Consider the following 72,089-nt stretch of genomic DNA (forward strand, 5'->3'; position numbering starts at 1 on the left):
ACTCCATCCCCTATTCCCAATTCCTCCGCCTCCGCCGCATCTGCTCCCACGATAAGACATTCCACTCCCGCACATCCCAGATGTCCAAGTTCTTTAAGGACCGCAACTTTCCCCCCACAGTGATCGAGAACGCCCTTGACCGCGTCTCCCGTATTTCCCGCAACACATCCCTCACACCCCGCCCACGCCACAGCCGCCCTAAGAGGATCCCCCTCGTTCTCACACACCACCCTACCAACCTCCAGATACAACGCATCATCCTCCGACACTTTCGCCATTTACAATCCGACCCCACCACCCAAGACATTTTTCCATCCCCACCCCTGTCTGCTTTCCGGAGAGACCACTCTCTCCGTGACTCCCTTGTTCGCTCCACACTGCCCTCCAACCCCACCACACCCGGCACCTTCCCCTGCAACCGCAGGAAATGCTACACTTGTCCCCACACCTCCTCCCTCACCCCTATCCCAGGCCCCAAGATGACATTCCACATTAAGCAGAGGTTCACCTGCACATCTGCCAATGTGGTATACTGCATCCACTGTACCTGGTGCGGCTTCCTCTACATTGGGGAAACCAAGCGGAGGCTTGGAGACCGCTTTGCAGAACACCTCCGCTCAGTTCGCAACAAACAACTGCACCTCCCAGTTGCAAACCATTTCCACTCCCCCTCCCATTCTCTAGATGACATGTCCATCATGGGCCTCCTGCACTGCCACAATGATGCCACCCAAAGGTTGCAGGAACAGCAACTCATATTCCGCCTGGGAACCCTGCAGCCTAATGGTATCAATGTGGACTTCACCAGTTTCAAAATCTCCCCTTCCCCTACTGCATCCCTAAACCAGCCTAGTTCGTCCCCTCCCCCCACTGCACCACACAACCAGCCCAGCTCTTCCCCCCCCCACCCACTGCATCCCAAAACCAGTCCAACCTGTCTCTGCCTCCCTAACCGGTTCTTCCTCTCACCCATCCCTTCCTCCCACCCCAAGCCGCACCCCCATCTACCTACTAACCTCATCCCACCTCCTTGACCTGTCCGTCTTCCCTGGACTGACCTATCCCCTCCCTACCTCCCCACCTATACTCTCTCCACCTATCTTCTTTACTCTCCATCTTCGGTCCGCCTCCCCCTCTCTCCCTATTTATTCCAGTTCCCTCTCCCCATCCCCCTCTCTGATGAAGGGTCTAGGCCCGAAACGTCAGCTTTTGTGCTCCTGAGATGCTGCTTGGCCTGCTGTGTTCATCCAGCGTCACATTTTATTACCCAGCTCAGGTCTTTTGCCCGGTCACGTCAAGCGCATCTTGGCATTTGCAGCTAAACGTCACCACAATAAGTAGCACTTTCAGGATGTGGATGGCAGTGGGCTGTTGGCCCTCGTGTTGTGGTGTCTTTAAATTGATCCATGTGCAGTGTGTTAGAATGAAGACCTTGAAAGAAAGATACTCTTCTGAAGATTCAGTCCTATCGGAGATAAAGATAACATGACAGGGAAATGTGAACTCATATCTGTTAACCAACGTTTACAGATCAGATGCCAATTGTTCCAGTCAACTCACAAGTTGGCAAGCGAAAAGTCAGATACCTATGACCCAAATAGTGTAGCACTTAGCAAAGCAAGGAGAACACAAATGCTAATGTTTAGGTCACAACTGTCTGTAACGCAGATAAGACAGGCAGGCTTCATGTCAAGGAGACACGTTTCAAAGTCATCAGCATCTAAGTCTACCTGACCGAGGTAAACACAGCAAAATGAAGCATTGTTCATGGTTAAGATCACATATTTGTGAAATCAGTTCTCCTGAGTAGTTTTTTTCCTTGCAGCTCACTTGTATTTCATTTCAATTCAGGTCTGTTGTTACTGTATTCTTAACTTGGCAATGATGACTTTTAGTCCTTCTATTTCAATGAATGCTACGTCTGTCTCACTCATAGAGAATAAACCTGAATTTATTCCCAGTCCTGAGTTGCCATTGAGCTGTTGGCGATGTGCTGCTTTCTTCAATAGCTTTCCTGCTCCTAAGATGTTGCTTCTACTGCTGTGTTCATCCAGCACCACATCTTGTTATCTCGCAGTCCATGTCCTGTAGGTTTACCCACAATTCTCTTTGGGAGGCAATTCCAGAAGTTTGACTCAGTGACCCTTAACAAACAGTGATATATTTGCAACTCAGGGCAATAACGGACTCTGATGCCAACTTGCAGATGGCAATTGGCCTATATATCTTGTCATTTTAATTTTGGTTTGGAAGGTGTTATATATAAGGATCTTTGGTGAGTTTTTGTCTTTCATCTTGTAGATAGTGCACACAGCTGCTAGAGTGTAGGCGTTGGAGGAAGCAGATGTTTTTAGGTGTGGTGCCTATCAGCAGGTGGCTTTCACCTGAACAATGTCAAGCTTCTTGAGCATTGTTGGAGTTGTACTCATCCAGGCAAGTGTGAAACAGTCCATCACCCACGCATTGTAGATGGTTGTCAGGCTTTGGAGTATCAGAAGTTGCATTACTTATTGCAGTATGTCCCACCTCCGATCTGCTCTTGTAGCCATTGTATTTATATGTTGAATCCAGTTCAGTTTCCGGTCAATAGTAATCTCCAGAATGTCAATACTGTGGTATTCATCAATGTTAACACCATTGAATATGAAGGGACAGTGATGACACTGCAGTCTACCTACACAAATGGACTGCAGCAGTTCAAGAAGGCAGCTCACCATTACCTTCTGAAAGGCAACAGGTAACTATAGATGGCAATACATTCTCGATGAGCCAGAGACAGCGCATCCTCTGAATGAATAATCAAAAAAAAAATCAAGCAATTCCTACAGTCCATTTGGAAAAGACCGCTGTTGTTCTTGCATTCTTTGTTCACACTGATGGCACTAATGTGTTCTGTACACAATACATGTAATTTCAATTTTAACATTACATAAATGGATGCCAATGGCCTGAACACTTAGATCCAGAAAGATTTTAAAATATTGGCATGCAATAGATATTATGCTTTTCTGATCTGACTTAGTTAACTTTTGATGAACTGTACTGCAACCATGATAGCAATTTAACAAGGTTCTTCCTTTGGATCATTACTTTCACTGGTTTGTTCCAACTCCCAGGCTTAAGATTCTGTTTCAAAGTTTAATTGCCTCTTTTCCCAAGATATATAAAATCACATGATAGTGAATTAGATCTGACAATTACTGACAACCGCAAAAAACAGCCATAGTTCCTGCAAATCACAATCTCCAAAGTTCTTTAAAATGACACTCAATATTATTTTATCTTCTAAAATATCTAAAATAAACTATAGTTTATTAACCTCTATTCAATCTGAACCAAGTTCTTATCTAGTTTCCACAGATCTTCAAAGGAACCATCATTTGTCAATTTCATTTTCCATGGAATTTATAAAGCCGAAATGATGTGTGATCAACCAAATTTACTCGTTAGAACATAGTCTCCTGTACACCCTTGAATTGACTTTAATGCCCCATTTTCCCTTAATAAATCCTATTTGTATTAGAACATACTACAAGAGTTGAACTCAGAAACCCCTCAAACACCATAATAACATCAGCATAGAACATAGAACATTATAGCACAGTACAGGCCCTTTGGCCCTCTGACCTGTCATACCGATCGCCTATTCTCTTTCCATGTCTTAATTTCTTTTTTTTTGTATAACTGTGTCTTATTTTCCTCTTAACGATTTCTACTTTTCCAATCCTAATTGGTCACATTTCTCACTTTTAACTGCAAATGTAAGGGGTCTTTCATCCAGATGTGCTCCTATCTTCCTATTTCATAACTAATGGTCAATAAGTGTTACAGTCATTATTATGAACTCATCATTCTCTACAATCTTAGGCAGCAGTTCCAACAGCTCCTTTGGTCCCTTTAGCTCATTCTCCAAAATGAATAGTTGCTTTATCACATAGTTAATTACTTCTGAAATTGACACTTAGCTGTGGCTAAATAATGCCGGCTGACTTCTAATTGTATTATATTGAAGATTTGATGCTATTTCAATACAAAATGCTGGTCACATTCAATGCAGTTCGATTGATTTGTGTGTCAGTTTTTAAAAAATAACTTTTATCCTTTTGGTCTTATTATTTGTAATCCATCTGACGAATCCACAAGAAAACCTTATTGCAAACAACTGATGTGCTGGGTGAATAAAGAAGGCAAGTCAGTACATCTTGCCTCACCTGGGAGCTTAACAGGTTGGAAAATGACACAACACTCTCCATAAAATGGTTTGGGTAATTGTGGTTACGTTTGTCTCAAACCCCCATGATATGCCCACCATTTTCTCCCCTCAGCAATAAGCAGTTTGTTTTAACAGAAGATGTAAGCACTTAATTCTAATGCTTACCTCCTGTTGCATATTAATATATAAGTTGACAGACTGCAAGAAATGTTTTGATGAACTATTTGTACTTTGCTTTACATCCAAAAAGGATGCTCTCAATGCGAATTTTTCAGAAACCAGTCTCATCTTTAATCTTTGTATTGCCACTTATTTACAATTGAGAGTATTAGTAATTTTGTGTTGCTGGATATCAAAAAGAACTGAACTTTTTGTACCATACAAGTAGTTTTGGAACTTTCTTTCAAAACCTGTATCAACATTTAAAAAAAAACCAGAGGCAGCAGATTAATTTGTCTCCAAAGCCCCAAAACACTTGGGAAGAGTCACTCACGGGAGTACCCAATGAGTAAACACTGACATCTGTGCAGGAGAGGAACTTGATTGTCTCTTCTGCTCTTGCAATCATATATTCCATTCGCCCTGCTCTTGCTGTTGAAGAGACATAATCCATGATTAGAAGAACAGCAGGGACAGGAGGAAGGGAACTGTTAACGTGAGAAATGTTAGTTAATGCTGCAACGATGGAGCAGGCTCAAGGGGGAAGCAGCAACACATCATGCTTGAGCAAGGTGAGTGTCTATTAGGAATGGGCCCCGAACCTTTATCTGGGTAGAAGCCAGAGTGTGTGCTAAGTATGGGGTTTCAGCTGTGGAAGAATGAAAATCGGTGTAAATTGAACTGGTGTTTTAGCCAAGCAGGTTAGTATTAGGGGAAATCAACTTATGCTGCTGCTGCTGGCTATCCTACCATCTTTTGGTCCAATGTTGCTTTGATTTTGTTCTCAAGCCCTGTAAGAAGAGATTGCACTATTCAGTTTGTCTCTTACTTTAAAAAGAGAGAATGCTATATATCAAACTATATTTAGACCCATGCAGATGCAAAATTACTGCAGATGCTGGAATCTGTACTGAAAACAAATGAAAAAATGCTGGAGATCGCAGTGGGTCAGGCAACATCCATGGAGAGAAAACAAGCCAACACTGAGTCTAGATGACTCATCACCCTCATCTCCAGCATGTTGTTTTCAGTATATTTAGCTCCATCCATTATACAGTAACAACTCTGCTTTCATGGCCCTTTTGTGCTGCAGTTTTAGATATGATCTTAAATCTGAACTCTTAAATAATACTTTGCTCTCAATTTAAAATTATACTCGATAGACAAATTAATATCCAACAAGTACAAATGAATCCTGATCATTTGACATACCACCTAATACTCTCTGTTGGGTCTAAGGTTCCAAGGTGGGGTCGTGGAGGCAGTTGGAATGTTGTGACAGTGGATCCCACACCTGCTGAGTGGGAAGGAGAATGGCAGAGGACCACATGTATCCATGTGCTGGCAGACTTATTTAGAATAAATTAGCAAAAAACAACTCATTTACGATTTCAAGTTAGAAGATTTAATATATTTTTGTGTATACAACGTTTGGCAATTGTGCTCTCTTTCCAAAGGAGAAAACCTGAAAAAAATTTCAACATAAATGCTGGAAGGCAATGTTACAATATGGTGCACCATCTAATAAAGCCAGCAAGAAATCAAAAGTAGCCTTCAAGAAAAATCTCATAAGTAGCCCTCCAGGGGGAAAACAAAATTGATCCATGACTTGAAAAGTCTCATCCTGTACTCACTTGGTTCACTAAATATCAATTGAACATAATGGAATAAAAACTGCATATTACACTTACAAATTAACTACGCATAGCTGGATGTTTATAGCATTAAAAATTTATTAGGTATTTTTCTGATCATCTGGAGAAAAAAATGGAGGCAATTGTGCAGTAGATTTCTAAAGCAAAGAAATTACATGTACAATATACAGTAGCTGCACTTACATCAATTCAGATCACAATTTTAAGAATTTTTGTCACTGTACAGAAATATTCTCTAGGTGTAGCTGAGTGTGTCTTGATTTAACTCAACTCAACACAATTTCATAGATCTGGACTTAAAGAAAAAAACCGCATACGGGGCTTTATATGAATAGAAATAAGGCTGTTGCCTCTGGAATGTTGAACATACGAGGGTAAAGCTCCAGAGATTAGGTTAACAAGTGCTTTTCACGTGCAATTTATTTTCTGCTAAAGCTTTCCAAACACAGTATCTTCGATATGAACCATTGAGGTGAACTAGGATTGTGATATGAGGCCCAATGGGCAATAAAGAAATTTTCTGCTTAATGCTAATTTTCTACAGCAGCACCCTAGTCCCTGAAATCCTACATGCCTTCCCCAAAACACAGCATTTCTCATTCAGTTGTAAGTGATGGTCCATTGCTTCACACAAGCATCATGGGATGTTGTCACCAGAGTATGTTCATCCAACCAAGAGACACCACTTATGTGATATAACCGATGAGCATCTAAAAAGGAAAAATGTTTACATATAAATTCACAAAATATTCAAGAATCATGTATGAAAACATCAATTCTGCATCATTGTCCTCATTACTATTCAGAAATTGAGGCCTACTTCAAATGCGTGAATTTAAAACTGTAGTCAACTTTCACTTCAATCAAAACAATAATCAAGTCACATTGTTCAGAACACAGTTGCTGTAGCAATTTACTCAAAAATTAAAAACAATGAGATAGTAGGAACTGCCAATGCTGGAGAATCTGAGATAATAAGGTGTAGAGCTGGATAAACACAGCAGGAAAGCTGGCGTTTTGGGTCTGAAGAAGGATCCAGTCCCAAAACTTCAGCTTTCCTGCTCCTTACACATGGTTATCTCAAATTAAAACAATGTTATCTTTTATTTATATTGAAAATTTAACATTTTTAAAATCTTCTCCGTGCTCTTCTTGCAAACTACGGCAAGTCAAAAATTCAGAACTGAAGCAGGTCATGTGCATTTAGCAAGCAAACATTTTATTGCAAAATATCTGGAAAGCGTGTGTGTATGTGCATGTCAACCTGTCTTTTCTCATTATTAATTTTGGATAGCAAGTTTGCCATAAAATGTAGGTACCAAATTTCAACAAAAATCACACAGTAAACCATTTTGTTAAGTAATATCACTGGCACATGATGGAGTTGGATTTTAAAAAAGACCACTGGTCACCTGACAAGTGGTCAAAATGTACAGGTTGGCATAATGTTATTAACTGTCAGAGCACAGCACCAGATCGGACAAAAAGAATAGTTTCCATTCAATGTACAGGAAAGAATAAGGTGTGTTTCAAACTTTTGCAAAAATTAATATCCACCATCACAAGTATAAAATCAAGGAACAACCAGACAATGCAATCATTATCTAAAATATCTGATTGTAGGCAAATCAGTTTATCAACAAGAAAATGCAAGCCTTAACAAAGGGTGTCCAGTTACATACAAGTATATAATTAGTTGCATAAGACCACCATATGGTACCTCAAGCCCGCTCTGCCATTTAATATGATCACGGCTGATCAGTTTGTGTTCTGAATTTGCACCTACCAATAACCTTTGGCTCCCTTACCTAACCAAAGCAAAATCTACCTACTTTCACCTTAAAAATATCCAATGAGTCTATTGGAGACATCAATCTAAGGTTCTCCTAAGCCTCAGAAGAAATTTCTCCACATCTTTGTCTCAGATGGGTGACCTCTAAGTTTTAATGCCTTTCCTAGCACCCCTAACACCTTCCCTGCTTATGAGACGATTTAAAGTTACAGTAAGGTGAATAAAAACATTATTGAATCATTTAGCACCCAATTCAAGAAAAGCGAAGCAGCATCAAGTTTAATGTATTCACAAACAAGTGGTTTTGAGCAAATTCACCTTTAAATTGTGATCTTTTGTACCAGTTTGGTTAATTCAACTTGACTGGCACTAATGTGACCAAGGAAAAATGACTATTTTAACTTCTGCCTCTTCAACAGAAAAGCTACATTTGAAGGTCACGGCCCTTTTCTAGCATAACTTTCAAATTAGATTTATTTTCACTTCATTTCTAAACCCAAATCATTAACTCAAACACATGTGATCAGATTACAAATCTTCAGACATCATGAATGGTTGCTAGAAAAGTCATTCATGGGAAGTGGGTGTCTTTGGTAAGGCCCATTCCTATTTGCCCGGGGGCAGTTAAGTCCCAACCAAATCAGACAAGGTAAGAATGACAGTTTCTTTTTCTAACTAAAATTAGTGAACTAGATGGGTTTTTCCTAACAATAGTTTCATGGTCATCATTACATTCCTAATTCCAGACATACTAAATTCAAATTCCACTATCTGCCATGACAACATATGAACCTGGCCCCTAAAACACCACCAAATCTCTGTTCTGTAGACTTCAGTTAAAATTATATCTATAATCAAGATTTTCCTTGAACCTCCACTATTTTGTGTAGCGAACATCTTTTCATGTGAACAGTTACGAAGGTGTTTCCTGTTTAATATTTGAGGTTTACAGATGGAAGGATTGTGGAAAGAGAAATTTTTCTAGTTTTATGGGAATTCTAAAAACAGTTCTTTTAAAACTGGTTGTTTCAAAGGCATAGTTGAGTTTTTTTATAAACTAAGCTTCCTAGAAATAATGTAACTGGTAACAACCACTTGGTCTATTGTAGACCACAGAAGAATGGTGTGTTTGAACAGTGGAGAGTGCTTTCATATCTGGTATTTGCTGGGTTTTTTTTGGGGGGAAGGGGGTGTTGTCTGGTTGGTGGTAGGCCAAAACAAGAAGCTGGTTAGAAAAGGCTGCCTAGTTAATCTCTCCTCTTTCTGAAGAGACTCATATTGAGTTCAGGGTGAATCCTGGTTATTCCTGTGACACTGTTAAAGAAATAACTTTTCAGCATTGTACTTCCTAAGCAAGCTGTGTCTGCCAAGACTTCAGATAACACTGCATGGCTACTGACTTGTGCTTGGGCACCGCAAAAATACACAAAAAGGCCAATTTTTACTTTTAATAATGTGAGCCCATGCAGAGAAAATTTTTTTTCTTTTCCGAGAGAGAGTGAGAGTGTGTTGTGTGTGTGTGTGTGTGTGTGTGTGTGTGTGTGTGTTTTGGGTTATTTAGAGGAATTAACAATTATACTTCCATATTACTGCCTATATAAAAGTTAACCAGTTATTGAATCCTCTTTTGTGAAACTTCATTTTGATAATAAATTTTGATAGTAATTGTGTTTATTGATGAAGTCAATGAACCTTTTTATTTTAAACTTGATAAAGTTAATTTAAAATATCTCTTGATAACTGGGGAAAGCTTTATTTGGTGCAGTGACTTGTGGGACGAGTAGAACTAGCCTTTATCTCCAGCCTTGGTTATAATGAAAAAAAGAGGTGACAAATGCTAAGTCCAAGTACACTGTGTTCAAGGGCTTTCCAAAGTCCATTTAGGATGTTACATTTTTTGAAAAAAGTTGAGCAACTGCTCAGGCAAGAACTTCTTCTAAAACATTAGATGTTGTATACACTTAAATTTTACTTCAACCTTTAATTTTTTTTTTTAAGAAGAGTAAAGGACAGCCTTCAGCTCAAATGCTTAGTCAGTCAATAGTTAACCATTTCAAATACTTCATGTAAATCTAATGTCCTGTCTTATCAGGGTAATACAATCATTTGAGCATATTTAAGACTGGTTAGTTGTTGCTTAGTTGATATCTTGGACTGTAAGCTCTAGAAGTCTCATCCCAGATCCTCACTCAGACCACCTAGAGCATCAAACTGCATTTGCTCAGAGGGCAGAATGATGGCTGGTGAGAGATGCAGAAATAAACAAACATAGTATTACATCAAATGCTTTCCTCCGGTTACAGCTAAAAATTGATTGATGCTATGAATGCAGCCAGTGTTACATACTTTTAGTATGGTTATTGGAGGCAGTAGGTGAGAAAAGTATTAATACTTAAAATGCTAAAATTCATTAGATCTTAGCAAACTCAATTCAAACAGTTCACAACCATTAAAAAGGCATACTTTGAAGCACATTATAAATACCTGGTATTTTGAATATTTTATTTTGATCCTTTAGGGTCCAGATGAAGACTAATCCATCCATCCCACCTGTTGCAAAATGTTGATTGTCTGGAGACCATGCTATGCAGAGAACTTTAGCGTGATGCCCATAGAAACTGTCTTCCTCCTATTAAAATATAGGTTGTTAAAAGATTCTCCCGTTCCACCACAGCCCCGTCTACTCAAATATCGAGTATTTTTGCATGACTAGGAGCAAAAGAAAAATATTTCAATAGATTTCTAGATAGAAGGGAAATGGAGACAGCACAGGTAAGCGGCATGAAATGGATGATCAGATTGACTTGTGCAGCAGACTCGAAGGGGGAAATGGCCTATGTCCTATTTGTCTACTGGGGGGTGTACAATATCATTCAATACATTGAGTCAACCTACAGCACAACCCCAATATGGGAACGGCCAAGTTCCTTTATTCGGATTCTCATCATTGTGGGAAACAATTTTTAAAAGAATTTGAGAATTCAAAGATCTAACCTGCTTTCATCTCAGCGAAACAGTGTCACCGCATATATTACTCGATCTCCATAATCAGACATCCCTATAAGATTTTTTTCAACGTAAAATGGAAATCAAATCTGGGAAAAAAAGACACGTTTTTTTGCTCCACATTCATTCCTCAACCTCCTCCGGCAAGTGGTCATCATACTCAATATGGTTGTCAAATGCTGCCTGCCCTCACTTAAGTTACTCATGATTTCTTCTTCAAGGCTACCCAGCAGCTATCAACTGAGTCCAATCTATACCATACATTCCAGCAAGATTGATTGCTGGGAATCGTACTCCTGGGCAAACTTCATTATCTCCCCACTACTCTTTAGCATTTGCTTAAAATCTTCTCTCTTCGTGAAAAGGTTACAGGAATAGCAGAAACAAATCCCCCTGGTTTCTGTCCTTGCTCATTTTTAGAAATAACTTTACTTTTCTTAAAAACGTGTTTGCTGTAATCCATATTTAGCTATCTTCCACAGCAAATACAGGTGAGCTACAAGGTGTTAACAAGCAGTTATGATTTAAGACTTACATCAAGTGGGGAGAAAAATCTTTATTACTTTAAATCTCGAGATGAATTGATCAATCACAAATGAACAGTCATACTAAATATTACTAAGTGTACAGAAGTACATTTTAGATTCTTTGGGGATTCGACTTCATCTCAAGAATAAACTTTAACGTTGAAGATGTACAGATCCAAATTGTGCTCCAACGTCCCTTCTAAAGGAAGATGAGGAAAGATTGGAAGAGTTAAACATGGATAGTGAACTGGACGTTAAACCAGAGCAGGGAGAAAGATTAAAAACAAAAATAACTTTAGAACAAATAACAGGCTTTGCAAAGATTTTAAAAATGTGGGAAGATAAAAGATGGAAATTCCAAACTGCAAGGATGAAGGAACCAATATCTCTGGCAGGAAGTAGAGGGGTGAAGGTATATGCGGCAGATGAGTCAGAAGATGAACAAGTGTCGATTTAAGGCTGAAGGTGCTAAGTGTTATGGCTAAACAAAAGGATTTTAAGAAGTGAGGTATCACACCTCATTGAGGTAGTAAGCTGCAAATCAAGTTCCTCTAATCCTAAAAATGTCAAATTACACAAAGTCCCCAACTTATCTGTCAAATAGATCCACGTCAACAGAAAACGCAGATCAAACTTCTCTACTGAAGAAAAACTGGTATTCATTAGAAATAGATTCTAACTACAGGTAAACAGCTATGAACTGTCAATATAAAATACTACCAGTTAAACTCCGAGACAACAAAGTGTGGAGCCTTCCCCTCTCTCCCTATTTATTCCAGAACCCTGTCCCCATCCCCCTTTTCTGATGAAGGGTCTAGGCCCGAAACGTCAGCTTTTGTGCTCCTAAGATGCTGCTTGGTCTGGTGTGTTCATCCAGCTCCACACTTTGTTATCTGAGATTCTCCAGCATCTGCAGTTCCCATTATCTCCGACTAGTTAAACTCAGACTCCCTTCTTAAAAAGAGAAACAAATCACATACACAGACAAACAGCATAGGTGAAGTTAAAAAAATACACTACAGTAACAATTCAATGCCATCAGTCCTCAGGATTCAATGGTATGTTCATTTCCTTAAGTCCTTCAAGTCTCTAATCTTTTGCTTCAGGTTCTCTCCCATCTTCACAGGAGGCACAGAGCAACTGGCTCACAAGTTATAAAGTCTCTGACTTTTGGCTAAAAGCAACAGCCTACAGCAGCTAATAGCAGAAAATAAGGGAGCAGAAAATAAGGTGGCTTTCTTCATGCTTCAGGTATTTTACTAGAGAAAGAAAGAGACACTAGATTTCTGGAACACGAGGTGAAGGCATCTCACTATTGCTCACATGCATAAACAGTTCAGCCACTCAGGAATCCAAATAGGTGGTACTCAACTGACTGCAGTTGCTCACACCAAATCAGCTAAACCTCACTTTGTATACACTCACTGTTGATGGACCGTCTACAAAGAGCCTCCTATTGTTTGAACAAAACATCATTGTGAATACAACTTAAAATGGGTTTCATTACCTCGCCTTTTCAAAGTGCAGCAATCCCTTCCACAATCTTTGTTTTTAATCTTTTCTATTTAAGGCTACAATTAAAAACACAAAAATAAGATGTCTTTAGAGAATTTGATGTTCCAGGTACATGGGTTGTGGGGGGAGGTGGCAATGGGAAGAGGGGCAAGAGATATAGGTCTGCTGTTATGAGAATATGGAGCAGGTAGAATGCAGTGAGAAATGCTTATGAATGACTTTGAGTATTGGATATTTTGCAGAATGAGAAGAATGGAAAATCAACAGGTCAGCTTGACAGTACAGAATTTCAGTGGTAATGCTGTTAACTTATGCAAAGAGCTGAGTAGATTAGATTCCCTACAGTGTGGAAACAGGCCTTTCAGCCCAACAAGCCCACACTGTCCCTTGAAGCATCCCACCCAGACCCATCCCCCTATAACCCACACAACCCTGAAGACTACAGGCAATTTAGTATGGCCGATCCACCTAGCCCGCACATCTTTGGACTGTAGGAGGAAACCGGAGCACCCAGAGGAAACTCACGCAGACGCAGGGAAAATGTGCATACTCCACACAGACAGTGACCTGAGGCTGGAATCGAACCCGGGTCCCTGGTGCTGTGAGGCTGCAGTGCTAATCACTGAGCCACCGTGCCGGCCTATAACATTCCAGGTTTGGAGTTAGACATAACACAGTGTGGAGCTGGAAGAACACAGCAGACCAGGCAGCAGAGGAATAGCAAAGTTGACCTTTCAGGTTGAGACCCTTCTTCAGAAATATAGCCCCATTTCTGAAGGGTCCCGACCCAAAACGCCAACTTTCTTACTCCTCTGATACTGCCTGGCCTGCTGTGATCCTCCAGCTCCACACTGTTGTCTCAGGCTCTAGCATCAGCAGTTCTTACTGTCTCTGGAGTTAGACAGAATGTATAGAATTCAGTTGGAGTTGGGAATAGTCTGGTTGAGGGTGAGCATATAAAACAATCTTAAAAAAAAAATGTTCAAGTAAAGCATTCTGGAGAGAAGACAAAAATAGTTGAATTAATTTTGGGTTAGTTTAATGCACATAGACTAGATGCAGTTCTGAACCATATTAACTAGTTTTCTAAACATGAAGCAAAATTATGTTCAGACATTATAAATGAGAAGGGGGATCAGAGATAATGGGAACTGCAGATGCTGGAGAATCCAAGATAAAGTGTGAAGCTGGATGAACACAGCAGGCCAAGCAGCATCTCAGGAGCACAAAAGCTGACATTTCAGGAAGGGTCTAGGCCTGAAACGTCAGCTTTGGTGTTCCTGAGATGCTGCCTGGCCTGCTGCGTTCATCTAGCTTCACACTTTGTTATAAATGAGGAAAATCTCGTTTAACAATATTATAGGAAATAAAATTACCTTGTAGTTATCTGCAACTGTAAACACTGTTGTGACTTTATTTGCAGAACAGACAGCAAGGGTTCCACCATCAGGTGAATAAGACAATGCAGTCACAGGTCCCAAATGGCTTGGAGACAGAACAGAGTGTTTTTGCAGTGTAGTACCTTGAATCGAATATAGACGCACACTGGAATCCTAATGATTAAGGTAAACACAAATAAAAGTTAAAATTGAGAAAAACAAACTTTGATATTCAGCTTTTGTTTTGTAACAAGGCAGACAGCAATGAAACCCCTTCCAAATGTCAAACCTGTACCTATTCTTTTGTGTTATGATGCACTTCGTTTTTGCTGATATTTTTGAAAGATCAACACAATCATCTAAGTGGCAGCAAATTTAAGTTAATTTTACAACTAGAAGCTGAATATTTCAACAGAGCATTAATTATCCCTGAAAGCTGAAAAGCAGAGAACAATATTAAATTTCATAGAAAGATGAGAACTTTAGTGAACTTATACTGTGATGTTACCACGGTTTTTAAGAGTAATATTTTGTCCTGGTAGTTTCTTTTAAATGAAGAAAACTTGAGATTAGGTTACGAGCAGTCGTCTCAAAGCCAATAAAGAAAACAACTTGTGAGGGCTTGGTCAGAGATAATGGGAACTGCAGATGCTGGAGAATCCAAGGTAACAAAGTGTGAAGCTGCATGAACACAGCAGGCCAAGCAGCATCTCAGGGGCACAAAAGCTGACGTTTTGAGCCTAGACCCTTCATCAGAGAGGGGGATGGGGAGAGGGTTCTGAAATAAACAGGGAGGGGGGGGGGGGGGAGGCGGACCGAAGATGGATAGAGGAGAAGATAGGTGGAGAGGAAAGGTGGGGATGGGATAGGTCAGTCCGGGGAGGATGGACAGGTCAAGGAGGCAGGATGAGGTTAGTAGGTGGGAAATGGAGGTGCGGCTTGAGGTGGGAGGAGGGGGCAGGTGAGAGGAAGAACAGGTTAAGGAGGCGGGGACAAGCTGGGCTGGTTTGGGATGCAGTGGGGGGAGGGAGATTTTGAAGCTTGTGAAGTCCACATTGATAGCATTGGGCTGCAGGGTTCCCAAGCAGATTATGCGTTGCTGTTCCTGCTGACGACATGGCCGTCCTGGGCCTCCTGCAGTGCCACAATGATGCCACCCGAAGGTTGCAGGAACAGCAACTCATTCTGCTTGGGAACCCTGCCGCCCAATGGTATCAATGTGGACTTCACAAGCTTCAAAATCTCCCCTTCCCCCACTGCATCCCAAAACCAGACCCGTTCTTCCCCTCCCCTTTAGTGCTCCTGAGATGCTGCTTGGCCTGCTGTGTTCATTCAGCTTCACACTTTGTTATCTTCTGAGGGCTTGGTTCTTGGCTCTTTTTTTTAAAAACGTTGGAACAATAGGTGGGGTCAAGCTCCCACACAGAACCAGGACTTTGAGTTTCAGCTTTTGGCAGTTGCTGAGATCTTGAAGCTCGATGTGGAAGCTCTTATTCCTCTTTGTTACAGCTAAAAGCCAGAGTTCTCTTCCTGCTGCTAGAATTGCATGTGAAACAATTTCAGGGCCTAAACTCTCCCATGCCCTTGCCCCCGATGCCACACACCAGTCCTCGTTATCACAGTCTCCCATTACTCACTACCTACTGTTAGCCACTAACTGTCCCCATTAATAGCCGTTCACCCTCCGAGCCAGATTGTTATCAACTCCTTTGTCTGTCCAACTCTTCTTCTCTCTCTATTGATTCAAATCCCAATTTATTGTTTACTCCTTACCACTGTCCCCCAAACCCCAATCTTCTGCATATAAACCAACATTTTCCTAGATACCATTAGTTCTGAGTAAGGGTCACCAGACCTGAAACATTAACTGATTCCGCACCCCCCCAACCGCCACAGATGCTGCCAAACTTGCTGAGCTTTTCTGGCAATTTATGTTTTTGTTCCTATTTTGTTGAACGTATTACATTTGTGTTTATTGGAACAGTTAATTAGTAATAGTTTATATAAGTTACCTTGTTAAGCATTTCAACAGTTACAGTTAAGCCAATTCTTTTGTATGCATTTTAACTGTAGTATATAGATAAGAGTGTGCTTTCTTAAAGTTGAGTGGTTTGACCAAATGAATTGCATCTGGACACCTTACACTTAAGAAATTAGCCTAGACCCTATATTAATATATTCTGAAGAAGTCTGTATTGATCTGTAAGTGTACCAAAAAGCATATTACTCCAATTCTAAATAAATAGATTTTCCGAATACGGCAAAAATATTTTTAAAATTGAAAAAAAAAAGGCGTTTCTTACGTTTCCACCTACTGCCACAGTTACTCCACCAGGGTGAATTGCTGCACATTCTGGTTCATAATCAAGGTTCTCAATCATAAAAACCTTCTTCTTGTCCTTTAGCAGTACAATCTGTACACAAGGGAATATTTAATAACCTTTCTGTAGAAGCTCATGGTCGCAGCTTGAGCATTAGCAATCAAAATAACAGTTTGAATTTAATGTGGTAGAAATTATTATGTTTTTATTAAGTTTTTTTTCCCATTGAACTAGAGACAGAAGAGACTTTACTACATTGTACATTTGGATTGATGAGGATCGGGGCGTGGGGTGGTCGTGGTGTACAGCGGAGAGTTCCGCTGCCTTTGTGGCTGGTTTACGATGCAGAGTAAAGCATTGGTTCAGTTCCCACTTGCTGAGGTTATCATGAAGGGTCCCTTCTTCTCAACCTCTCCAACCGCCTGAGATGTAGTGAGAGTCAGGGTTAAATCACCAATTACCTCTCTCTAATGAGAACACAGACCTATAGTCTGGTAGGACTAGGGCAAAGTTTTACATTTTGTTGTACAATAGCCAAAAACATTGTTACATTCCACCTTCTATTTTATACTGTTAAGATTAACATTTTGTATTTGGATTAGAAAAGCCCCACATAAGTTCGCACTTGAGCACAATAAAATGCTATATATTACAAACATGAAGCAAATCTGATCACTGTAAACTAAAGAATCTTTAAAAGTGTATTATTACAGATATCAGATGTGAAGTCACAATATCCACAGTAGGTAATAGTTCAAAACAAAATTACCTGCTCAATGCAAATAGCCACTGTGTAGCCACTAGGACCAACTGCCACATTCTTAGGTTGAGTATCCATCTTTACTGCATTTTCAGGTCTGCAAGAAAAAGATATTCATTTAGAATATTAAGTTGATAGAAAACTTAGACCAATACTGTTAGCATTAGACGTAAAAATCACAGAACCATTCCAGGACGGGGAGAGGCACATTCGGGTTATTGCAACTGTCTAGCTCTCAATGAGAAATTCAACTTCTTTTAAAATTCACCCATAGAATGAGAATTGCTGGTTATGCCAGCATTTATCACCCAGAGGTAGTTAAGAGTCGGCCACATTGTTGTGGGTCTGGAGTCACATGTAGCCCAGACTAGGTAAGGAACGCAGTTTCATTCCCTCAAGAACATTTGTAAACCAGGTGGTTTTTGACGATTGGCTACGAATTTATGGTCAGACTCGTAATTCAAGATTTCTGCTGAATTCAAATTATACCATCTACCATGCAGGATTTGAACCTAGATCCCCAGAACATTATCTTGGTCTCTGGGTTAACAATCCAGCAATTATACCATCAGGCCATCACCTCCCCAAGTGACATTCCCCCTCTTTCCTGAAACGTAATTTAATTTTCTCGTCAATGTGTTGGAAGTGATCAAGACAATACCAGGCAGTGCATTTCAGGTTTTAATGACCTGCTGCAGTTTCTCCAAAGTCACCACTGTTTCTTTATCCAATCATCTAAAAATTTGCTTCCTCGAATTCTATCCTTCTGCTAATGGGAAAAGCTTCTCCCAATTTACTGTGTCCAGAACATTCTTCATTTTGAATGCTTCAAATTTCCCTTCAAGCTTCTCTACTCCAAAGTCTTAACATCTCTTGTGTGACTGAAGGCCCTCATCACCAGGATGACTCAATTTTCTCTGCACTCTCTGCATAATGCCTTAATATCTCTCCTGAAGTGAAATACTCAGTGTGATAAGTGCAAAATACCAGATGAGACCAAACCAGTGTTTTTGGTAAATTTGACATAACCAACTAGTTCTTATATTGACCCCCATAAGTTTAGAATAATGCCAAAAGTTATATCCTCGGGGCAAAATTCAATAACTCCTGCAAAGGAAAAGACAAAAGCATCAGTACGGCGATCATGATGTGCAATGAACAATGCTCATTCACTGCAAGGCAGTCAGCATTTCACTTTATGCTTTGTGCTTGCTTTCAAAAATTTCAGTATCCACTCAATACCTGGACTTTGCTACTGATTGCCTGGTTGTGTCAGCCATAGTGGTTAGCATAATATAAAGCCAAAATACAAACAAATGCTTCAGTTCTGCTGAACATTTCTGTGGACAAAGGAAGAGTTCGTGTTTTTCGGTCTGTGACATTTCATCAGATTTGGAAATGTAATCTATTTCAGCAAATAAAAGGGGCGTGTGTGCATGGAATGAATGCAAGAGAAAACTGGATGTGGAGAGCATAAGATATGAAATATATGCAACATTTCACGTAAGACAGACTAAACAGTGGTATTGGATAAACAGACAGATAAAAAAGGGCATGGTGAATGTGTAGATGCTGTGTGAAAAGAAATTAATGGAAATAAGAGGAAAATGACAGAAATTAACAAGATAGTCTTCTGAACTGGTCATAGGTACACAGACTGCAAATTACAGAGCAGTGGAAAAATAAGTGCTGTCCCTGAAGCATAGGAGTTTCATTGGAAATCTGTAGCAAGCCAAACAGAAAATGTCAGAGAGGGAGAAAGGTCAAGAATTAAAATTATAGCTGACTGCATGTATCTGCATATTAATGTTCTCACGACAGTCAGCAAGCCTGCTTTTGGTCTCTGCAGCGTAATACAGACCACAGTGAGCAGTGAATACAGTACGTTAAATTAAAAAGTCATGCCAGTAAATTGCTTCTGCATCTGAAAGGAGAATTTAGGGCCTCAGACAAATGTGAGGGGCAAAGTGAAATGGGTAGGTGTTCCACTACAGATGTTTGATTAACAAGAAAACAGAATTATGAAGTACAAGCAAAAGTGGCCTTCAGGCCAAATTTGATCAGCTATGCCTTACTGAATGGCCACAGTAAGTCTGCACTTATGTTTGAGTAAATGTTGATTGATTTCCTGCCCTTAAAGAAGCTGGGCTCTGAAGGTCTTGGAAATTGGACTGTGGCTTTAGAAGAGAGATTAGAAAGCAGGACAACCATGCAGCCAGAAGGTCCTCTAGATACACAATCAGAAGGCATGAGAAGCAAATAATCATGGAGGCCAATACCCAGAGTCAAACTCCGAGTACCTGAGTGTTGATCTTAACACTGCCAAGTGTCATTCATCTAAAAGTTTAGTTTGCACAAAAAAAAACAAACAGCTGCAATTATAATACGTACCCTATCCTAATCCATGAGGCAATCTTAAAGGAATTGCCCAAAGCAACAATCAGGCAGAAGAATATCTAAAGAAATGATTGAAGGAGTGGAGTTCTTATGGCAATGGTCACATTATTCAAAATATGGGCCAAAATGACATTTTCCTCTATTGCACGATTAAGTGCCACGGAATTGGAGGCAAGTGTTAGCTACAGGCGAACGAGTACACTGCATATCCTAACTCCTTCAGAGGAGACAATGCCAGTTAATATCAGTAAAATCATTTACTAAGGCCTTGACCAGTGAGGGGGTTAAAACTAAGCATAACCACATCACCGTATCTTATCGTCTCTCCTGGCATTCTACCTCATGTCTATCCAATGTATCCTTCTGATTTACGGTCAAAGTACTCACCACCTCCAGGCCACAACATTACTAATTCGTCTTTCAGCAGCCAAGTACTGCAAGATAGCCAAGCAGTGCAGCAACATCAAGGCGGACAGTGAAGATTTAATTTATAGGGAATTATGATGTTGACTCAGCGGAGTTGCTTCAACCCCAGCTTGAAAGGGGCTGTCCAATTTACATGCATCCTTTCCCTTTCACCACTTTAGCTACTGAGGTATACTCCCAAGAGGGTGACAGCAGCAACATGCAAGAAATTACTGTCCTCTCAGGATGATGGCATTCATCTTTCCACCCTGCCAAAAACCCTCACAGGTGAAAAGCCTGCCCAGACTGCCCTGTCCAAAGCAATACTGGGCGCAGTAGGGGTAAGCCTGGAGCTGCTATACAAGATTTAAAGGATAGTCTCTTCTTCAGTTGAAAGTCAGCAGCCTTACAATATATTCCATAATTTGCCACTAGTGTCCAATTTATGATGATTGTTGATTGATGTTATACTTTATGCAGTATGTTGCATTCTTCATGCAGATGAATAACCTCTCTCTCTGTGCCAAAAGACCCATGTCCCACCTGCTTCAGAGTTATATCATTATGTAATAGATTATCATCACCAAAACGTGTCCAAACAGATTTATTAAAAGCATTTTACTAACAATATCACCCCACAGCATCTGGCTCGATTTGCCTTAAGTTTGTGCTTTTGTTAAGAATGCTATTTTGGAGTTCTAAGGGCAATTGCATTGTTTAAAAAATACAAACAGGTTCAAATACATAATTGCTCACACTCTACTCTTAATATGAAAATGGTAAGTAACACACAAGGAGTGTGTACAGTGCAGCATATTTGAAGGCCATTTCTGAAGTTTGAAATAGTGACCTGTATTATTCACCTCCAAAGTCTCTTTGCTTTTATCTAGCTTTGCAGAACTCCTTTTTAGAAATTTCCAATGGGTTCCCTTCACCTTCACCCTTAACTCACTCTTCTACATCCTGTACACTGGTGACACTGTGCATACCAATGAGACTGGTTTCTGCATTTACCACTCTCACTCCTGCACTGCACTCTATCCAATCTACTGCGTTTGCTAAACCTTAAGCTGAGGAAGGCTAACATTAGTATATTGGTTCCTAGCATAATTTCCACTCCTTTGTTACAACTGCATTCTCCTTCCTTATCTGTAAACTGTTCACTGCTATGACAACTTTCTTGACCCAAAAGATGATACACCAATCCCAAAGTCTATGTTAGGGGTGTTAGCCAAGTGCAAGCATTGTTAACAGGATATTGAGTCATACAAGTTCATCACTCAACAAAATTTCAGGGAATATAGAAGAAAACAATAAAACATGTATAGCACAGAATCTTACCTGTATTCTTTTGAGCGCAAACAAGTGAAACGGACTGTATCATCCATACTACAAGAGACAATCTCATTGGAGTCACTGGCCACCATACATGACACTTGGTTTGTATGTCCTTTCCCTGCAAAAGCATCATTCTCTCCAGTGTCAGCATTCCAAACAGGTGAGATCTTATTCGTCAAGGAAATGCAAAACAAACTTGCCAAATACATTCAAAAATTTTACTTGTTACACTTGAAAGGAGCAGTACTATTTCAGTAGAGTGTCTCTGGAGTGGACTGGGCCTATGTATTTCTTAATGTATGGGTTTTTGTTTTTACAAAAAAAATTTCAATGGAACAAAAATGTTTACATCTTTGATTATCTTTAACAAGTAAAGGGATTCAAGTATTAGCAGTATTGCATTTTAAAAGGGGTTAGGATAAAAAGCCACAGGATGTAGGCCTTAAAGATTCAAAATTCAGAAGAGACAAGAATGGTATTATTGACTGGCTACGTAACAAAAACACTGATCAGTGAAGGAGTCTGAAGCACTAGACAGTAAACTGTCTGTCATGGAGATAATACGAACAAGAATAGTCACCTAGCCAATGCCTCTGAATAAGGTCTGGTAGTGAGGGGGAAGCTTGCTTAACAAGTCCTTAGTCAATGGAGGTTGAGAAAAGACAAGCCTTCCAGTCATGGAAAAGCATAATCAGACTATTTTTGATAATATGGCAGGTCACCAACTTATGAACATTTACTTTTAAAGTCTCCCATCAGAAAGAGATACAAATGTGTAAAATATGTTCAGTTCTGACTACAAGTACAGCAGAAAATGCTGGAAATTCTCAGTGCAGTCAGTATCTTTGAAGGGACAGCACGAGAGTGCAAGAGTTAACGTTTTAAGTCAATGACATTTTGAGCGATTCCAGCAGAGTGTTTTGGTTTAAAATTTCCAGTATCTACATCATTCACCTCTTCAGATTACAGGTTAAATTCTTAGTTCATGTCATTGTATACCTGCACACTGAAAGAATGACCAGCACTGTTATGCATGACATAATAACAAACACTTGAAACCATTAAAACAATATCTTTATAACAAAATGATGTGGTGTTGCCTTACAGAAAATGAAAAGCTACTCATGTAAACATCTAGTACCAATTAAAGACAACCAAAAGATAAAAGCAATGTGGATCATTTTTGAAGATTATTGCACCAAATTAAGATAGCACATATTCCTAGCTAAAACTAACATGATTCATAGACTCCAATGCAATAAATCAAAGCCTTCCCAAAGAGTTTTATAAAATCCATTAAATTCATATTACCATGACTATGACTTTACAAAGGCTAATATTTTAATATTAATTACACTTTGTGGGCTCTTAAACCTTGTGTTTTGGCACAGAAGGAAATAAAAATAAACTTTATTATATTGCCGGAATGGAACAAAATACCAATTCAGAAACTAGGAACTAAGTGGGATGACAAGCAAAGGAGGTTTTTTTTTTCCCCTCAAACCTAGCTCCTTTCAAACCCCCGCCCCCCGCACCCCCCCCCCCCCCCCGCCGCTGTTAAACATCACAACCAAATTTTCAAATAGTTGCAATATTTAATGGTCACAAACTTGTATATTTTGTTTTATAAGGCAAGGAAAATTGTGTAGTAATTCAAAATAAAAAAGGTGGAAATGCATCACTGTCCTGGCAGTGACTGCAGAGCAAATGAGAAACTGTTACTGATGATCACCAACTTGAAACATTAGCTTCTATGCTGCTACAGAGTACTTCCACACTTGCAGTACTTTACTTTTGCATCATTAAGTCCAAAGATTCACCAATGTACCTCCTTAAGCTGGCACTCTGGCATGTTTTGAATGCCAATACTTTTGACTTTCCAAAGAAATCACAGTGCATTCAGATAATTGGAGTTGTAGTAACAGGTAAAAAGGTAATCCATATTCTTTAGTGTGTCTGTTCTTCAAATCATTTTACATTGCAGAGCACTGTTTAAAACACTTACAAACTTCCGTACTGCCCCTGACAAGTGAACTCCCTGATCTGGTAAATGTTGCACAGCCTGACAAAGGTCCTGCCATAAGGCTGTTCAATTACTGAGATACAACCTAGTAACTAATAATTATAGATTATGTTTCTTAAAAAGTCATAAGGATGGAGGAATTGGGAAAATACGGACATGGAATAATTTTGTTTAATAACTTCTAAGTTATCTGCGAAAGTACCAAACTCGGTAATGAAAGCATTCACCAAGCTGACAAACTTAGATGCGCATTTCAAAAAGGATATTGATATGGCCATCATGGCTGCCTGAGTAAATGGAACGCTTCCCATCACTGGTGTGAACAGTCAAGGCCTGAATTGACTTGCTGTGCCCCTATAAAATAATTCAGAGATCAAAACAGTTTTGTATTTATTTCGTACAAGTCTGTTAGTCCAACAAAAATGATCATATGTAGTTGCTTTCATGACTAAAGCCAACTGTATAACTGAATCAAATAAGTCCAATGTTATTCAAACAGAAAAACAGTATACAGCGAAACAAAAGCATCACAATGCCAATTTGTTTCAGGCTATTTAATGTTTGAACTGCAAATATGATGCGCAGTTGAATAGCAAGGACTAGATACAAGAACTGTGTCAATTAGCCAATCCTGGACAGTACTACAAATAATCTTTCTAGTTAGCATAACTCGCTTTCTGTGTTAATCAACAATCGAAGGTAAAGGCATCCGAATAAACTTCAGACAAGGACAAGGTGAAGCATGAGCATGATGTGCCATGACTGGCATATTAAAAAGTGACATGCGAGGAGCACTGTTCACACTGGGTACTTATGAAGTTATGGCTGACCAGTGATTTCAAGTGTAGAAGATAGAATACAGGCAATAAACAAAATGAACAAATATTTGAGCCCATTTCCTTTAAACTAATGCTGAGAAACATTGAGGAGAATGCACAGGAACTGAATGACTCAGCAACTACACTTGGAGAATTTATAAGCCAATTTGTGTTCCCTCACATTAATACACATGAAAGGTCTGTCAGCCAATACATTACTTACTTTTCAATCAAATGAATCATACTGAATCATGTAACCGTGCTTAACTTCTTTCCTATTAATGTATGTAAACTTGTTGTGAAGTCCTGAGCTTGTCTCAGGATAGTGAAAATGGTGTTGAAGAACAACTTTACACTCTAAACAAACAGCTACATTTTGGGTTGAAGACAGGATAGCAGAATGGAAAGACTAAGCCACTAAGTTTTGCCAAAAGTCTGAAATGGTGTTGGAGCTGTGAAGGAACCATGCTCCACTGTTTCTGTAATCATAAAAACAAAGGAGTTAGAGATACAATTTCCAATGGGTGCTCTGCGTTTCTTCAATTGTAACCACAAAAAGGTCAGAAGAAATACATCCAGTGATGGTTTCAAACTCAATAACGTAATTAAAAGTAACTGGTCAAAACCAGGCATTACCTGCTATGGTGCAGTAACAGCAAAGAAAGGAGTGCAAAGTCAATTTCAGAAATAGTAGTTTGGTCACCTGTTCCAAAATTAAGCCAGGAGATTTATTCGTGGATTGACCACTTGAGAAAGACCTTGATGTGCAGGATTTCAAGGCCAGTGACATTGTCCCTAAGTGTTATTGCTTATAAGATTGATAAAAGGTGTATGCGTTAAGTGGAACAGTATCCATGCTGTCGTGCAACAGATATCTGGTGGGCCAGAACCTATGAAGTCACAAAGGGAGGCTGAGACATTACATGCCCTGCGTCATACAAAACAGGAGCACACGTAGGCCATCTAGAGTCTTAAAGCATGCGCTGTTTTTCATTAGCATCTGGATACAAAGAACAAAGAAAATTACAGCACAGGAACAGGCCCTTCGGCCCTCCAAGCCTGTGCCGAACGAGATCCTCTGTCTAACCTGTCATCTATTTTCTAAGGGTCTGTATCCCTTTGCTCCCCGCCCATCCACGTACCTGTCCAAGATATATCTTAAAAGACGCTAACGTGTCTGCTTCTACCACTTCCGCTGGCAACGCGTTCCAGGCACCCACCACCCTCTGCGTAAAGAACTTTCCACACATATCTCCCATAAACTTTCCTCCTCTCACTTTGAACTCATGAACTCTAGTAATTGAGTCCCCCACTCTGGGAAAAAGCTTCTTGCTATCCACCCTGAATATACCCCTCATGATTATGTAGACTTCAATCAGGTCCCCCCTTAATCTCCCTCTTTCTAATGAAAGGAATCCTAATCTACTCAACCTCTCTTCATAGCTAGCACCCTCCATACCAGGCAAAATACTGGTGAACCTCCTCTGCACCCTCTCCAAAGTATCCACATCCTTTTGGTAACGTGGCGACCAGAACTGTACACAGTACTCTAAATGTGGCTGAACCAAAGTCTTATACAACTGTAACATGACCTGCCAACTCTTGTACTCAATACCCTGTCCGATGAAGGAAAGCATGCCATATGCCTTCTTGACCACCCTACTGGCCTGCGTTGCCACCTTCAGGGAACAATGGACCTGAACACCCAGATCTCTGTTCATCAATTTTCCCTAGGACTTTTCCATTTAGTGTATTGTTAGATCTTCCAAAATGCATCACCTCGCATTTGCCCGGATTGAACTCCATCTGTCATTTATCTGCCCAATTCTCCAGTCTATCTATATTCTGCTGTAATCTCTAACAGTCCCCTTCACTATCTGCTACTCCACCAATCTTAGTGTCATCAGCAAACTTGCTGATCAGACCACCTATACCTTCCTCCAAATCATTTACATATATCACAAACAACAGTGGTCCCAGCACAGATCCCTGTTGAACACCACTGGTCACAGGTCTCCAATTTGAGAAATTCCCTTCTACTACTACTACTACTGTCTCCTGGTGGCTAGCCAGTATTTTATCCATCTAGCTAGCACACCCTGGACCCCATGTGACTTCACTTTCTCCATCAGCCTGCCATGGGTAACCTTATCAAACACCTTACTGAAGTCCATGTATATGAAATCTACAGCCTTTTTCTCAATCAACTTTGTCACATCCTCAAAGAATTCTATTAAGTTGGTAAGACATGACCTTCCCTGCACAAAACCATGTTGCCTATCACTGATAAGCCCATTTTCTTCCAAATCGGAATAGTTCCAATCCCTCAGTATCTTCTTCAGTAGCTTCCCAACCACCAACATCAGGGTCACCGGTCTATAATTACCTGGATTATCCTTGCTACCCTTCTTAAATAAGGGGACAACATTAGCAAGTCTCCAGTCCTCCAGGACCTCACCCGTTACTAAGGATGCTGCAAAGATATTTGTTAAAGCCCCAGCTATTTCCTCTCTCACTTCCCTCAATAACCTGGGATAGACCCCATCCGGGCCAGGGGACTTGTCCACCTTAATGTCTTTTAGGATACCCAACACTTCCTCCTTCCTTATGTCAACTTGACCTACAGTAAGCAAACATCTATCCCTAACCTCAACATCTGTCATGTCCCTCTCCTTGGTGAATAGCGATGTAAAGTACTCGTTAAGAATGCCACCCATTTTCTCTGACTCAGCGCATAACTTTCCTTCTTTGTCCTCAAGTGGGCCAATCCTTTCTCTAGTTACGCTTTTGCTCTTTATATATGAATGATATGAGTACATATGGATGATCTGTGTACATTTTGAATACCACATTCATATTGACATTCCCTCTCACATACATTCTGGCTGCACAGGAACCAAAAGTCAATACCATAATTGGCTTGCTGATGCTGATCTCTAGGCTAATGAGAGTCTACCATGTCTCAAGTATTCAACAATTCCATCTTCACCACTTTCTGAGGCAGACTTCCAATGTCTCTCATCCCTCATTTTTCATCTTTTAAAAGAGTATCTGCCCTAGTTCAGGACTGACCTACAAGAGGAATCTCACACAATTCAGTCAACTCTCTTTCATACAGAATATTACACTTCAAAAGTTGTTTTAAAAGAAATTGATTAAATATGATTTCCCATCCACAAAACCAAGCTGACACTTCTCACTTACCTTGAGATTTTCAAAGTGTGCAGCTGTAATTGCTTCAATGATCAAATCTAATGCCATGGGGAAGATATATTGTCAAACTAACTGGCCTGTCAGCCTTCCTTCTTGAACAGAGGGTCATACTTGTTACTTTCGAGTCCGGCAGAATCTTCATCTGAATATAGGAAAATTGACACCAGTGCATCTACTACTTCAATTTAGCAACCTCTTGAGACCTTAGAATGAAGTCCAACTGGACCCAGAGATGGGTCAGCCCTCTGCAGCATTATTCAAATATTGGGTAAAATCTCAAATATACATTGTATTTTTAAGAACCTACGAGTGAACAAAATAACTTAAATTCTTTTGGAATGTTGAGATGAGTAGAATGACAGCAATAGAACTGCAGTGATAAAGGTCATGCTAATTTGGTTTGATTTTGCAAGTGCATTCTGATCAATTAAATAAAAAGCAACCCCCTCATTATTGACAAAGGCACAGTGATTCTTACACAATAAATGGTGGATGCAGATTACATAAACCAAAGACTGCCTTCTTGGGAGTCCAAGTATTTATTGCTGAAAACAGCATTTCTGACTAAGCACAGGCATTTTCATAGCATTAGCAATTAGCATAAAGAGTCTAGGGAGCCAAAAAACTAAACTACTCATTCACAATTCATCTGAATGAGTCTCCTTAGAACTCAAACCAATAACTTCCCTTTCAAATGCAATGACTCTTATTGCTCTGGTACAGTCTTTAATTGCAGCCACAAACCCCATCCTAGTCAGCCTCTCTCTACAGTTCAAACCCTACAATCTCAGCAGCAACCTTGTCAAATCTTTTCTGAAGCCCACCAAGGTTAACAACATCCTTCCTATAGAAGTCGACCAGAACTGTACGCAGTATTCTGAAAGTGGCTTCACCCATGTCCTGTACAGCTGCAAAACATTTTAACTCCAATACTCAATGTTAATAGCCTTAACCTACACAACATCTCAAAATGGCATTCAAGTGCACCTCTAAAAGAAGGAATTTTCCCTCATGGCTAGCACCACGCAAGCATGAGGAAGATCAACGACTGATATCAGCAGGTCAAAAAATATCCTAATATATCAAGATTCAATGCACTATTTTCCCTCAATTTGTTGTTCACTTCTGAATCTCTTTAAGGGAGATTCCAAGAGGTATTTGTAGTCCAATGTAGCTAAGTTCATACTAGCAGCCATGGAAGAAAACAGGAGTCCCCTCTGGGCTTCGAGTTAAAAGAAAACTAGTTGTCATTCAGTATTCATTACTACCATTACTGGGACTAAAAGCTTGCACAATTAAAGCAGCTCTCTCAGGATTAAGATAATTTCAGATCATTTTTACGCCATAAATGAACAGTATCACAACATGCATATAATAGCTCCTCCCTCTGACAACCATTATCGGATTTCCTACATGAGGAGTGGTACTTGGAAGACAATGAAATAAAAATTTCACAACTGACATTGATAAAATTTTTAAAAAGACAAATACAATACAACGTATACAACAGTGCCAATAAGACAGATCATCACAGCACAAGTTATGGCTTTTTAATCTGCAATGTCCTCTGTAAAGGACAAATGTTTATAACTCAAGAGAATTCTACTCATATTAATCTCTTTATAAAAATAGTTACAGAGCTCAGGAGAATTTGTTTCTTCATAAAAGAAAATCTGAATTATAGGAACTTAATAGGGAAAAAAATTTCTCAGCAAATTAAGCAAGACCTTAACTACTGTCAAATGCAATCAGTTCATAAAACCACATCGTGCAACAAGTGTCTGCATCAAGGCTATTCATTTTTGTTTTGAATTGCATGTATCTTAAAAACATATACACATAACTTTTTAAAAAAAGGGGGTGAGCATATAAATTGCTGAAGCATTAAGACAAAGCCAGTTATCTTAAAAAAATCCCAATCTCAGCCTCAAAGCTTTTTACTTCGCTGTTGCTTGATCTATTTGTAGCAATTGGCATAAATCAGCAGTAGCTTTATCATGTGAACTGCAGCATCCCAGACCTGAGCTGCCATTCTTTTGAAGTTAATGAATCCAAATCTGTGCTTAATGCACAAAGACATACAAAATTTCAGTCAAGTCAACTGGATAGTCTGTATTGGACAGTTTGTATTTTATGCATCTGTAATGTTTGCATTATTTTGGAATTAAACTAATTCACAGTAATAATATGCAAAACACACACACACACGAGTGGTTAGGGCTTGACGCAAACAGATTGCATAATCAAAACAATCTGGCAGCAAACAAGAGCAACAAAATGAAAAGCAACATGTTGTGGATGCTGGAAATTTGAAGCAAAGGCAAATTTCTGGAAAAATTCAGTAAAGTCTGCCAGCATACGTGGAGAGGAAAACCGCCCGAAACATCAGCTTTTGTGCTCCTGAGATGCTGCTGGGCCTGCTGTGTTCATCCAGCCTCACACTTCATTATCCAACATTTCAAGTCTGATGACTCCTCTTTAGAACTGAGCAGTTACACTGATTGTATTCATGTTTTTCCATTCCTCCTCAACCTTCCTTTCCAACTCTTTCATACAACATCTTTACTCTGACAGACTGAAGAGCTTTCCACAACCAGGTTCAAAGTACAACTCCATAGGTTTCTTTACAACTCAGCATTCTTTTAAGTCAAACTAACCAACTGCAGATGTGGACAAAAAAAGAGCAATGGAGTAAGTTAACAATATGGATAATGAAAATCAAATTGACAAGAAAGGACACAGCAGATTAATTGCTGCTGCAGCAACAGCTAGAGATGCAATAATGGTTAAAACAAATAACAAAATTGACAGTTCAGTATCTCAATGTGAGCAGAATGAAAAACAAACTGGAAATGTTCACCTGCACATCTGCTAATGTGGTCTACTGTATCTGCTGTTCCCAATGTGGCCTCCTCTACATTGAGGAGACCAAGCGGAGGCTCGGAGACTGTTTTGGGGAGCCTACACAAGCTACACTGTTTGCAACAAAACTCCCCCTCCCACTCCCTGGAGGAGATGTCCATCCGGGCCTCCTCCAGTGTCACAGCGATGCCACTTGGAAACTCGAGAAACAGCACCTCATTCCGCCTCAGAACCTTACAATCCAAAGGTTTCAATGTGGACTTTACTAGCTTCAAAAACTCCCCACCTTGACTTCATCCCAGGATCAGCACCCCCTCCTTGACCTGTCCGTCTTCTCTCCCACCTATCCGCTCCTCCTACCTCACTGACTAAGACCCACCCCCACTTCCTATCTACACTCCCGCTCCTTGACCTGTCCATCATCTTTCCCACCTATCTGCTCGACTATCCACTTATCACAGACCCCCCCCATATATTTCAGAGCCCCCTTCCCCTCCCTGATTTCTGAAGGGTGCAGACCCAAAGTGTCCCGAGCTTTCTTGCTCCTCAGCTGCTGCCTGGCCTGTTTTCTTCCTCCACCTCCACACCTTGTTATCTGACTCCAGCATCAGCAGTTCCTACTATCTCATGGAAATATTTGTGACTTATTTGCTATTTCATGGAAGCAAGTTGATCAAGATTGGGCCTAAACGTTCATGTGTAGTTGGCATTTCAGAAGGACAGCATGCTAGATAGTGAGTTAGCTCTGTAAATTAAGAATATAAATACAAGATACAAGAATGAGAAATGATTTGAGACTTAATTTGGGTACAGAAAATAAATTACAAAATATGGGAAATAACTTATAGGAAATAGTTTATAAAACACCCTAACAGTAACTGCACTGTAGGATAGAGTAACAGCAAGAAACATGTAAGCTTCCAAAAAAAAACTAATAATCATGGTTGATCTTAATCTTCATACTGACTCCCATTCTGATTTGTGCAAAGTACATAGGTTCACAGAATAAATATAGGACAATTTCTTAAAGTATGTTCTAAAGGCAACCATTCAGCACATTACAAAAAAACTTGGCTATTTGTTATGAAACAGGACTAAACGGCCTCAGCATAGAGCATGTCTAGACAATAGGGAGCACAAAATTCTGAACTTCACATCCAGTTTGAGGGCGAGATGTGAGTCGAAGACTACCATTTAAACCTAAAGTCAATTACAAAGGGCATGAAGACCAAACTGGCTTAAGTGACGAGAAAATATTTTTTAAGTGTAGGGCAACAGAGCAGCAGTGGAAGACATTTAAGGAGTTTTCTTAATTTTCAAAGATATTCCATTGAGAAAAATAGCAATATTAATGGTTAATAAAGTTGATGATATGAATTAACAGCAAAAGTAAAAGAAGGCAAAAAACTAACGAGAAACAAAATCAGAGCTGTTGCTGGAAAAGCTCAGCAAGTCTGGCAATATCTGTGAAGGGGAAAAAAAAATTATCAGTTAACGTTTTTGGTCCAGTGACCCTTCCTCAGCATGGAGAATCAGTGCAACAATGATTTGCAACATGCTGTTGAAAATGGTGCAACTGATGTTTTGTTCCAGCAGAAGATTGATAATTCAATTACTTTGCTTCGGGTGGTACTTGTAATGTTTAAGCTATTATTGCTTTTTAAGAGTTATCATACAGTAAGTTTTGGTGCACAGATGTGTGCACAGAGTATGGCATGAAATCAGGGTCCATATGAAAACAGCATAAGTGTAACTTTGCGTGTTCGAAGTAGTTCAAAACAGCGCATTTAAATCTCTCAGAATTATTTCCTCCTGCCTAGTTTTGGGTGACGATGCTAAGCAAAGTATGCAACTTCAATCCAGAATAAAGTAAAACATTGGTGTAAAATTAGTAAATATTTCAGAAGTTTTGCTTATACACCAAAAATATCTAACATGTTCTCTCTCCACTCACATTAAGATAGGCTCCCTCGTGTTGGAAACCCCTCCCTCCGCCCCGCCAATCCTAGGGAAAAGACATCTATGCTCTCCATGATTTTATAAAGCTTTAAGGTCACCTCTCAATTTCTTATGCGCCAGTGTTCAAACACTACAGAGGCTGGGGCTTTCTTTGTAACTCAACCTCCCATACTTGGCATAATTCTGGTAAATCTCCTCTCTACGATCTCCAGCTTAATAATATCCTTCCTGTAACAAGACGACCAGTGCTGGACACTGCAGAGGATGTCAATATCCTCGCCAATATCCTACACACCTCAACACGACGTCCCAACTCCAATACTCAAAAAGAAGTGAGCAATCAAGACAAGCATGCTAAAGGGCTTTTTATCCACCTTGTTTATGTGTGATGCAAACTTAAAATTATGTACCTGAACCCCTGGGTACCTCTGTTCTACAACATTATCCGTATCCTATAATTAATTGTGTAAGATGTGCCAGTTTGTTGCACTAAAATGCAATACCTCACATTGATCCAAATTGAACTCCATTTGCCATTTTTCAGTCCATTGACCCATTTGATCAAAATCCTTTCGTAATCTTAGAAAACCTTCTTTGCTGTCTACTATGCCATCAGTTTTGGTAACATCCACAAACTTAAAAACCATGTCTCTATATTCTTATCCAAATCATTTAATAAAAGACAAACGAGGACTCAAAACTGATTCTGCGGAACACCGCTGGTGTCAGGCCTCCAGTCCAAAAAGCAATGTCATACCACTACTAAGCTAATAACATATCAATTGGCAAGCTCATCCTGAATTCCATGTGACCTAACCTACTAATGAGTCTACCACACAGAACCGTGTTAAAGGCTTTACTAAAGTCCAAGTAAACAATGTCTATTGTTCTGCCTCAGTCTTTTTGGCAATTTTCTTAAAAGAACTCAATTAGGTTTGTGAGATGTGATTTTCCTTCAAAACAAAAGCATGATGACTATCCCTATTCAATTTTTGCCTCTCTAAATCATAGATCATAGAAGAGAATTCCTTACAGTGAGGAAATAGGCCTTCAGCCCAACAAGTCCACGGTGAACCTCAGAACATCCTGCCCAGACCCATCCCCTGTAACCCACCTAATCTACACATCCCTGAACACTATGGCCATGCAAAATTGCCTAATCTACCTAGCCTGCACATCTTTGGACTGTGGGAAGAAACCAGAGCACCAAGAGGAAACCCATGCAGACAGTGGGTAATGTAATGTAATGTACAAACTCCGCACAGACAGTGGGTAATGTAATGTAATGTACAAACTCCGCACAGACAGTGGGTAATGTAATGTAATGTACAAACTCCGCACAGACAGTGGGTAATGTAATGTAATGTACAAACTCCGCACAGACAGTGGGTAATGTAATGTAATGTACAAACTCCGCACAGACAGTGGGTAATGTAATGTAATGTACAAACTCCGCACAGACAGTGGGTAATGTAATGTAATGTACAAACTCCGCACAGACAGTCGCCCGAACATAAAATTGAACCCAAGTTGTTAGTGCTGTGGGGCAGCGGTGCTAAGCACTGAGCCACCATGCCACCCTATTATTTATGAATCTTTTCTTTTAGAATTACCTCCACCTTAGTCATAACCGAAGTCAGACTCATAAGGTCTAAAGTTCTCTGGTTTCTCCTTAGAAACCTTCTTAAAAGGCACAACTCATTACATACCCTCCAGTCATCGGGCACAACACCCGTAGTGACAGATAATGTAAGAAAGAAATTTTAAGAAGACATGAGGAGCATTTTTTAAACATCAAGGTGATTTACATGTGAAATGAATTTTCTGAGGAAGTGGTGGGTGTGGGCACAGTTACAATGTTTAAAAGACACTTAGGTGAGTTCACAATAGGAAAGACTTGGAGGGATATAGGCCAGGTGCAGGCAGCTAGGGCTAGTTTAGTTTGGAATTATGTTCAATATGGACTGAAGGATCTGTTTCTGTGCTGTATGACTACGTAGTAGAACAGCATTTTTTGCAACAGGTCTATATGATATGAATTTAACAGCTACACTATCATTTATGAATGGTTCCACAAAATGAATGGTCACAATGATGGATTACCATAAAAAAAGTGAACATCTCTCAACTAAGACACACCATCATGACAGAATTCACTCAGTACTTTAGAATCATTACTGGGATCCAACAAATGACTTGCAAGTTCAGTACCTTGAGGACACGGAGAGGCTTGCTGGGATTTGCTTTATCCAGATAGTTAATGCAGCCAGAAAGTGAAATACTCAACATGTGATTGTTCTGCCACAAGCAGCCCAATTGTTGATCCAGTACATCAGACCCCATATTAAACGTTGTCACGGCAGAGTTGGCTTCAACATCCCATAGTTTAACAGTCTTGTCACCAGAGGCAGAAATTAGGTGCGTACTATCAGAATTCCAACTAATCTGTAGAAGGCAAATGACAGAAGTTAAAATATAGTAGTTCAAACAATTAATAACATTAAAGTCACTGCCTTCTTATAACAGTTGCTAAAATCACAACCAAGTCAACATGCATATGATTTTCAAACTGTACATTGAATAGAACTTCAGTTAATAAATCAGGAATTTGCCATAGTATCACTGGCTTCAAAGTGCTGTTTTATCAAAAAGAAAAATTACAAGAAATTTTAAGAAAAGTTTTAAATGAATTAGACACAGAATTAGGGAATTGTAACTTAATCTGAAATTTCCACTTGGAATTTGACTGTTTATATGTTAAGATGGATTAAAAGACTATATAAAGTAACAAACATTACCTTAACAAATGATTAAAGGAGAATAGCTGCAAGCTCAATTATGATCAAACATGGCAAGCAGACTTAGTATCATAACCGATGGAGTCCAAAACAAACTTACGGCATATACACCTCCACTGTGGGCAGTGGAGCCTCCAAGAGTACATAGCTGATTTCCATCCTTTCCATTATAGATAAAAATCTATGAAAAATTGCACACATTACTTCAAATGCAACACTAAAATACATGTTAAGATTATACTAAAATTAAGTATGAAGCTTCACAAGAAACTTCAAAATATATTTGTACGTTGAAATACCTAAAAGAGATGTGTGACTTAAGCAACATTAATTAGAATGGAGAAAACATGTAGTAATTTTTTTTAAAAAACTGCCTTTCAGATCCTAAAGGAAAATTGAATTATCCTGTCAAACAACTATTTTGCAAAGATGAAGCCCATTAATCCAAAACTGAACTTGTTTGAAAATAGTAACTCAAAAGTTTCATCTTAAAAGCTATAGGAAAATACGAAGGAACTCTTGAAATCACACTCGCTCTACTATTTATATAGGCCCAAAAATTGACATTTACCTCCTTAAATATGACCTAGGAAATAATTTTCCATATCCACAGGATGTGAACAACACTAAACTGCAAGAACTGTTTCAAAATTGTTAGAAGTTTACAATGTATTAAATTGCAGCCTAAATGCTTTATGACATTCCTGCATTTGTTTCAATACTTTCCTTTCTACCAACTTAAAGTAAACATTGATTAATGGCAAAGATCAATCTTGTTGCCCATTAGGACCAACAGTTGCAGTTCAACAAAATAGTTTATACGGTCAAAATTTGCAAAGTTTGTGCTTGAAATACAGCCTTTGCAACAGGTGCATTGCAGAAATATTTTTGATTACAATCTTAACCTAAATGATTGCAAAGCAAGAAACGTCTACTTCACAAACAGTGAGGTACAAAGGCATAATATTGGCAAAGAAGGTAAATTATGTTAATTAGATGATGAATTGAACAATGACTAATTTAAACCATCCATTATTACACTTGTAACTGCATGGTGTTGCTTGCAGTTACTTTATTCAGTACTGGTCATTTAACTATGCTTCTTGGAAGCAAAAATTTGTTAGGTGGTGGAAACTGCTTACTCGAATGTGTTGTCCTAGTTAGTCATACCATACAGAGGAATGACAAGCCAGGTCTCTAATGACACAAACTTTGATAAATAATGAACATTCACTGAAGCTATCTCAAAGTTTCATTCAACCAGACAGATAGATTCCATTACTGTACCATAATCAGATGAACTTGACATCTTTCAGAAAATGCCAAAATAAATTGTGGTTGCTAAAGATTAAACACTGTGCCTTGTACAGGTACTACTAGATCAATAGTGGGATTGTTTTTAATTTTTTGAAGATCAGTAGAGAACATTCTCTCTCCAGCATATATATTCTTAAAAGTAAAATCAGACGTGATCTCAGTACATGTTGAGGCAGAGGTCAGAGTACTGAAATTTCCACCCTGGAGCAATGTAAGCTGTTAACACATGCAAACTCAGAAATGAGACACTGCAGTCTGGAATAATTTATGTCTAATCTTACCTGCCCATCTGCACCAGCTGATGCAAACTTGCTTCCATCAGGAGAATATCGTATGCAGTTAACAAACTTTGTATGGTTCTAAGGGAGAATCAGAGAAACACGTTTAGCAAATATATTCTCCAAGTACAAGAAAGGTTCTTCTTTTCCTGTGTGATATTTTAAGGCTTACGCAAGTGTAAAGATCAACTTCAGATGGGCCATAACAAAAAAAGTAAACTACGTTGTAAATAATTCTAAATTTTGCCATACAATTAAATATTTTCCTCAAAAAAGAGATAGATTTGCCAGTGCTGTTCAGTGGCTATAAATTAGATTCAGAGGAGAATGGGAACGCAAGAGGTAACCCAAATTGGAAGGTACTAAATATAGTAGCAAGAACTTGAAAAGATGCCAAGGAGATTAGAAGACGGGAGAAACAGAGCCAAGCATCAAAGTTGCTTCAAAAGCAGAATGATGTCAAAGTTAAAGACACTCTGTCTGAATGCTCATAATGTTTGTAACAACATAGATAAACTAACTGCCATTAGACAAACATAGTTATATCGTGACCCTTTCTATTCAAGCTGTCTTCTAGTTGTAGATTCCACTGAGTGTCTACTGTCAAACCAGCTCAAAGTCTTATAGGTTTTAGTAAGATCACCTCATTCTTCTGACAACCAAGGCCCAATCTGCACAACATTGCCTTGAGATGATCTCGTCATCTCAGGTACCAAAAAAGTCAGCCTTTTCTAAACAATTTCTAACACTCCCCAGATAAGAAGCTCTCCACGTTCAAATGCAATATCCAGGTTTGGGCTGACAATTAACATTTGCAAAGAAATGTCAAGCAATGATAGTCTCTTATTAGAGACTAACACTGTCCCTTGACAGTTAATAGTGTCCCCATCACTGAATCTTCCAACAGCAACGTCTGAGAGGTTACCATTACCAGAAGTTCAAGAGGATTCACCACAAAGTAGCGATGAGAGCCTCTGAGACTAGGAATACGGTAGTGAGTAAACTCAGTTCTTGATTCCTCAAAGCCTGTCCAACATCTACAAGGTAGAAGTCAAGTATGATGGAATATTCCCCACTTGCTTAGATGGATGCAACTCCAAAAACACAAGCAGCTTGCTACTATTAAGAACAAAACAGACCACTTGGTCAGCATCCCATCTGTAAGCATCCACTCCCTCTTCCACTGATACTTAGTGGAAATGTGGACTATCTACAAGAAGCACTGCAGAAATTTACCAAAGATCCTCAGGCAGTACCTTCCAAACCCAAGAGTATTGCTATCCAGAAAGAAGAGGACAGCAGATCCAAGGGAACATCTGCAATTTCCTCTCAGACACTCAACCACCCCAACTTGTAAATATATGGCCTTTCCTTAATTGCCAATGGGTCAAAATCTTGGAATTTCCTCAAGGGCATTGAGAGTTAACATATGGACTGCAGCAGCTCAAAAAGGCAGCTTACCACCACTTTAAGTGCAACTAGGGATACGTAGAAAAGGCTGGCCAGCAAGTGGGTCCCAAGGACCACAACTGGATTATCTAATAAAGACCAAACTGTGTACAGGGCATTAGGTAGCAAGACACTCTATACTTCAACCACTTCCTTGCAATAAAGGCCAATATTCCATTTGCCTTTAATTCCTTGCTGCCTCCCTGCATCTTAACTTGTTGAAACTGGTGTACAAGGACAAGGAAATCTCACTGTACCAAGCATGCTAGTCTGCCCAATTTAAACAAAAAACCCTGCTTTTCTATTCTTCTCAAACTGGGAACCTAATTCTTCCACATTGTACTATTTTGCCAAAGTTTGTTTTACTCCGAATCTACTTTTATTGACAGAGTCCTCTTCACAGCTTGTTTTCTAACCTTTGTTTTATGGCTTGGATGTAATATTAGAGGTCACTTTATCCAAATAATTAAAACAAACTGTAAATAGTTGGAGTTTAAGCACTGATCCATGTGGCCCTCCACTAGTTACAGCTTAACCTTAAATTAACTATTTTATCCTGACTGATTTTGGACCGTCAGCCAATGCTCTGTCACATTATTCTAATAGGTGGTTATAAAGCAGATTAGCAATTTTATTTTGGAAATCCAAAAGCAGTTACAGCTTCTCTTTTCCCTTTATTCACTCTGCCTGTTAAATCCTCCAAATGAATTCTAATAGTTGTATCAAAGTTCACTTTCATAAAGCTACATTGCCCCTGCTTGATTAAATTCTGGTCTTCCAGACGTCTTGCTACTACTACATTAATGAATTCTGGCCTAAAAAGTTCATGCTTTTTGCCTCGTTCTTAACTTTTATCGACCTAGTCAAGTAAAGAGTTCTCCAATCCAGGAGAACCTTTTCAAGAGGGGGAATTGCAGAAGATTAGAAAACATTTTTCAATATTTCTAACAAAGACAAAACAAAGTTTTCTTCGATTTAATCTATCATTTTATTAATTTGCCAGTCTCATCCTTCATCTTAATGCTTTCTTTAGGTACCCTCTTTCTATATACTTATGGAAGATGATTTTATTCATCGGTTTCCTGCTTTCTTACCATTACATTCGTTTTCTTCAACTTGTATCATTCTTCTCTGGTTTCGAAATGTTTTTCGGGCTTCTGGGCTAACACTACTTTTTGTATCATTGTACATACATTTGAATTTGATCTCATCCTCCTTCCTTAATGTGCCACAGACTGTTTATTCTTCTCATACAGTCAATCAAGAGAATGCATCTTTGTTGAAAGTCATGAAATATCTAGCAAATATTTGCCCCAGGTTTGCTCCCATTTTACCTTTTCATCCATTTTCTCAGTCCACATTAGCGAACTATGTAATCAACTGTTCAAGACATTTTGGATCCATATATCTCAAATGGAATGTGAAATTCCACGTTGTTGTCACTTTTAACCAGAGGATCCTTGACTATGATGCAATTAATTAGCCCTGTCTTATTCCACATTACAAGGTCTAAAACTGCCTGTATCCTAGTTGTTTCATTATATAACATTCTAAGAAACTGACCTAAAGCCTACCAACTCATCCTCAAAATCAGTACTGTCACTTTGACAGGTCTAAACTAAAGGTTAAAAGGTCACAATTATTGCATTACATTTCTTACAAACCATAATTTCTTCATGTGAACTCTGTCCAATGTGTACTGTTGACAGGAAACCTGTACATGACCTACAACAGTGACTTCTTTCCCCCACCCAAATTAATCAGCAACTTCATCTGAATAAAAGTGATTTGTCACTTTTGTACTGATCTTATCGTGTTAGAAGTGCAACCTCCTTTTCTTTCTGCCTATCCCTTTGAAACATCAAATACCCCTGAATATTCAAGTCCTAAGTTTAGTTACCTTTGTAACCTTATTATAATAGCAATCATGTTATATCATCGATTCCCATTTGTGTTGTTCAGTCATCAATCTCATTAAAATACAGTATGGGGCCAGGTCCCTACCCATGGACTGAGACACCCAGGTTCAAGTCCAACCTGCTCTAGGTGTAGACAACAGGGATCAAGTCAATCCTGAGAAGAGTATGAAAGCATTCAGAATATACTTTAAGAGGAAAATCAGGAAGGCAAAAAGGGGACAACATCTTTGGCAAATAGGATTAAAGAAAGGATCAAGAGATTCTATAAATACATTAAGGACAAAAGGGTAACTAGGGAGAAACTATGGCCCCTTAAGGATCAGCAAGGCCGTCTACGTGCAGAGCCACAAGTGATGGGGAAGACACTAAACGAGTATTTTGCTTCAGTATTTACTGTGGAAATGGATATGGAAGGTAGAGAATGTGGGGAAATACATAATGACATCTTGAAAAAAAGAAGTGTCCATGTTAGAGGTTGGCAGTGCTGGACATCTTAGAATGGATAATTGTGGATAAATACCCAGGACCTGCTCAGCAGTACCACAGAACTCTGTCTGAAGTGACGGAAGAATAGCTGGGCCTCTTGCTGAGATATTTGTATCACTGATAGCCACAGGTGAGGTGCCAGAAGACTGGAGGTTGGTTAACATGTAGCCACTATTTAAGAAAGGTAGTAAAGAAAACCAGGGAACTACAGACCAGTGAGCCTGACATCAATGATGGGCAAGTTGTAAAGGTACAGTTATTACGTTCAGAGGTGACACTAAAATCGGAGGTGTAATGGAGAAAGCAGGTTACCTCAGAGTACAATGGGATCTTGTTCAGGTGGGCCATTGGGCTAAAGGAGTCACAGGTGACATTTAGATAAATGAGATGTTGCATTTTGGAAAGGCAAATCAGGGCACTTAACGGTAAGGTCCTGGGGCAGGGGGGGGGTGTTGTTTAAAAGAGATCTTGGACTGCAGGTTCATAGTTCCTTGAAAGTGGAGTTGCAGGTAGATAGGATAGTGAAAGTGGTATTTCGAACACTTTTCTTTATTGGTCAGTGCACTGAGTATAGGAGTTGGAGGTCACCTTGCGCCAGTACAGGACATTGGTTTGACCACTGTTGGAGTATTGCATGCAATTCTGGTCTCCCTGCTACAGGAAGGATGTTGTGAAACTTGAAAGGGTTCAGAAGAGATCTACAAGTTGCCAGGGTTGGAAGGTTTGAGTTACAGGCAGAGACTGAGGCTACTTTCCCTGTAGCCTCAGAGATCGAGCAGTGACCTTCAAGAAGTTAATATAATCACGCAGAGCATGGTACATGTATGGAATGAGCTGCCAGAGGAAGTGGTGGAGGTTGGTACAATTGCAGCATTTAAAAAGATATCTGGAAGGGTATACAAATTAGGAAGGGTTTAGGAGGGATATAGGCCAAATAGTGGCAAAACGGGACTAGATTTACGAAATCTGGTGGATCAAAGGGCGTTTCTGTGCTGTATATCTGTGACTCTGGCTATTATCTGATGCCAATTTACTTGTAGCAGTGAACATTAATGACCATTAGGTGTTACAGGCAACATCCATTCTAGACAACTCATCATACAGGTAAAAAAGTTAATAGAAACCTAAAAATTGTTCTAAGAAATAAAAACTACAAAATGGCTCAAAACTGAGCAACAGTATACAATACTACAATTATACTTTGCAACATATCTATGGTTTTAACTACATAGCACATAACTGGACTATTCATTGCAGCATTACACAATGGTTTTGGAAGTTTAATATGTTGCTTACATTCATTGTAAACTTGAACTTTACAGGAAGTGCTTCAAAGAATACGCAGGTGTAATCATCACCACCAGTCACAACACGAAATGGTCGATTTGGCTTAAAAGCTATGCTGTTTACAACTTTACTGTGGCCAGTAATGGATCCTACAGACGTTCCTGTGTCCCACTGGAAGACTGCTCCAAATCTGCAATGATTGAAACATGGTAAATAGTTTTATACAATACAAATGGAAACAAAACATGTGAAATACTTTGCCATTGTGCTGACCCAGCTTTCTTTCATTTCTATATGTTTCTACAAAGCCTGCACAGCTTCTGTATGAGTTTCTTCTACTGGATCCTAAAGTCATATTGGACGTTTACAGAACTCAATTCTTACCCAGTTTGACAGCCACACATACCTGTTCAGTGGCATCATTCAGATGGGAGAGTTGATTTTCACTTGCAAGCCAACGGCACTTTTGCTCTCTCTGAAGCACTACTTTGGAAATTCAGCTAAGTTTATTATCCTCTACCTTAAACATACTTAATGACTGAACATGCCATCACTCTGGAGTTGAGTGAGGAAATTTCAGTGGTTAGCTCTTTGAATCATCTTGTGGATTTCCCAGCCAGGGTATTCTGCACCTATTTTATGAAGCCCCTTCAGAATGTTGATTGAAACAATGAGCTCATCTGTCATGTTCCAAATTCCAGGTAGCATGGAGTTGGTGCATTTAATATGTTCTCTTGGGAACAGAAAATTGTTCTTTGAACAAATCCAGTGAATAAGCACTGTACTCTGTGACAAACAGATTATTCCTTATGTGATCAGATTAAAACTGCATAATGCTCCAGGCATTGTCACACTGATTCTTTGCATGATTAAGGAAAGACTTACTTACTTCTACACTCCAAACCTTTTGTAACAAAAGTTAATAAAACATTCAGCTTCCTAATAGTTTGCAACACCTGCAGTTTCACATCCAAAAGACATTAACAGGAACTGCTAACTGCTAGTGTTTTCTAAGCTTTCACTATCCAAATATTCTGCATTAAATTGCCAGTGGATAACTTCATTTTCAGTTACAATTTACTCCATCGTTCACATCCTTGTTCATTCACTCTGCTTGCCTAAATGCTATAGCCACATGTTCACCATTTATTTCCCCAACCAACTTTATATCATAAGCTAACTTGATTACATTGTTCCCAGTCCTCTCAAAATTATGAGTCTACATGGTAGGTAATGTACTTCTACAAAAGCATCCTACACATTTCTGAAAATTCTGTTTGCCCTATCTATAAAGCCCTCCACATTACTGTAATACCTTCAATAACAGTCCCTCTCACTTTCATAATATATGCTATGCTCAACACTACTACCCATAAGGAGGCAGATTCAATTGTAACTTTTGAAAGAGAACAGAATAAGCAACCAACAAAAACAAAACGGCACGGTTATGGGAATGACGTGGATAGAGGAGTGCGATTGTCTGAATTGCTTTTGCAAATAGCTAAAATGGACATGTTGAGCTAAAAGGCCTCTTTCTGTATGTAACCATTCTATGGCTTTATAAGCAAAACTCATTATTTTCTTAGGTCCACTCACGACTGAGTCAAAACTCTCTCACTGGCTTTATTCGATGCTTTATTTTCAAGGCTATGCTTCCTACTTTTCCATTATCTGATTCTGTTCTTTGTCATTTCTAACCATGTCTTCATACAGAAATTTGACATCTAATCTATTAATTTGCTTCATATTATAAACAGATACAATCTTTAACACTGACTTTTTAAAAAATGGGAGGACTGGGTCCCTAATTTACGAACATCCAAATTACAAACAATTCCATATGGGGTGTAGTTTCAAATATTTAACATACAAACATTTCCTACGTTTACAGTTGGTTACTTTATATTGTCATGCATTGTGTTCTGACTCAAGAACAAATCAACATGCAAACTGACTCAAGAATGGAGCCCATTCACAATCCAGGGACTGCCTGTTATGCCTGCTATTAAAGTTTTAATACTATTACTTTGTTAACAGAAATGTAAACATGTAGAAATAAGCTCTTTGAACCTATTCCATCTTCCCTTCCCGATTTCCCATTTATTTTGATTTTTCTACTTTTGAATTTGCCCTTTTTCTGAACTACTACACCATCAATCCCATCCTCACTCAGTGGTGCTTAGTATCCAGATATTTTTGTCTCTGGAAAAATTCTATGCTAAAAGTTACTACAGATGTGTATTCTAACTGTTTAAAGCATATTGACAATTTAGTGACTTTGTAATAATGCATAATTACAATGAACTGACAAGTCATAAATAAACACCAATGACAGCAATAATTAAGGCAGAGATATTTTGTACTTAAATAAAAATAAGCTTTTTACTGGGACCAATGCATGTGCTTATATTTCTATGCTAAAACTGCACTGTACAAGATTCCAAGATGGATGAACCAGTGTACAAGCAAAATATTTCTTTCCCAAGACATCTTTTGAAAAAATCAACTTTCACAAAACTAAGATAGCGTACTTTCCATCAAAGTATCTTCATTTCTGAAAATTCTGTTTGTCCTATCAATAAGATTTTAAAGTCCGTGTTATTGGAGTGCATATCGTAATATGCACGTACAGCTTCTAAAACTATTAATTCAGTCATTACTTCAAGTTATACAGGAAAAAAATAGCTCATCAAAACATTTCAGGCAAGGTAATCTTGGTACTGTAGTTTAGTTAATTGAAAACAATGGCAACTAAATCAAAAAGTTACTTTTTATTGGGCAAAATATGGCTGATATGCATTTCGAACTAAAACAGTCAAGAACAAGCTTTAGGGTGCCCTGTAATAACCCATTATTCTGGACCACTACATCAAATTTAAATATTTGAAAGACATTTACCTCAGCTTTGGAAGTAGCTAGGAGTACTAAATAATTTCTCTACATACTGTAGAAAGACAAAAACTCCCAATTGGCGACTTTAAGAAACGGTAAATGATTGAATTAAAATACATTTTTGTATCAACTGCATTCCCAAATCTAGAATAACAGTAAGATCAACATTTCAGAATGTATTTTCATCTAGGTTTCACAATTCTTGACAAAAGCACCCTACACTGCGCTTAATGCCCTACAGTGGTACATAGTAAAAGCACCACCCAATACTACTGAATACAAACTCTTGCAGGGTGATAGGATTTCAATTTAATCTGGTTGAGTTTAAATTTGTTGTTTTGATCAAATATTTTTGACGAAGCAGCATGTCTGTACAGAATTCTTTATATATCCCATATGCATATGTTCCTAATTCTGATCCACATATAGCTACACCGCTAACTGCTGTCCATGATACATTGTTTAATTAAATGATAGCAGTAAAATTCTGTGGCACCTCATTAAGGTAAGTATCAAAGTAACAATTTTGATTAGTAATCTCAAAGAAAGCACGCTTACTAATTTCAAACGGTCCCAAGCCACTAATTACTTTGAGATTGTAGCTCTTCAAGGTACAGTCTGTAAAATATGAACATGGTTGCAAATGCCAATTTTGAAAATAATTTCCTTATGATCACAGGACATTAATAACTTCAACTTTAATCCAAACTGTAAGCTGAAAACTGTAGTTTTACTGCTAATAGGAATGTGCAAACAACAAGGCTGAAGCTTTCACAGCAATCTTTAACCAGAAGTGCCAAGCGGATGATAAATATTGGCCTTCTCTAGCCCTCCCCAGCATTATCGATACTAGGCTTCAGCCAATTCCATACATTCCACGTGATATCAAGAAATGGTTGGAGATACAGGGTAATGCAAAGGCTACGGCCCCTATAAAATTTTCAGTGAAACTAGAAGACTTGTGCTCCAGAACTTACCACTTCCTCAGCCAAGCTGTTTCTGCACATTTACAATACTGGTATCTACCCAACAACATGTAAAATTACCCAACTGTGTCCTGTACATAGAAAGTAGGACAAATCCAACTCAACCAATTACCTCCCCATCAGACTACTCTTGATCTTCACTGAAGTGACAGAAGGCATCATCACAGTGCTATCAAGCAGCACCTGCTCAAAGATAACAAAGTGTGAAGCTGGATGAACACAGCAGGCTAAGCAGCATCTCAGTAGCACAAAAGCTGACATTTCGGGCCTAGACCCTTCATCAGAGAGTTCCCTGCTTGATGATGCCAGTTTGGGTTCCACCAGGACCACATGGCACCTGACCTTATTACTACCTTGGTTCAAACATGGGCAAAAAAGCTGAATTCCACTGGTGACGCGAGAGTGACAGCCCTTGATATCAAGGCTGAATTCGACTGCGAGTTGCATCAAGGGGCTCTAGCAAAACTGGAACCAATGAGTATCGGGGGCAAATACTCCGGTGGTTGGACTCATACTGATACATAGGAAGATGGTCATGGTTGTGGCAGGTCAGTCAGCTCAACTCTAGGGCATCTCTGCAGGAGCCCCTCAGGTTAACGTCCTAGGCTCAACCATCTTCAGCTGCTTCATCAACGATCTTCCCTCCATAAGGTTAGAAATGGGGATGTTCACTGATGATTGCACAATGTTCAGCACCATCCGCTACTCTTCAGATACTGATGCAGTCCATGTTCAAATGCAACCAAGATCTGGACAATATCCAACCTCGGGCTGACAAGTAACATTCACACCACATAAATACCTGGCTACAACCATCATGAATAAGAGACAATCTAACGACTGCCCATGCCATTCAGTGTTACCATAATCTGAACCTCCGACTATCAACATCCTGGAGGTTATTATAGACCAGAAACTCAACTGGACTCTCAACATAAACAGTGGGTACAAGAGCAGGCTAGAAGCTAAGAATACTGCAGCAAGTAATTCACGTCCTGACTCCTCAAACTCTGTTCACATTTACAAGGCACAAGTCAGGAGAGTGATGGAATGCTCCCCACTTGCCTGGATGAGTGTAGCCCCAGCAACATTCAAGAAGCTTGACATTATTCAGAACAACACAGTCCACTTGATTGGTACAACATTCACATGCATCCATTCCCTCCAACACCAACACGCAGTAGGAGCGGTGTGTACTATCTACCAGAAGCCCTGCAGAAATTCAGAGATCCTCAGAAAGCACCTTCCAAACCTGCAACCACTTCCAACTAGAAGGACAAGGGTAGCAGATATGGGGGAATAACACCACCTTTAAGTTCTTCTCCAAGTCAATCACCATCCTGAATTGGAAACATATTGCAGTTCCTTCACCGTCACTGGGTCAAAATCCTGGAATTCCCTCCCTAATGGCATTGTGGGTCAAGCCACAGCAGGTGGACAGCAGCAGTTCAAGAAAGCAGCTCACCACCACCTTCTCAAGGGCAACAAAATGCTGGGTGAGCTAGTGACACCCACATCCCACAACTGGGAAAAAAGTGCTCTCCTACTTCAATTTTCACATGCTGGAAGGATGGCCAAAAACCCAAAGATGGAATGGAGTATGAATTTTTTTGTGTAGTGATGTCATGTATAGGAAGAATACTTAAAATGAGCCAAGTGTTGCAGATGCTGGAAATCTTAAGTATTAACAGCAAATGCAAATATGTTCAAATTAATATAAAGGGTTTGGCAATGAGCAAAGGAAGTAGAAATTGGGGGGAAATTTTGGTTTGAAAAAAGTCTTAAAACTTAGTTTCCAGTTTAGTCTCTCACCGAAAACTCTAATTTCGCCCTTTTGGGTGTAGAATTTTTAAGATTAAAATTAAATCACATATTAGCAAGTAAATACACGATTTAAATATACAAGACATTTTATATCACTTGTTGCCCATCGACGCAACAATTCTAATTCAGCACACACAAATTAAACATACATAAGCAAAAGTACACAAGTCAATTACTTACATAGTAGCTGGCAGAAAGAGTAGGCCATTCAGCCTGTTGAATTTTCTCCACCATTCAATATCATGGTTGATAACCCAACTCAGCACCCTGTGCCCACTTTCTTCCAATACCTTTTGATCCCTTTAGTCACAACAACTGTACTTAATTCCTTCACGAAAATATTAACATGCTGACTTCAACTGCTTTCTGTGGCTCAGAATTACATAAGCTCATCGTGATAAAAAAATCCCTTCTCATCTCAGTTCGAAATGGCCTGCACCATTTCCTCAGACTGTGACCCCAGGGTCTAGGCTCCCCAGACATTGCTTACAGTTTTTATGTAGGTACATTTGAGATAACCACGCATTCTTTCTTCTATCCTAGTAAAAGGTGACAGGCTGGGATCTTACAGTTATAAGTTGAGAACTTACATTTCTTTTCCTTTTCCAACAGTAGCAACCTTTTGACTGTCTCCAGACCAGCAAATATCTTTGATTGCCCCTGCAAAGGGTTGGTACTCATACTTCAGTAGGTGTTCTTTTTGGGTTGTATCCCAAATTCGAATTTTTCCAGAAGTATCTGTCACAATACAGAATAATTATTTTAAGTGCTATACAAGTACAGCTAACGTAGCATCGAAAACCAAGTTTTCTTTAAAAAACAAATCAAAGGATAAGTTTCCCTCATTTATTCTCATTGATACAAATGCCAGCGTTCCTTTTTCATTGGGATATTATGTTAATGTTGTACAGGACATTGGTGAGCCCTGTTATGGAGTACTGTGTCCTGTTCTGGTCTGTCCTTTACAGGAAGGATAATATTAAGCTGGAGAGGGTTCAGAAAAAAATTTACCGGGATGCTCCCAGGAATGGAGGATTTGAGTTAAGGAGTGGCTGGGACATTTTCCACTGGAGTGTAGGAGTTGAGAGGTGATCTTATGGAGGTTTATAAGATCGTGAGGGACATAGATGAGGTGAATGGCAAGTGTCTTTTCCCTAGGGTGGGGGAATTTCAAGACTAGGGGGCATAGTTTTTAAGATGACAGGAAAAGGATTTAAAAAAAGACTGAGGGGCATTTTGTTTTAAATACAGAGCTGTCAGTGTATGGAATGAACTTCCATGCGAAGTGGTAGATGTGTGTACAGTTATAATGTTTAAAAGACAATTAGCTTAGTACATGATCAAGAAATATTTGGAGGGTTATGGGCCAAGCACAGGCAGGTGGGACTAGTTTCATTTAGGATTATGGTCAGCTTGGACTGAAGCATCCGTTTTTGTGGTGTATGGCTATGATTTTATATAGTGCTCGCAAAGCCATTTATATTTCAATAATCCACAAACAATTCATTAAAAAATGGTAAACATTTGGGAAGTCAATACAGATTAATCAATTCTGACAGAAAAGGTCCTCTGCTTCTCTCCACAGACGCTGCCCAACTTGATTACTTCCCAACAACAGAATCTTAGATTCATGCCTACATTATTTATAGTCACGTAATCTTCAAAGATTTAGCTACATGGAGACAATTCCAGTCTTCAGTGCACACAGATCTCCTGCCTAAACAAATTCAGTCATCAAGATTTATTTTACATCCAACACTATTGCTCCAATAGTGTATCAGGCATTCACTGTACTCTTCAGTTAAATTATGGTGCTGTGTACCTTGGGGGGAAGAGAGAAAAATAGTGTAAGGATGGTAACCAAGAGGCTCAAATTAATACCAAGGACAGGGGCTGGCAGAATTTAAATTCAACTATTAATAAACTTAATTCCCATGATTAGCACTAACATCATCCTTTAAGTGAGGAACCAACCTAGTGAGGGTACGCAGAATTAGTTGAATCTTAAACTTGAAACCATTGTTACACTTGACCAATCAAGGAGAGTGGAAGACAATTAAACATGCTGCACAAATTTTCCACATCCTCACTAATGGAAAAGCCCAATACAGGCAAAATAACAGTGCCAAAGTACTGGCAAACATTTTTCAATAAGTGCCGAGTGGATGGTCGATCTTGGCCTTGTCCTGAAATGTCCAGTCTTCAATCTATTTAGGTTTCACTCCTATGCAACATCAAAAAACAACTGAAGGCACTGGACACTGCAAAGGACATGGGACCTGACCACATTCCAGCAATCGAGCAGCATTTCATCAAGTGTAGCATTGAGGAACCCTAGCAAAATTGAACAGGAGGAAAATGGTCCACTCATTAGAGTCATGGCCTCTACTAAGGAAGATGATTGTAGTTACTCTCAATCTCGGTCCCAGGGCATCAGTGCAGACATTCCTCAGAGCAGTGTCCTCAGCCAAACCATCTTCAGCTTGTTCAATAACTTTTTCACCATAAAGGTTAGATATTACGGGGAAATGATTGCATAATGCTTACCACAAATTGCAAGTCCTTAAAAAGTCAAGCATGCAAGTGCATAGGGCGATTCTTCTTTATCCTTTCATAAAGGGTGAGCATTGCCAGAAAGGCATTTGGTGTTCATTCCCAATTACCCCCAAACTGAATAGCTTTGGCGGGGGGGAGCAACTAAAGAAAGAGTCAACCACACAGCTGTCGGTTTGGGGTCACATGCAGAGAAGATTGGCAGACTTTCTTCTCTGAAAGAATATTAATGAACTAAGTGGGTTTTCACAAGAATGATACTTTCATGCTAATTATTAGCTCTTAATGCTAGCTTTGCTAATTGAATTTAAAATTCCACCAGCTGCCATGGTGGGATGTTAACCCATGCCAAGTCTCTGAATTACTATTACAATGACATTAGATTAGGAAACCATCTCCCAGGGCAAATAACATTTGCTCTGCATAAGTATATGACCATCTAACTAGGTCTCCATAATATTCAGTGACATCACTATCAAATCCATGACTATCCTTTAAATACGAGGACTATAGATGCAGGCAAGAGGCTGAGAATTGTATGACAACTTATATGCCTCCCATCTCCCCAAAGCTAATCCACAATTTACAAGTCAATAGTTTGGTGAAATACTCTCCATTTGTCCAGATGAGAGCAGCTCTAACTCTCACAAACCCCAACTCAAACCAAGACAAGACAAAGCATTAATGTCAAATATGTCAAATCTAATGTCACTTTTTTCACCCTGCCAATAACAGCAATTTCTCTCCCAAGACAGAGCAGCCTGCTTGACTGGCACACCATTCACTAGCAAAGCGCAACAGCATTTCTGCTAACTACTTAGTGACTTAAAGCACTACTTTAAAATAAACCACACGGCAAGTATGGGCATAGGTTTTATAAGGCTGTAAAATAGTTCAGGACTTTATTTGTATTTTAATGCTTTAGAGGAAATGATTTAATTTCAAGATCATTTAGCTCTATTACCAGTGAGCTGAAAAGCCATTTCTTAAAATGTTGACCCAGTGCGATGCTATTTCTCATCAACAATGAGATATGTGTAGCATAGAAGGAGTCACACAGAAACTAAGGAGTGTTAAAAAGAGAGCAAAATGACAAGAATACAGCAGTGCCAGAGCAGATTAATGTCACTTTTTACAGCCTGCCAATAACGTAATTTCCTTCCCAAATTACAAAAATTTGTTAAGCTTTCGCCATCTGTGCCAGCAAGATATCTACAAAGTCCAAAGCACATTAAATAACAAACCACGTGAAATTATTGTTACATTCACTTCACAAAACAAAAATCCTTGTGTCACAAACAATTCATTCAAAAATTAAATCTCAACAAAGCAACAAATTATTATGTGATGGTATGAGACCTCCTAACTTTGTCTCTCTGCAATGCATCACTTCATCGAGAGACTGAGGCATCAACTTCAAATATACCAGTCTATTTCAAACAATGGTTAACATATCTGTCATGAGGAACCAAGGAAAAATGGGATGTTAAAAATGTATCCCGAAAATGCATTGATTTGCTACGAACTGTACTTTTCACTTGAAGAATCATCACAATCAGCTTCAACATTGAAAGTACCATTATTCATACAAACAGGCAACTTATTTAGAAATGGTAAATTCTTTCCAAATACTGTGCCAGAAAGAAATCCTTGCTGCATTAGCCATTGCATGCTGCAATCACAGTTTTGAATACAGTTCAATTGACATACCTCCTGAGGCGATGTAAAACCCACTAGGTGCATACTGGGCAACTTGAACTTGATGAGCATGCTCAGTATAAACATCAGCAATTTCTGGATTCTGAAACAAGACAAGACTTAAGACATGCTGAATTTTTAAAAATATGCAAATACTTGCAAATTAAACAACCATAAAAAAAATTACATCAATGTTCCTTATGATGACACTTTTGTTGTTGGTGTAAAGAAAGTTGATTCCTTTTGGGTCACCTCCAAGGACCTTTGAAACCCCTCTTTCCATTTGAGGAAGGCAAGCAAACACTTTACCTGTTGAGAAATAAAGAAAAAAAACTGATATAGATGCAATACTTGAAAATGTACGCAAGGTGATCTTTACTATATCTGAAATGCTAGAACTTCAGTTCTAAATGTGAAACGTTTGGTAGACAGAAATAATGGAAAATAATATTCTTCATTTATTCCCCATGCTGTTACAGTTTTCAAATTGCAAGAAAGAAAATGTTTGTTAATGTTACAGTTAGGATAAGAAAATCTTAAATCAAACTGTACAACTATATAGAGAAATATTTTATGTTGCATGGTAGCCAAATTTTCAAACTTCTGAATTAGAAACATACAAATGATCTATTTCTTTCAGTTAATTTAAAATGTTGCATTTAGATACATTTAAACCCCTCATGGTTTGGGAAGTAAATTATACAAGAACAAAGCAATTTTAGGAAAAACTAAAATCAACATGCAGTGTGGGTAACACTACAATCTTCTGGTTCTGAAAATTTAGTTTGATCTCAATGTCATTCATTCATTATCCACACAGGATTGCGGTCACAGCTAGCATCCTCCTGACAAAAAAAAATCCCACGTGCTTTTTAAAAATCCACTCAAAGGAGGCTGTTTGGCTGATGTCTTTGGCTGGAAAGTGAATATTGCCAACACTGCCGAAACAGGTAATTAGTCACTCAGTAATTCAAGAGATTACGTATAATAATTGCTATCTGGCTTCATGGAAAGTTCATGCATTTTGCAGCAAGCACTGTAACTGATATGTCACTATACACAAGCCAAGCTTCTAAATTCCACTTTGATCTGAAGAGTTCCAGTTTTGCGACTTTATTTTCCCCAAGGGACTAATCAGCTGTGGCTCAGTGATAGCACTTACAATTCTTCACTGAAAAGTTTGAGATCAGGGTCTGCTCCAGAAACTTGAGCAATTAAGCCACTGATATATCAGTACAGAAGTAAATATATGCAATAGTGTCAGAGGTAATATCTTTCAGTGATGTTAAACTGAGGTGCCATCTGGCTTTTTAAGATGAATGTAAAAACTCACATGGTATTAAAGAGCCAGGAGTTCTTTCAGTCAAAATTTCTCTCAATCCGCAATTAAGTGCAGGTTATGCAGACATTTCTTCCATCCTTTCAAGGAGGAGCTAAATATAGTTCTCAGGGCTATATGGATCAAATGGTATTGGGTGAAAGCAGAAACAGAGCACTGAATTGGATAAATCGACCATGGTCATACTGAATACCACAGCAGGCTCAAAGGGTCACATGGCCTACTCCTGCTCCTACTTTCTGTGCGTCTGTTACTATATTCGAGGCAACGCACACAAATTAGTGGCCCCAGTTGCTATATTAGTGAACTTACTTGAAATTTGTGTAATTGGTTATAAAGCACTTGGGGCATCCTTAATCATGTAAGATATTGCAAAAGGACTTTTAAAGATTAAGCAAGATCAAAAATGCACACATGCAATATTATTTGAAATAGAGAGAATGCAAGACTGGAGGCGGGTACAAGCTCAGGTGAATGGAGAGGCTAGGAAGGCATGTCCTTTATGGTAACATCAGCTGATGTGGAAATTGAACCCAAGCTGTGGTTCTACTCCACGTCCTGTCAACTGAGCTAACTGGTATCCATGCCCCATTGGTGTGATATTACCTTTCAAATAAATATGACAATACAAATTAGGAATAAATCACTTGTCCTGTTGCGAGACTGTGGTGGATTTGATATTTGATTCCTGCTTGCCCCAACAAACTTTAATCCCTTTGCTTGTCATAAATTTACACCTGCTCTCAAAAACTCTTTGCTCAAAAAGCAGTGTAAGCAGAATTCCAGAGTTTTAACAAGACTAAAAGGCGACCACTATTTTTAGAAATGTGACCCCTAGTTCTAGATTCTCCCACAAGAGGAAACGTCCTTTTCACATGCACCCTGTCAAGGCTTATCAGGACCTTTCAACTGAGTCATCTTTTACTCTTCTGAACTCCAAGAGATACAACCTTCCCACGTAAGGCAACTCATCCATTCCAGAAATTAAGTCTACTAAATCCCTCAACTGTTTCTAAAGCAGTTACATCCTTCCATTGTTGAGATGGTCAACACTGAGCACAACACTTCACAATGTAGTTGAAGCATAAACTCCGTACCTCTACCAATTTCTACAGGCAATAAATGATAAAATTCTATTAGCTTTCCTAATTACTTGCTATATCAGCACTCAAACCCTTTGCAATCCATGCATAAGGTCAATCAAATCACCTTGCGTCCGAGTTCTGCAATCTCTCAATTAGATAATGTTTCTTTTTCATTCTTCCTACCAAAAGAGGCAATTTCACATTTTCATACATTACACTATTAGCTGCCAGATAGCTCCCCACTTAACTACCCAAACTACCTCCCTCTAATCTCCTTAATTGCAGCTCACAATTTACTCTGTTACCAGTAAATTTAGCAACCATACCTTCAATCCCTTCATCCAAGTCAATTTTTAAAATTTAAAAGCTTAAGCCTCAGCACTGATCCCTGTGGCACAGAAATCATTACATCTTGCCATTTAGAAAATGACCCATTTATGCCTTCTGTTTCTGATTTGCCAGCAAACGTATCACATATGCAATGAACTTTTATTTCCCACAAGAACCTTTGAAGTGGCACTTTGTCAAATGTGTTCTGGAAATCTATGTTCAAATATCCAGAAATACTCATATTCACAGAAGTCATTCCCTCAAACATCTGCAATGAAGTGGTTAACATTATTACTCTGCTTGATCAGCTCAAACTTTTCTAACAGTCCTTCTATAAACTCTTTTTGACAAAGGGTTAACATACTCGCTTTAACTGATGATAAATTAACAAGCTTGTAGATTCCTGCTTTCTGTCTTCCTCTTTTTTTAAATAAAAAAAGAGTCACAATTGCTACTTTCCATTTCATGTAACAATCCCTTGAATCTTGGAAATTTTGGAAAATTAGAAACAACAGTCAAATATCTTGCAAGACCTAAAAAAGTCACAGCTCTAATTTGTTCAGTATTATGCGTAAATATGATTTACATAGTGAAGGGATACCCCCATAATTGTCGCAGTTACAGAGTGTGGATGATTCATATATGTGGTATTATATACTAGTCAAATCCTGTTCACAGAAATGTTTCTAAAATACATATAAAACAGCCTCCGGGATCTTGTGCACCCAATGAGCTTTAAGTCAAGACTGTGTTATCATTGAGCTATGACAGATTAGTTTTCAGACATTAACTAGTATACTAGTTACTGAATTTGAAAGCAAAGTACAAGCATATGCAAATGCTATTATTGAATGCTCAAAATTATGTGAGTACTAACTAACTTGAAAATCAGAGACCATTAAGAGTCTACATGGTGTGGATATGTCATTTGTTAAAGGATAAGGCCATAAGACATAGGAGCAGAAATCAGGCCATTCGCCAATCGAGTCTCCACCATTCAATCTTGGCTGATAAATTCCTCAATCCCATCCTCCCTGTAATCCTTGATTCCCTTGAAAATCAAGAACCTATCTATCTCCATATTAAATGCACTCAATGACCTGGCCTCCACAGCCTTCTGTGGCAGTGAATTCCATAGATCCACCACTCTCTGGCTGAAGAAGTTTCTCCTTATTTCCATTCTAAAAAGGTCTTCCTTTTACACTAAGGCTGTGCCCTCAGGTCCTGGTCTCTCCTGCCAATGGAAGCTTCTTCCCAACATCCAAATCTGTCCAGGCCATTCAGTATTCTGTAAGTTTCAATTAGATCCCCCCCCCCCCCCCCAATCCAATGAGTAAAGTCCCAGAGTACTCCTATATTAAGCTTTCCATTCCTGGGACCATTCTCATGAGCCTCTTCAGAACCAGCTCCACAGCCAGTACATCCTTCCTGAAATATGGGGCCCAAAGCTGCACACACTGCCCCAACTGTGGCCTGACCAGAGCCTTACAAAGCCTCAAGAGTACATCACCACTTTTATATTCAAGTCCTTTCAAAATAAATGCCAACACTGCATTTGCCTTCCTGACTACTGACTCAACCTGCAAGTTTACCTTGAGGAAATCCTGGACTAGAACTTCCAAGTCTCTTTGCACTTCAGAAAATACAAAACTAGAAAGGACATTTCCTATATTGGTTAAGTTTTGGCTAGTGGTGAACCCAGGTCTGCATTAAGATTTCTTGTACTTTAAAGAGATACTTGAATTGTGCACAATTAATAACAAAATTTAAACAGCAACTTCAACAGTATGTCTGAGAATAAAACATTGTAGTTTGGCTGGCAGTAACATAGTAAATGCAATCCATTTTGGTGCAATTAAGTAGTAACATGACCTAAACAGTAACAGTTGCAACAGAGCTGAACAGAAATTGCATAACACTCCCATTAGATAGCTTAGACATTACAATGCTGTTTACTAAATTAACAATTCTTTAAAAAATAATTTTTTTTAAATCACAAGAGGTCAATTACTCTTAAGACAGTAAGTGTTTCCCATTGTCCAGGTAGAATTGGTGAGTTGCCTTCTTGAATCTGTAGACCTTGTGTGGTGGTGGTGTTGTTGGAAATATCAGGTTACGAGTTCAAGAATGAGAAAAGAAAAACCACTATTTCACTCAACTGTGGGAAAGGCTAAAGGAATAGCGGCTGACTTTTTTCTTTGATGTGATTAAACTTTTATATAAACTTGGCAATTAATGTACCAATAATTACCCAAGTAAAATGATCACTGATAGCATGCGTGTCAAAATAAGAGGTTGCATCACATAGTTCTCTCAAAATGAAAAGCAATCTGCAAGAACTGAACAGGCACTTAATGCACGCCTTATCTTTAATATTCCCATTCCTCCCAAAAATTGCAAACAGGACATGTTAGCACGTGACAAGTTATCTATACTCTTAGAGGTAATAAAATGTGAGGCTCGGTGAACACAGCAGGCCAAGCAGCATCTCAGGAGCACAAAAGCTGACGTTTCGGGCCTAGACCCTTCATCAGAGAGGGGGATGGGGAGAGGGAACTGGAATAAATAGGGAGAGAGGGGGAGGCGGACCGAAGATGGAGAGTGAAGAAGATAGGTGGAGAGAGTATCGTTGGGGAGGTAGGGAGGGGATAGGTCAGTCCAGGGAAGACGGACAGGTCAAGGAGGTGGGATGAGGTTAGTAGGTAGATGGGGGTGCGGCTTGGGGTGGGAGGAAGGGATGGGTGAGAGGAAGAACCGGTTAGGGAGGCAGAGACAGGTTGGACTGGGGGGGGGGGGGGGGGAGCTGGGCTGGTTGTGTGGTGCAGTGGGGGGGGAAGGGACGAACTGGGCTGGTTTAGGGATGCAGTAGGGGAAGGGGAGATTTTGAAACTGGTGAAGTCCACATTGATACCATATGGCTGCAGGGTTCCCAGGCGGAATATGAGTTGCTGTTCCTGCAACCTTCGGGTGGCATCATTGTGGCAGTGCAGGAGGCCCATGATGGACATGTCATCTAGAGAATGGGAGGGGGAGTGGAAATGGTTTGCGACTGGGAGGTGCAGTTGTTTGTTGCGAACTGAGCGGAGGTGTTCTGCAAAGCAGTCCCCAAGCCTCCGCTTGGTTTCCCCAATGTAGAGGAAGCCGCACCGGGTACAGTGGATGCAGTATACCACATTGGCAGATGTGCAGGTGAACCTCTGCTTAATGTGGAATGTCATCTTGGGTCCTGGGATAGGGGTGAGGGAGGAGGTGTGGGGGCAAGTGTAGCATTTCCTGCGGTTGCAGGGGAAGGTGCCGGGTGTGGTGGGGTTGGAGGGCAGTGTGGCGTGAACAAGGGAGTCATGGAGAGAGTGGTCTCTCCGGAAAGCAGACAGGGGTGGGGATGGAAAAATGTCTTGAGTGGTGGGGTCGGATTGTAAATGGCGGAAGTGTCGGAGGATGATGCGTTGTATCCGGGGGTTGGTAGGGTGGTGTGTGAGAACGAGGGGGATCCTCTTGGGGCGGTTGTGGCAGGGGCGGGGTGTGAGGGATGTGTTGCGGGAAATACGGGAGACGAGGTCAAGGGCGTTCTCTATCACTGTGGGGGGAAAGTTGCGGTCCTTAAAGAACTTGGACAGCCGCACCCCCATCTACCTACTAACCTCATCCCACCTCCTTGACCTGTCCGTCTTCCCTGGACTGACCTATCCCCTCCCTACCTCCCCACCGATACTCTCTCCAACTATCTTCTTCACTCTCCATCTTCGGTCCACCTCCCCCTCTCTCCCTATTTATTCCAGTTCCCTCTCCCCATCCCCCTCTCTGATGAAGGGTCTAGGCCCGAAACGTCAGCTTTTGTGCTCCTGAGATGCTGCTTGGCCTGCTGTGTTCATCCAGCCTCACATTTTATTATCTTGGAATTCTCCAGCATCTGCAGTTCCCATTATCTCTTATACTCTTAGAGGTGTTCATTTGTAGTTGACCAAGGAACACAAATATAAAGGTAACAAAAAGAAACGAGAACAAAATAACATCATGAACAAAAGGAAACATGATTCAACATTTTGAAACATTTTTGCGGTAGTTTTATTCAAAATGAGTAGTTTCTAAATTCGATTGTCGAAACGGTTTGCACTTCTACTGGGAAAAAAAATCCTACTTTTGAGCAAATGTGCAAAAAAACACTAGGAGGCTCTACTGCCTGAACTTTAATCCGCATAAGGATGGAAATGAGAACCGATGTCAAATTATCTGTTGCATATAATCACTAAAATATGCAACTATTCTCGGGAGATATTTCATTCAAATATATTTCAGACTGCCAGACAGATTGTACAACTGGAAGAGACAGACACTTGTTAACTCCCTAATCCCAGTTTATTGAATTTGCTGACCAATCCAAAATATACACCCTTTCCGTTTAGTTACTCTTCAATTGGCCGAAACCCTGCAGGCGAGTGAAACACACCAGCAAGTTCGAAATTTGCAAGAAAACAGGAAAATTAGGGGGAAAACAGGAAAATTAGGGGGAAAAAAGAGGGAAGGGCAGAGAATGGGGGGGGGGGGGGGGGTGAAGAGGAAGAGAGGAGCGCGGCTCCATCTTCACGTTTACTTCTCTCTCCCCTGGGACCCGCAGGCCCAACCCTGGGACACGGGCCGGGGTCAGACTCCTCGCACCGCTTTCTGCCACCTGAAGGCTCTCCTATTCAGAACCACCGCTGGAGAGAGAGTGGGAGGGGAGGCAGGCAGACAGACAGACAGACAGACAGAGAGAGAGAGAGGAAGAGGGAACCCCGGGCCGGTCCGTGCCCGCCCTGCAAAAACACTTACTCAGTTCGTAAGGCATCTCCGCTGGCTGAGCTGCGCGCACACACACAGTCCTAACGCCGGTAATATACAGCGGCACTCGATCACACAACCCAAAATATATATCAACCTGGTCAGGACACGGCTCCTGCCCTCTCTCTCTCCCTGCGTGCCTGCAGGATTCACAGACAGGGCGGAGGCAGCGAAGCACAGCAACCCGGAAACAGGCGTTCGCTCCCTCCCTCGCTACCTCGCCGCTTTGACCAAATATAGTCAAAGCCGCTCAAGCGGCCGCGGCTCTGAGCCCGAGCACAAACCACCGCCTCCTCCTCCTCCATCGCCTGACACCAGCGCGCACTGCAACCGCGGCCGCGCACCCACGGGAGCGCGCAGCTAGCGCACGTCCGGGCGAACAGTGCTAAGGTTTACAAACGCTTTCTCTGCGGAGATAGTAATCTTTCTGAAGCTGTTTATTTTGCAAATGCGGAAGGAACCGTGCTCCCCTCTCTCGCCAACCACATCCCAAAAGCCGCTCCCGACAGTGGCTTCGATTTGCCTTTTATGGAATAGAATTTCTCTGCAAAGTGCGGATCTCCTTCAGAACTTGGACCCGTCTCAGGAGCTTCGTGATCAGGCGAAAAGGTTAGGCAGCTCGTCCAACTCCTGACCAAAATTGCTTCGTGAACGATTTAGGTTGTTTTGTTTTTTTTTCGAACCCAACGTAAAACCCATAATACTGCGGATGCTGGGAATCTGAAACATCAAAGCCACAAACCGCACTCCAAATGTTAACTCCGTTTCTCTCTCCGCAGATGCTGCTGGACCTGCTGAGTTTCACCAGCATTCTCCGGATTTTTTTTGCCGAGAAAAAAAGAATTGAAAGCTCTGGTTTTATGTGACCAGTTCCTGAGTTTGGGCAGCACCGATCATTGGAGGCATGGCTGCGCAAGGAGGGGGCAAAGAGAGTGGGAATCTGCACCCAGCTCAGGGTTCACGGAGGCTAAGGGGGCAGCACACTGCAACACTAGGAAGGAGTAAAGCTAAAAACCGATTTAAAGTCGAGGCTAAGAATTCAGAACTTTTGTTGGACGGGAATCCATGGTGATTTTCAGCAAGGCGTTGAATCAATTGAACGTGGTGTAAGTTAGGATACAGTAAGTAGAGATAATGGGAACTGCAGATGCTGGAGAATCCAAGATAACAAAATGTGAAGCTGGATGAACACAGCAGGCCAAGCAGCATCTTAGAAGCACAAAAGCTGATGTTTTGGGCATAGACCCTTCATCAGAGGTGGGGATGGGGAGAGGGTTCGGAAGTGAATAGGAAGAGAGGGGGAGGTGGACCGAAGATGGATAGAGGAGAAGATATGTGGAGAGGAGAGTATAGGTGGGGAGGGGATAGGTCAGTCCAGGGAGGACGGACAGGTCAAGGAGGCAGGATGAGGTTAGTAGGTGGGAAATGGAGGTGCGGCTTGAGGTGGGAGGAGGGGATAGATGAGAGGAAGAACAGGTTAAGGAGGTGGGGACGAGCTGGGCTGGTTTTGGGATGCGGTGGGGGAGGGGGAGATTTTGAAGCTTGTGAAGTCCACATTGATACCATTGGGCTGCAGGGTTCCCAAGCGGAATAGGAGTTGCTGTTCCTGCAACCTTCGGGCGGCATCATTGTGGCACTGCAGGAGGCCCAGGATGGACATGTCATCGAAGGAATGGGAGGGGGGGCGAACCATTTTAACTCCCCCTCCAATTCCTTAGACGACATGTCCATCATGGGCCTCCTGCAGTGCCACAATGATGCCACCCGAAGGTTGCAGGAACAGCAACTCCTATTCCGCTTGGGAACCCTGCAGCCCAATGGTATCAATGTGGACTTCACAAGCTTCAAAATCTCCCCCTCCCCCACCCCATCCCAAAACCAACCCAGCTCGTCCCCTCCCCCCTCTGCATCCCAAAACCAGCCCAGCTCGTCCCCACCTCCTTAACCTGTTCTTCCTCTTATCTATCCCCTCCTCCCACCTCAAGCCGCACCTCCATTTCCCACCTACTAACCTCATCCCGCCTCCTTGACCTGCTCATCCTCCCCAGACTGACCTATCCCCTCCCCACCTATACTCTCCTCTCTACCTATCTTCTCCTCTATCCATCTTCGGTCCGCCTCCCCCTCTCTCCCTATTTATTCCAGAACCCTCTCCCCATCCCCTTCTCTGATGAAGGGCCTAGGCCTGAAATGTCAGCTTTTGTGCTCCTGAGATGCTGCTTGGCCTTCTGTGTTCATCCAGCTTCACACTTTGTTATCTTACAGTCAGTAGAGGTTTGGATGAAGATATGACTGGAAAGTATTAAACCATTCGAATCTGGAGGTTCCAGAATCTGCAGACTTAGCGGGTACAATTCCTGTTCCACAGACTCGAAGTAGAAGTGGATGAGCTGAAGAGGAACATTGCTGCACTCAGCTGGAGTATTGAAGTGACAGTATTTGGGTCTTAAGCCATTAAAGGTGCCATATGCCAAGAATTTTCTTTTGTTGTTATGTTTTCCAGAGGTTCAAATCAGACCATGCGGTGGGGAGGGAGAGATGAGGCACTAGGACCAATGGCAGGAGGTCACCTAAATCATACCAGTTCATATTTGGGTGGATAGCAGCTCCTACTCTAACTCCATTGATTTAAACCAAAAGTGGTTCAATAAAAGGAGGCAGAGTGTGTATTGGGGATCTGAGCAAGATGGAACGAGTATTCATGCTCCTCCTGACCCCTCAAGTATGGCTAATTTATTTGATTTCATCCATTCCTGCTCTCTTCTACCTTTGCCTTCAACCTGCCCAATATTAGTTTCCAACACCTTTTGTTCTCATTACAGCCCCTATCTCACAGTAGTAACTCTAAGGAGCAGAGATTTCCATGTATCTGGGAAGTGATCAGTCTAGTTATTCACCTCCAGTTTTGGTTGGTCCATACCCAAGCATTACAATACTCTCCTCACCACAAATAAACGCCTTCTGTTTATCCAAGATAATCCTGTGGATAAAAGACAAACAGCATCTCTCTTTCACATAAATGCTTTATCAACATCCTTCTCCATTGATCCCAACATCAGGGGAAAATTTAATAGATTTTCTCACCCCACAATTTGATATTTGTGCTGCTGCCTCAAATGGTCACCTTTCACTCCAAGCCCACTAGCCAGCATTACCCATTTATAAATGTTACTACAATCTCTCAACACTGTGAGGAAGACTCATACTGACCTTTAAATATTAATTCTGTTCCTGTCTGCACAGATGCCGCCAGACCTGCTGAGTTTCTCCAGCATTTTCTGTTTTTATCCCTCATCACTGTGCCTTACCTTTCATTTCCTATACAACTCTCCAAGTTCACGTGTTTTATGAAACCAAGCTCAACTCTTCTTGCACTCACCAGACTTAACCTCAATATGGTGTTGACTAATATCAATGGTTTGCATTCTCATTTCTTATGTAAGAACAGGAGTATTCAGCCCCTCAAGTCTGCTTTACTATTCAATAAGATCACATTAAATATGATGGTGGCCTTAACTCTTTTGTCTGTCTCCATAACCCTGTTTCCCCTTTAGATACAGTAAATCTGATGATTTCAGTCTTGAATGATCCAGCCTCCACTGCTCTCTGCCACAGAGAATTTAAAAATTAACAATCCTTTGAAAGAAGATATTTCTCTTTATCTTTGATTGATATGAGAGAATCTTTAATCTCAAATTGTGGCGCCTAGTTCCTGGTCAGACATGCATCTTTTATCCTGCAAAAACATAATAAATGGCAAGTAATATTTATGCCTCACAAATGCCATGCAGTGATCACCTACAACAGCGAGCATCTAAGCAACTCCCCATGATGTTCAGCAGCTTTATTGCTGAACCCCCACCCACATTCCTCATACACACACCAAAACAATTTGAGTTTGCCATTGACCGGAAACTGAACTGGAACAGTCACATAAATATTTTGGTGACAAGAGGTGATCAGATACTGGGAATTCAATGGAGAATAACTCACTTTGTCTCCCAAAAACCTATCCACCATCTACAAGACACAAGTATAATAGAAAATGATAGAATTTTCTAGACTTCCCAGGGAGAATGTGGCTCAAAAACACTTAAGAAACTCAACAGTATCTCGACAGAGCAGACCACTTGACCAGCAGCCCAAGTAAGAATCAATAGAGAAAGAGAAAGTTCTAAACTGTTTCTCATGCAAGTATTTCCTACATTAAAAAAGATTGACACTATACATGATACTTAATGGTGGTCTAGCCAATACCTTGTCAGCTTCATCTTCTTCTAAGTTTAGGACACAAATTTCATGCCCAATTTTTACATCATTAAAATAAACATAAAATTCTCCCGACCACTCTTGACAAAGGATCCTTTATTATAAGGTCATTGATCAATTCTATTTCATTACACATCATCAGTTTGGAAATAGCTGTTCTCTGGTTGGTTTCAGAACATATTGATCTAAGAAACTGTTCTGATTACATATTGTGAACTCAGAGCTATCTTTGCCAATTTTATTCACTCAACCTATATGAAAATTAAAATCACCAATAGTTATTCCAATACATTGATTAAAAACCCCAGAACTTCTTGATTTGTTTTTCTCTGTTCTACAGTAAACTGAAGTCTATTAACAGGTTACTTTCCATGCGACTTATCACTACCCAATGATTTTACACCTTAGTCTTTTCAGCCAAGATTATTTCTCACTCCTGTTCTGAACCCATCCATTATTATCAGAGCTACCCCACACCTTCCTTTGTTCTTATCCTTTTGCAATGTCAAACACTTTTGAATATTCAATTCCCTTCCTTGATCAGCCTGCAGCCAAGTCTCTCTAATGGCTATCATATCACATCCATTTATTTCTATCTTGTAATGTATGCTGTGAGCACTCAGATAAAGAGCCAGTAATTTTATCCTTTTCTCTGCTCTGATTTTGTTGGCTTGTACACTTGTATATTTGTTTTCTGTCCTTTTCTGTCATGCTCTGGTTATCTTTGCCTAACGTGTTACCTACTGTGTCATTGACTTATCCTTGCACTTTAATTTTCTAAATTTCCCCTCACTACTTAGTTTAAAGTACTCTGTAGAGCCCTAGGTATTCATTGCTCCTGTAAACAGTACATTTCAGGTGAAAATGACTCCAATAGAATTGATGCCGTGTATTGAAACCCATTTCCCTCACCAATCTTTAGGCCACAAATTTAACTCTGAACTTGTTTTAACAATGCTAATTTGCTTTAGATTATGTTGTGAAGACCATGTTTTTCTTTTATTTTTGTCTTTAAAACATGGATCCTGAAATGAGACACAGCTGTTTTTTAAAAAAAAGTGTTTGTAAAGATGCTACATATTTTGAAATTCAAGCAACCTGATACTCATTGGAAGCATCATAAAAGCCTGTTTGAACTAGTAGTACTTAAAGTTTGGGCTGCAGTTTAAGAGGAGCTGAAGGGTTTTATATTAAGATGCAGCTGGGCAGTGACAAGATGTCGATTGGTGTATGGACTGGTGACTAGTTATCAATGACAGAGATCTTTTGCTTGGCAACAACTGTGCGATTGATCCTCGGATGGCTGAGTAACTGGGAACTGAAAAATTTTGGAGATGTAGAAAGAAACAGACAGACATGTAAAGTAGTGTGCAGATGTACTCCTAGCCCAAAAGCTACCTGTTACTTGCAGTCAAAAATTCAGTTTAAACCTGAACAAAACCAGTTATTCTTCGTGCAGTAGATTACATAAATTGTGACTTTTAAATTGCTAACTCAGATATTTTTGAAGTGAATCAGTTTCACCCTACTACTTAGAGATTAGTGGAAGCACCCAGAGAAAGGCATTTGATCATCAAGGGGTCTAGCCAGCTGAAGAAAGATCATTTCAATGTTGGGAAACAAAGACCACCAAACTGACTTTCCAGTTTGTCTCCCATTTATCAATAATCTATTTCACTATTTGTGTGCATGTGTATGTATCTGAAAAGGGCTTTTATCAGGGGTTTTTTTCCCCTGTGGTTATCGTCTAATTACTTGTGATAGATAATAACTGTTGGTTAGTCCAGAAAACTGATCTATGCTTTCCATCACCCTTGGGAGTCCATGCTCGTCTGCCCTTTAGTGACTTCTCTTAACCACACAAGGTACAAGATACACATACAATATTGGAAAGTCAAACACCAACGCTCCATTTGAGGAAGGCATCAAACAGGAAGTTACAGATGGAAGCAGTAAACATGTAACAATAATGTGGTAATAATGGATGACTTTAATTTGCGTACAGATTGAACAAACAAATCAGTAACAGTGTTCTAGAGGAGGAAATTCTGGAGTGCATGTGAAATAATTTTCTGGATCAATATGTTGAGGTACCAATGAGAACAGCAATTTCAGACTGAGTGTTGTGTAATAGGAAAGGAATAATTAATAATCTAGCCTTTTCGAGTATATAAAAGGTATGGGGGAGAAAAGAGTGAACATTGGAATGCTGTAAAATGAGGCTGAAGAAGTAGTAATGGGAAACAAAGAAATGGCGGAGGAACTGAATAGGAACTTTGTATCAGTCTTTACAGTGCAAAACAGCCGTATGCCAGAACTTTAAGACAATCAGGGGGAAAAGATGAGTGTAGTGGCCGTCACTAAGGAGAAGGTGCTGGGGAAGCTGAAAGATCTGTAGGTGGATAATTTACCCAGACCAAATGGATTACACCCCAGAGTTCTAAAGGAGAAAGCTGATGATCTTTCAGGAATCACTGGAGTCAGGAGGGTCTGAGACAACTAGAAGAGGGCTAATGCAACAGACTTGTTTAAGAAAGGAGAGAGGCAGAAGACATGAAATTATAGGTTGGTTAGCCTGAACTTGGCTGTAAAATTATTTAGCAGCCTCCTGTGTGGCACCTTGTCAAAGGCCTTCTAGAAATCCATATACATCGAGTCCACTGGCTCTCTCCTTTTCTAACTTATTTGTTACCTCTTCAAATAATTCACTATGAATTTCCAAGTACTTCACAATCTCACTACAGTGTCTCAAATCTTAACAGTGACTGAGGTTGTTGACTGTCTTAAAGTTTTGCTGTGCTGCTGTTTTCCAGTGTGAAGATACCTGTTCAGTTCCTCCACCATTTCTTTCGTGGGAGGTGGTATGGATAAAGGATTGCCTGACTGGCAGAAGGCAGAGTGTAAGGATAAAGCATTTTTTTCAAGATGGCAGCCTGTGATGTGTTTCATGGAGGTCCATGTTGGGACCACAACTATTCAGATTATACATGAACAATCTGGACAAATGAACTGAGGGCATTGTTGTTCCATTTATGTTGACCCAAAGATAGGTGGAGCAACAGGTAGTATCGAGGAAGCAGGGAGGCTGCAGAAGGACCTGGACAGGCTAAGAGAGTAGGCAAAGAAGTGGAATTTAATGTGCAGATTCAGTTGGCAGTTTGGAAGGCAAGTGCAATGTTAGCATTCATTTTGAGAGGGCCTGAATATAAGAGCGGAGATGTACTGCTGAGGCTGTGTAAGGCTGTGGTCAGACTTCAACTGGAATATTGTGAGCAGTTTTGGCCCCCATATCTAAGGAAGCATGTGCTGACATTGGAGGGGGTCCAGAGGAGATTTGCTAGAATGATCTTGGGGATGAAAGGCTTGTCCTATTGAGGAGCAGTTGTGGACTCCGGGTCTGTACTTGATGGTGTTTAGAAGAGTGAGAGGCCTGAATGTGGTTGTGGAGAATATGTTTCCACTGAAGCGGGCCTAGGACCTAAGAGCCTCAGAATGAAGAGACAACCCTTCAGAACTAAGATGAGAAGGAATTTCTTTAGCCAGAGGGTGGTTAATCTGTGGAAGCCATTGCTGCAGAAGGCAGTGGAGGCAAATTATTGAGTACATTTCAAACACATACATAGGTTCTTGATTGGTAAGTGGATCAAGGCTTACAGGGAGAAAGTAGGAGACTGAGATTTTGTGGAGAAGACTCGATGTGCTAAATGGCCTAATTCTGTGCCTTTGTCCAATGGCTTTATGATTGAAAGCAGTTAAGTTTTCAGCAATGGACGACAAAGGGCCTGATGAAGACGGGAAAATAGAATACAAGGTTAAGCTTGTGGGCAACATAGAAACTAACTGTAAAAGCCTCTCTCGCTATTTCAAGAGAAAGATTTATGGCAAATCTAGGTCCCTTACTGTTGGACAACTTGAGTTATAATGAGGAACAAAGAGATGGCAGATAAATATATATTTTGGGTCTGTCTTCTCAAAACTCAAATTATGTTTCAAAAATGTTGGGAAATAAAGGGTCTCGTGAGGAGGAGGAACTGAATTCAGTATTCGTGGGAAAATGCTTTTGAGGAAATTGATGGAAGTTAAAGGCTAATGAGTCTCCTGCAAAAGGCTTGGAGAGTGAATGTCAGGAATGTTGCGTCAGCCATGATCCTATTCAATGGCAGAACAGGCTTGAAGGGTGAAGTGACTTAGTCCTGTTCCTGTTTCTTACAGTCTCATGGTCTTTTCATGCAGATATGGACAATGCTCAGGTCTGCTAGATTGCATGTGCTACAATTTCAGTACGTCATTTGTTCTGTCAAGGATAATAGGAACTGCCGATGCTGGAGAACCTGAGATAACAAGGTATAGAGCTGGATAAACATAGCAGGCCAGGCAGCATCAGAGGAGCAGGAAAGCTGACCTTCTGGGTCTGGACCCTTCTTCAGAAAAAGGGTTCCTTTATGAAGAAAGGTCCAGATCCAAAACGTCAGCCTTCCTGCTCCTCTGATGCTGCTTAGCATGCTGTGTTCATCCAGCTCTACACCTAGTTATCTCCTATTTGTTGTGTTAAGCTTTACAAGTTTTGAAATATCAACTTTCATTTATAGTTCTATTGGTGTACTTTAATTAGTTAAGATAGAAATTTATACAGTACTCAGACTTTTGCAATTCTCATTTGAAGTAGTGCCCTAGTTTACAGTAGAAAAATGTGTAGAATTCACCATCGAGCTGACATAATTATTTCCTTCAGGCCTCATCTCTCCTTGTCTTTCGCTACCACACTAGGATTATTTCCTCTTTTATAAAGGAGGAGCATAATACCACTTCCTTCACTGTGTATTCCATCAAATTGGACTCAGCGCTGCTCTTTCTGACATCCTCCTATTGTACATCATTTGCTCATCATCCACCATCTCTAGCTCTGGTTGCTGTACCTTTAGTTGTGTAATCCTGGCTATTTAAAAATCTTTCCTGAAGCTCTTTTAAAATTCATGCCCACTCCTCCCCCACAAAAAAAATCTTCACCAAATGCATCAGTCAACCCACAACTTGGTCAGTACTCTTAAACCTCTATTTGAAGCAGAGTGCTGATTCTTACGTCTGAAGAAAAGTGACATATTTTTATCGATATTGAAAGAGAAATACGATGCAAGTGCTTTGTTCTGTGGCTACATTTTTATAATAATAAAAAGTGGCTGAATTTGAATTAACTTCTTCAAAAGGTCTGCCTATTATGTATTTGAAGTGTGCTCATTATACGAGACACTAAAGTGAGTTTTGTTTATTGATGGTAAGTGGTGTTCCTGTGCAATATTCTATTCGATTAGTTTATTACTCATAAATGCATTTACCTAGTTGCTGTTATTGTATGAGACAAACAAAGGACTGTGGTTTAAGTTAGTTTTAACTTGTAAGTTAAAGAAACACTTCTTATATAACTAATTAAGTTCACCTTTCCCCAAAATAGGTTGACTGCCTGAAAACCACACATACTACCCAATCTGGTGAACTTGGTTGGACTGCTGGATTCAATTCTGTCAACGGATGCACTCAGGGTCTTCTTGGAATGAAAGTGGGTCTCTCCAGTCTTTGCAGCTGAGTCTGCGCTGAGGGAATAGCCATCAAGTGTCCCTTCTTATTGGAATCTTTCTGGAATGTTCTCTGACTTCTGCCAATGGGGTCACAGGGCAGGGGTCACAGTCTCTAGTGAGGTTAGGCCAGGTCACACTAGATGTATCCACCCCCTTTCCAATTGTTTAACTAATTTTATGTTGGACCTATATGCCGAGGCCACTGGCAACTTGGTCATGGTGAGCATCACTTAGCTGGACCAGCATTTATTGCCCATTCCTCGTTGCACTTGAGACGGTAGTAATGAGCTGCCATCTTTCAATCACTGCAGTCCATTTAGTTTAGATACACAAACAATGTTATTAAGGAGGGAATTCCAGAATTTTGATCTAGCAACATTGAATGAATGGCAATATTTTTTTAAGTAAGCATGGTGAGTAGTTTAGAGGGGAACTTGAAGGTTTGGTGTTCCCATGTATATCCTGCCTTTGTCTTACTAAGCGGTAGTGATCATGGGTTTGGAAGGTGATGTCAAAGGAGCATTGGTGAATTTTGCTGTGCTTCTTATAGATGCTGTACACTGTCGTAACTAAGCTTTGGTAGTTAAAAGAGTGAACATGGTTGTGATGACAATTGAGTGGGTTGCTTTTTCCTGGATGCTGACAAGCTTTTTGAGTGTTGTTAGAGCATCTAGGCAAGTGGGCAGCATCCCCCATACTCCAGAATTGTGGTTTGTAGGTAGTAGACAGACTTAGAGAAGCCAGGAGGCGAGTTACTTGCTGCAGGATTTCTAGCCTCTGCTTTGTAGTAGTCAAAGAAGGCCCCTGGTCTAAATGTTCTTTTTTTTGATACAGTGACATGTCAAGGATTGCCTTCTGACAATGACATCTTGCACAGTTTCAGTAAAAAATATGAATCCATTAAAGACCAGAAATCAAGAATAAAAGTACCAATCAATTCTCCACTCATTCATTTAAAATTTAACTTTCTACTACACCTATTTCTGATTTTCATGCCAAAATATATTATATCATTTTCAGCATTTACCACACAACTGTGTATTCTACAACTCCCTCACAAGATATCATCGTGCTCTTGCACCACCCCACCACCCCCACCCCCACCAATTTAGAGAAAGTTAGATATACAGAGACTCTTTTTTATTGACAGCAGAGTTAGTAAACAAATAACACATTTAAAATATTGTCAGAAAAGATCAGGATAATGGAAATTATTTTTATGCAGCTAATTATGAGCTGGAGTCCACACCCTTAAGGAGTGTCCAATATAAAATTAACAGCAACTTTCAAAGGAGAATGAGTTACATTTTTACTTGAAATTTGTAAGGGTATGGAATGATTGGATTTCTTCTTCAAAAAAACAATATAGAAATGATGCAGACGGCCTCAAGGCCCTTCGCTTCTTCCTGTCCCGCAGGTCCGACTAATCCCCCTCCACCGACACCCTCATCCGCCTAGCCGAACTCGTCCTCACCCTCAACAACTTCTCTTTCGATTCCTCCCACTTCCTACAGACAAAGGGGGTGGCCATGGGCACCCGCATGGGCCCCAGCTATGCCTGCCTCTTTGTAGGTTACAAGGAACAGTCCCTCTTCCGTACCGGCACAGGCCCCAAACCCCACCTCTTACTCCGTTACATTGATGACTATATCGGCGCCGCCTCTTGCTCCCCAGAGGAGCTCGAACAGTTCATCCACTTCACCAACACCTTCCACCCCAACCTCAAGTTCACCTGGGCCATCTCCAACACATGCCTCACCTTCCTGGACCTCTCAGTCTCCATCTCAAGCAACCAGCTAGTTACTGATGTCCATTTCAAGCCCACCAACTCCCATAGCTACCTAGAATACACCTCCTCCCACCCACCCTCCTGCAAATATTCCAATCCCTATTCCCAATTCCTCCGCCTCTGCCGCATCTGCTCCCAGGATGAAGCATTCTACTCACGCACGTCCCAGATGTCCAAGTTCTTCAGGGACCGCAACTTTCCCCCCTCAGTGGTTGAGAACGCCCTTGACCGCATCTCCCGCATTTCCCGCAAAACATCCCTCACACCCCGCCCCCGCCACAACCACCCAAAGACGATCCCCCTCGTTCTCACACACCACCCCACTAACCTCCGGATACAACACATCATCCTCCAACACTTCCGCCATCTACAATCCGACCCCACCACCCAGACATTTTTCCGTCCCCACCCTTGTCTGCCTTCTGGAGAGACCACTCTCTCCGTGACTCCCTTGTTCGCTCCATACTGCCCTCCAACCCCACCACACCCGGCACCTTCCCCTGCAACCGCAGGAAGTGCTACACTTGCCCCCACACCTCCTCCCTCACCCCCATCCCAGGTCCCAAGATGACTTTCCATATTAAGCAGAGGTTCACCTGCACATCCCCCAATGTGGTATACTGTATCCATTGTACCCGTTGTGGCTACCTCTACATTGGGGAAACCAAGCGGAGGCTTGGGGACCGCTTTGCAGAACACCTCCACTCGGTTCGCAATAAACAACTGCACCTCCCAGTCGCGAACCATTTTAACTCCCCCTCCCATTCTTCAGATGACATGTCCCTCGTGGGCCTCCTGCAGTGCCACAATGATGCCACCCGAAGGTTGCAGGAACAGCAACTCATATTCCGCTTGGGAACCCTGCAGCCTAATGGTATCTATGTGGACTTCACCAGCTTCAAAATCTCCCCTTCCCCCACTGCATCACACAACCAGCCCAGCTCATCCCCTCCCCCCACTGCATCCCAAAACCAGCCCAGCCTGTCTCTGCCTCCCTAACCTGTTCTTCCTCTCACCCATCCCTTCCTCCCACCTCAAGCCGCACCTCCATTTCCTA

At 40.3% G+C, this 72,089-nt stretch overlaps 1 protein-coding gene across 1 annotated transcript; it reads right to left on the reverse strand.

Annotated features, from left to right (window-relative positions):
* Positions 1-5,754: 5,754 nt before the first annotated feature.
* Positions 5,755-59,626, reverse strand: wdr1 (WD repeat domain 1). The gene is made up of 15 exons (XM_048533531.2): positions 59,393-59,626; positions 52,017-52,138; positions 51,842-51,932; positions 48,169-48,316; positions 41,886-42,066; positions 36,739-36,816; positions 35,241-35,321; positions 34,554-34,787; positions 23,757-23,844; positions 21,471-21,627; positions 17,337-17,424; positions 16,550-16,660; positions 14,244-14,420; positions 10,304-10,448; positions 5,755-6,737 (listed from the first exon to the last, which is right to left on the reverse strand). The coding sequence occupies exons 1-15, from the start codon at positions 59,406-59,408 to the stop codon at positions 6,628-6,630; spliced, it is 1,827 nt and encodes a 608-aa protein (XP_048389488.2). The 5' UTR covers positions 59,409-59,626; the 3' UTR covers positions 5,755-6,627.
* Positions 59,627-72,089: the final 12,463 nt, after the last annotated feature.

Source organism: Stegostoma tigrinum, chromosome 1 (assembly GCF_030684315.1).
Source record: "Stegostoma tigrinum isolate sSteTig4 chromosome 1, sSteTig4.hap1, whole genome shotgun sequence".
Taxonomy (NCBI): Eukaryota; Metazoa; Chordata; class Chondrichthyes; order Orectolobiformes; family Stegostomatidae; genus Stegostoma; species Stegostoma tigrinum.

What these genes read in the sequence shown, in the direction of transcription:
- wdr1 (XM_048533531.2), bottom strand. An exon ending in TCATCATAAGGAACATTGAT is followed by an intron (nt 51,933 to 52,016) that starts GTAATTTTTTTT and finishes GTCTTGTTTCAG; the next exon opens with AATCCAGAAATTGCTGATGT. An exon ending in GTTTTACATCGCCTCAGGAG is followed by an intron (nt 48,317 to 51,841) that starts GTATGTCAATTG and finishes GTATTGTGACAG; the next exon opens with ATACTTCTGGAAAAATTCGA.